This window comes from Pararge aegeria, chromosome 10 (assembly GCF_905163445.1).
Source record: "Pararge aegeria chromosome 10, ilParAegt1.1, whole genome shotgun sequence".
In the NCBI taxonomy this organism is placed as follows: domain Eukaryota; kingdom Metazoa; phylum Arthropoda; class Insecta; order Lepidoptera; family Nymphalidae; genus Pararge; species Pararge aegeria.
In genome coordinates, this window is record NC_053189.1 from 18,962,796 (window position 1) to 19,029,541 (window position 66,746).

A 66,746-nucleotide genomic window follows, 5' to 3' on the forward strand; every position below is an offset into this window, starting at 1 on the left:
CAGACAGATTTTCTGCCCTTTTTCGTGTCTTGCCTTCGTCCGCGATTCCGGCTCACGCTTGACCATTGTTAACATACCACTTCAAGTAAGCCTTTTCTGCAATCCTGTTTGGTGGTGATACAGTCTAATATGGTAATAACCTTTAAGGGGTATGGTATATTAAACCCATACCTACTCTGACGATCGGTCTCCACGCGGTCTTGTACGTGAACGCTAATTCGCCTGACGGCAAGTCTTTGTCGGTAGGTGGTAATAAAGCCATCGGTTATAGTCTTAAATAACAACAATAATGGTTGAAAACCAACAAACCTATCCCAGTCCATGCTCTCGAACCCTCACTCTTATGTGAGGGTTCGAGTGGGATATTGTAAAGTGCTAGGATTCGAAGGTCTCCAGTTTTATGTAAGTTTAGTGTGACGACCTGTATACGATACGTATACAGGTCGTCACGTCGCAAGTGTCTTTTATGCAAGTTTGGTACGTCTACGTAAGACCTATTCCATATTCTGCAGGTTGCATGCTATTTCTACGTTGACTTGAAAATGGATGAAATTATGGGAAACGTAGTTTTAAAATTGAAACATTAAGTATATGAATATTAAGGGTTCGTTCACTTATCCAATAGCAGGCTCACGTGTGGAAGGTGCCTAATTCGTAATTAGCTAATGGACTCGCATCCCACGCTAATACGCCAAATTCCAACATTTTACAACACGCATGAAGTTTTAGATAAGCCGCGTTCAGCTTTACACAATTACAAAAGTGTCGAAACTTTAATACATAGAATAGTTGCTATGGAAAGATACAATTCTTCAAGCTGTTTTCTTTTATGACTACCTTTTGAATTAAGCGATTTCAGTCGATTTAACGCTAATTTTTGCTTATTAAGCCGAATACCGACAATCTCCGGCAAGGAAAAGCAATTTTTCTCAGGAAGCCGTACAAAATGCATGCATAGACTTTGTAGAGTAGAAATTTCCAAAGTTCAATTGCAAAGACATAGATGACATTCTTTCGACAACTTCGATTAAATGAATAAATAATATTTTATTAAAAAAATAGGTTCCATATAAAACGGCAATAAGTAATCACTAATATGAGATAGCTTATATTTTTAGCAAAACTTTAACTAAAATTCAAATTTCTGCTTGAATTACACAAACTACAGTTTGATATCTCTGGTAAACACATGGATGCACTAATTTGAATAAGTCAGCGTATTGTATCTATAGAAGACAATTGAATCCACACCACACAAGATAATTACAATGTGATAGTATTACTTTACTAAACAAATGTACACACTCCAATGTTATCATATCAATATTCTACAAGAAGAACAATTGGTGTTTTCAATCGATTGAACACCAACAACTGATTTATATGATACGATTTTGTGTGATCACTCGGCGTAAATGAGAGAATGAGATAGCCATGAGATATGTTTATAATGTTACCGTACAATTTGTTTTTTTCACCAAAAAATAGGCTTTCGGTAAAATCTTTCGGCTTTTAAGAAGAAGAATAGCTAAATAGCTTAGCTATAGTTTTTTCGGCATCTAAGTGTGCAAAATCAGCACATTGTACTTCGCCAATGTCACGTGTACTGGAAAATTCACCAACGGTGATTGTTAAAGAAATATAGTGGGAATGAAACGTTTTGTGAGATGTAATATTTTAAAAAAAGTGAAAAGAAAGTTATTGATAGGCGAAAAAGAAAGATATTTAAAGATTAGGAAAACACGATCCACGACCAAATCTGGAAAGGAATCAACTTACGGTACCCCTTCGCGAATCCAGCGTGTCACTTATTTTCATTTACACACAATAACGTCACCACCACAATATTATACGATATAAATTTATATAATTTTTGTAACTTTTACGGCCATGTTTTTTGTTCTCACGAATAGAACGTGCGCGCACGACGGTAGTCGGAGATCGATTATTTGATCATAAATTTGCGAACCCCAAAAGACGGGTAGGAAGAAAATAAAGATAGGAGTTTTAATGAGAGGTAAAGAGAAAGTGTCTAATTAGTTATTTTTAATAGACGCGTTTTGTTTTGGCGCAAATTTTGATTGTCATATTAAAATTGAGGTCCCTATTATTACCAATATTTATATTTATTTATTTCTTTCTGCAACTTGTTAGTACGGCTGGGCCACTTACACAACAAGATGGAACTACATAATTTATGGATAACAATAAGAAAAATGAATAAAAGATGAGATTTAGCATTATAAAATAGATGATATTAATATAGTGGTACTCTGGAAATATTTAAATAAAGGTCATTCTATATTCTTAGAGAACCTCAAAAATTCACAAGACAATGCTGTCCACTCGTCGTGGAATAGATCCCATTGAGCATTGCTCTCCAAAAGCGCATTGAATGACGACATGTAACGCGGTTTAGGTGGAATGCTTAGTGCAACAGTGTTATAACAAGGGACCACAAACTAATATTTTTTTCGTGGACGATGGTTGTTATCTTTTGGGGCACGTGTTCTACACCGTTGGTTATGAAGAGCTTTAGCATCGACGTTTTCCTTGTAAGCTTTGGCACATTATTTTTAGTTGCTCGCAGGTCCGTCTGACTTCCAAAGATTTGGGTACATGAAGGAGTTATATCCATAGCAGCGCTTGAACAAGTATCTTCTCAGGAAGGCCTTCTGCACTTTTTCTAAAATGAATATACCTGCGTGCGTAATGAGTGTAGAATGTTGTTGGTATTTGTAATATATTGTTAAGTTATGTTTGAAAGATGTAGTCAAAATCGGTGACTCGTATACAATGCCCCTTCACACTTAGTAAATCAAAATTTGAAAACAATCAGAAGTTTCGAGTTGTGCGTAACTCCGCGCGGATAAAACAATTTACTGTGTGTGGCGACAAAGGATTGTAATTATAGAGTTTCAGAGAATACCTTTTTAACCAAAACACGCACCATTGGAATTATTTTCTGAGCTTAAATAAAACACCATACAAATACAGAAACGTTTATTTCACCACCCCACTTTCCAGATGTTTATGCAACATAAAGTCAGACATTTAATCTGCCAGCGCCACGGAAAGTAAATCTTTAGGAAGAAGCCGACAAGAAGGTAGATGTTTTTTGCAACTTTGACGTTAAGAAATTCATAAATTTTTTAAACATAATACGCCTGTACGTTTTGAAATTGATAACTCAACTAAAAAATTAAGAACTTACCTTTAACTTACATTATTGTTTATTGTTATTAGGTACACAAAACAGGTAATAACTAAAAGTAGATCTAAATATAAGTATTAACAAGTTTTGTTCTAAGCTACAACCCAAAGTATGTGTACACAACTCGGAATTAAATTAAACAGAAAGTAAAGATAAAATTAAAGTTGAAACAAAAAAGAAACACTTAAATAATAATATATATATTATTTCCCTAAAGATTATGTGGAATAGTGCTTAATAATTTGATTTTTAAAAATATTTATCCTTTTGTTAAAAATGTCAATATTATGATTACTTGATACTAAATCATTATAAAGGCGGCACATGCGAACGATGGGATTGTAAAAGGAAGTATTGTTCTTGTAGACACTTAGGGAAAATGGTTCAAAATATTTAATTATTCGTATACTTCATCCTGAAAATGTATAAAAAATAAGAAAAACACCAAAGAGCACCGTTGCAATGTTTACGATCACAACAAAGCACGCTTGAAATAATAATTAGATTTTCTAATTACTTTCTGGAGGAGAATGGGTTTTTTTAATACCAATACAATATTTTTTCTTCATTAACTCATTTTTGTTCAGTTACTATGCTCAGCTATAAAAGTTTACTCTATTTAGAGTTTAACGAATTATGGGTTTTTGTTAGAATATAAAAAATAAACAATTGCAAATGTGTAGGCGTTTTATAAAATCAAAAATTGATATTCCTCTAAAGGTTTGGTTTAAATTTATATGTTTCAAACTTTTGTGGTTACGAGTGACTTTAAAACCAAGTTGTGGTTTTCACAATAGCATTTAAAAGTATCAAACCATGATGAAACTTTATTTAAAAGTTTCACAAAACATCATTTTGTAACCGCGTTTCAGTTACACCGTTACCAAGACATACTTACAAGTGTTCGAACTGTTCAATTGAATATTTTTATAGTTCAAAATGATTACACATTCTATAAGTTATTTTAAAATAGCAAATACGATTACGGGAAACTCAGATTATTGGCGGCAACTTATCTGCAAGGACTGAGATGTGCGTGTGTACTTATGTGCACGTGCTAAAAAAATATAAAGAAATAGAAAAGGCCCAGGTAGTCAGATATTCACTTCAATACCCACAATGTTCAGGATGGCACTTAGATCTTTCATTAATTAACAGTATTATTGAAGCTAAATACCTAGTTTCTTAGCAGTACTTATTTATTCTCATGACTATTATTCTTCCTTCCTATTAAAGTATTAAATTTATAAAAGACATCATTAAAGCCCACCAACCTGCTTTAGAGCAGTGTTGTGGGTCTGTACTCTATAAACCTGACTTCCCAAGGAGTGAAATAAAACAACTAGACTGACTCTAATACTGTATATTAGGCTTCTCTATAATTCATATTACTTGTTACCTTCAAATGACTCTACTACCAGTTCGGAATGCTGTCTTCGGCAGAGAAGACCACTGGCAAGAAACTCTACCGTTGCTCTTTTATTCAATCAATTAAAACAAAACTTATAAACACAATTACAACATTGTCATATGTTATAACGCTAAGCCCTTTGATACAAGACATATAAGAAAGGTCAAACATAACTACTATGATCACTTATAACATCAGGACTTTTGGAACAAGTTGTTTGTATAGAGCAACCTCTGCTACATACGCTATCTGTATAAAATAGTGCTAGGGCTCCATATATTATACCTGAATAACCCAAAGGATATAAGAGATATACTTATCTGATGCAACATCAGGTACCAACATAGTACCAACAACTTATCTCAACTCCATCACCAATACATACGACTCTTGTTTCGTCACAACAATATTTCCTTAAGTATATCGTTTCCATTATAAATCATCTATTCCCAATTTGTAACGTTCTATCCACAATACTTTACTTAATCTCCTTGTCTCAATTCATTAATTTAAATCCGTCCTCACTTTTCTTTGCCGCCAATCTAACTTGTCAAACTCGCGTCTCCCGCCATAGATCCTATACTTTTATTTGACAGTCTACTAAAGTCCATTATTCTATTTTCAATACATTATCAATGAGTATACAAACTATGATTTGTTGATATATTTAATATAATCATCGTGTTTATCATAGATAAAGTGCTGTAATTCCCTATTTCCTAACACACGCGTTAGAAGTTATAGTTCTTTGGCGTAAAACAAGATAAAAATCTTTTAAAAAAATTTATCTTACGCCTTATTCTACGTTTGTAGCGAAAACGACACTAACAATAGAAAAAAGGTTTTTAATAAATTGAAAGTTTTATTTAAATTGAATAAATTAAATCACCGGAATGAGCCCGCAGAATTTGATAATTGAAAGTGTACACTGTGATACCATTTTTTGAAAAACTAAAATGTCTACTATAGCTAACTTCTTGGACGAGGCTCGCCACTAGAGTGCAGTAGGGCAAGATGGAGGAGGCCTTTACCCGCAGATGGGTACCCAACTAACTTCAATGCATGTTAATATTTAGATTTTTTTATTTTTTTTATTTTTCTATTTTATTATTTTATATCTTTCTTTATTTTTGTAATTCGATGTTTAATATGTTACTTGGGATTGAATGGCTTATTTAATTATTTTATTTTTATATAGCTCACTTCAGGGTGAGGGTTCAAAATCGTGTGTAGTATCTAACAAAAAAAAAACCTTTTTGTGTTAGATACTACATTTAACGAGTGAGGCGATAGGTTATATAACCTATATATATTACCCTATAACTAAATAAGAACGGATCATCGATGAGAAACTTTGCAAAATCGAGAAAAAATATTAATTTTAAGAGGTTCTCATTCGTAGGTTGCGTTAACGTTACCGTACTTTATTTCTGGCGTTTGTGCACTATCATGGACACTGCCCGACTTTGTGGTAAGCCTTTTAGTTTAGCTCTGTAAAATTTTATATTTCGTACCGTGTTATATTTTTAATTTTTATTATGTACAGACTTAAGGTTTTGGCATGGATGAAGCAGTCGCAAACACGTTTGTGAGCACTCAGGGTCCCTCTGTAAACCAGCGCCGCAGCTCGCTGCGGCTTCGTGCTGAGGGAGAACCCTTTTTGTCCATATGTTTCTGATAATTTTCTTTTTTGTTAAATATATTTTTTGTATACAGTTGTAAGCAATTTTGTTGGCAATTTCATTTCGTTTTATTTCTCTTAAAAAGTTCTAAAAAAGTTCGCAACAGCATATGCCTAATGGTTTAATATTATCCACGTTATGCAGAATAAATGCGCCTACGTATTCTAGCCTAGTTTACCTACATTCAAGACAAATTGCCTTTGCTTCGAATGATGACACGTAGGTAATATAAAACTGTATCATTAGAGGAAATGCAAGGTATTCAGGCCGCGCCTCGTAATTACTTGTCAATGCGTCTTCGCCGGGCGGACGTGGCGCGGATCGACGTGCGCTCAGGCTCTCTTTCAGTCTCCACACGAGGACGGCGGCTGACTTCGAAACAGCGATGCAGTTTCCGGTGCTTACAACATCGCTAGGGCTGGCACAGTAAGGCTGCGAGGTTGTACCTCGCTAAATATTTCAAACGTTTTTTACTTTTCCGGCCAGAATTTACGGGAGAAATGGTGATGCACTCAGCCGTAGCAATAGGAAAACTTTCCTCAGAGCTGTTGTTGTGCTCGGGGACCACGGTCAGGCCATCCGTCTTTGGAAGTTGCATGTTTCTTCCTAATTTGTTAAAACTTAGACCGCTCTGACAAGACTAAGTTCGGCTACCTGGAGTGACTAAACCGGAGGCCGCATAAGTAGCCTTACATTTTTAGCAGTAGTGCCGATGTTTCAGATAACAAATTTCCATAATAAAATCTATACAACACTGCCGACGTGTCTCCACCTTCTTCTTCTTCTTATGTCTCCACCTTACATTTTAACAGCATGAAAACGTATGTGGGGTATTCCAAGATTTTGCACACAGTTAAGCTTTGATTATAACGATCATCATGATAACATCAACCCGTTAACGGCACTATACAGGGCACGGGTCTCCTCCAAAAATGAGAAAGGGTTAGTCCGTAGTCCTCCACGCTGGCTCAGTGCGGATTAGTGAACTTCACAGACCTTTGAGAACATAATTTAGAATTCTCAGGCATGCAGGTTTCCTCACGATGTTTTCCTTCACCGTTAAAGCAAGTGATACTTTGATTACTTAAAAAAAACGCACACATTTTAGAAAAGTTAGAGGTGCGATGGGATTTGAACTCGGGGCGAGTTATGTAAGTGAAGTCGAGCTCCTACCCGATGCTCCTATCGCCGCCACACTTGGCTTTGATTATGCTTAAAAAGAATGACGAAAGTGAAGCGGAGCGATGCCCTATGCCAAAACATAAGTGTGCGTATACTTCCAGTGATTGGACATTTGTTTAAAATGCCTATCTTACATGTAATTTGTCTTTACTTTTCAGACTGTATTGCACTCGCTTCAACTTGTGAAATAAATGGTAGAAATAAAAACATTAATAGGCAGCCAGTAGGCTACAGCCCTTACTCAGTATCAGAATAAGGAAATGAGAATCGCTAACGATCTCGTTTTAACGGAGCACGTTTTACCTGATCCGCTAGTAATACCCTTCACCAGTAATAGGAACCTGTACCACTAGCGTGTTACTGCTTCCAAATTATTACACACTGATATATTATGTAACAGGAAGCTACGCCATTTAACACAAGCTTATAATAAAATAATCAAATATAAATAATGTAACAATTATCATGATTCAGGTCTCGTAGTCTACGCTTGACAATCTTTCTGCAAGTGATTTTCTCCGGTAACTGTACTGAACATTTGAACTTGAACACTGAACTTCCACCTTTGCTCGCCTCTGCGCCTCTGCTTCGAACAAGGCGGTATCATATGGACTCTATCCTTCTGTTATACGACCCCTTCAACGTCTTCAGACGATTCTCACGATTTTTCTGCGACAAATTTAACGATGTGTCCGATCATTTCCAAAACGAGTTTTTTAAACTCGTCTTTGGATCTTAAACTCTATTATGTACGACAGTGCTAAGTGCTAACAAATACTTCTTAGGCAATAAACAATAAACTGATATGTAGAAAGTGAAAAGTTCTATGAAAAGATTTTTTTTTTGTTAGCTTTTATATTTATTGTGGATATCATAACAAATAAAACAGCTGAAGGTCTTGATGTAAGATGTTTACACTAAATTAAATTATTTTTAGATAAATAAAGTTTACAAAATATACTTCAACTTTTATCAAACCCATTATTGCATGTTAATGTTATGTTATATTTATAATGAATAACATAGTTACTAGTTTGGATTTGTGTGCTATTATTTGAAACATAAATACACTATTAGACTTTTATTATTTATTACACCTATCTCGTGATTAGTCCTGATTGTCTCCTATCTCGTGTTAGGTGCTGCACGCCCATTCTTTTGATACCTATTTACGAGAACAACATGTTAGCGAGGTAGCGTGGGTTCAAGGAGGCATCACGTCACGGCTCGATTGCCGGAACTAATTCCGTCCACACACGCCGGCGAGGCAGCTCGCGCCGTCAAACATTCAATTTGTACGAGGGCGCAGCAAAGGATGTGTGCATTTTGGAAGAGGTAACATCTGTGTGTACAAGTGTGATAGGAATGACTCAAAAGATTAAAAGATAAAATAAACAGAAAATAATTCGATGAACTAACATAATCATCAGGAAGCCATTACCGGCCCACTGCAGGGCGCGGGGCTCCTCCCACAATGAGAAGGGTTAGTGCACCATACTGGTCAAGTGCCTACATATTATAGTATCTATATATTATAAGTATTCATGTATATTATTCATAAAAAATATTCATCAGTTATATTAGTACCCATAACACAAGCTACGCTTACTTTGCGACTAGATGGCGATGTGTGTATTGTCGTAGTATATTTATTTATTATTTATAAATGCGGAATTATAGACTACGCACACTATACAACAATATAAATAAATAAATAAATTTTTATTTGGAACATTTACAATGACACTTAAGGTATTAGCAAGGGTGGCACTGAAATACTAAAAACTGTGCTGCACGCCCACCTCCGAGCAATAGAACACCAGTTATAGAAATTGTCTACTAGATTTAGTGTATTTTATGTGTATGTGTTGTGTTTGTGTGCATGAGGATATGTGTATGTGTGTGTGTTTAAATTTATATTATAGAAACGTACTATGGCTATAGATGTCATATATACTCTCAGGTTGCAGATTTGCTCACAATATTTTCCTTCACCGTAAAAGCAAGTGAATTTTTAAAGATGGCACGAAACCTTTATATTTGGAACCTACAAAGTTTTTAAGCCTAGCAGTGGACAGCAATTTTTAGATCTTATGATAGTTTAGTGATGAGAGGTCACCTAATCCTTAATACAGATAGCGATCTCCGGACTGTCTAGTTTGGAAATTTAAAAAGCAAACGTTCCATCGATTAATTATTGTAGGTACGAAGAATGGAACCTCTCTTACACCGCTCTACATCCGTGTTGCACGGAGTTCACGATTGCTGATACTTTTTGCAATCTAAACTCGTAAGTCTGGCGCTGCTGCTTGATCACTGCCACATGGTCGAGGGCATCGCAATACGTAGATAAATACGTGCGCATTTCAATAGGATAACGATATTTTGTAACGTTTTTAAAACATTTGCTACAAATAACATGGGATATTACTGTCATTTGGTTATCTCCGTTAACGTTAAATTCTCATTCTGGGATGCTATATATTTTTATAGGCTGGCGTTTTTTTTGCATCAGCCGAGCTCTTCGCGAGCAACAGTTCTAAAACAAAACTATTTTGTATTCTACATATAGTAACATTAGTGAAAATTTTTCCGTCAAAAAGTATAAAACTAATGAAACCTTAATCTGAAGAAATCTTTTTGAACAGCTGTTATTCAACTATAAGTCGTTCACAATCGGTTTTAATATTTCCAAAAGAATAATAAACATTCTTATGGGAACACTACTTTACAAGTAAAAAAATTTGATTAAAAAATAGTAAACGAGTTTGTTTTTCTAAGACAATAGGCTTTAACTAGACCGCCGGCGCGGGGACAAGCTGTTTACGAAAGCCGCGGCGGCAAATAGGTATGGAGGAAAATGGGTAGAAGTAAAAAATGAATTGGTGTTGTTTTCTTATAATTGCTTGCCCTTACCACGGTAAATTGATTTCCCTTAACGATAAAACATTCGAGTTAAACACTTTTAATATATAACACGTTTGAATAAAATAAAAATTGCAAACGAAAATTAGGAGAAGTTTTACATTTGCTGACTGTTAGATCTACTGTAAATTGCCGAGGAGTTGGTTGTTGGGTAGTTAGACTCTGTTTGGGCAGTCTTGCAGTAAAGATTACCTGTAATTAACATTACTTAATTTCTCGAATTTCTGAACTAAAGTGGAAGAAATAAAGAAAGATTAATCTAATAACGATCAAACTACTCAACATAATATATTTCTAAAACAGTTAAAAATAATTAAAACATAACATAAATAATAAACAACATGTTTTACGTTTGGGGGCTTTAATCGGAGGGAAACACAAAAACTTTATAATACCAATAAATTTTTTTTTTTTTTTTTTTAATTTATTGTTCAAAATAAAAAGTTACAAATATTTTTCCAACATAATTATCCATCCCCTTAGAAACTATGCGTTTATGGTGGGGATGGCAGGTTCGCAAGTGTATATCTAAAAAAAAAAAAGAAAAAATTAAAAAAAAAAAGAAAATATTAAAAAAAAAAGAAAAAATAGACACAGCGTTATAATTTACATAACCTTACTTTTGTGTTGGAGGCTATATAAAATAGGCGCATTTATGATACTTTCATATTTTATAAAAAACACTAAACTTAATTGCTAACAAGCTCTGGTTTAAAAATGTAGCCTATACTTTTGTCATGATGTAAATAGTGCCAAATGAATGTAGCTCGTGGTAGGGGTGTGGGACCTACTATGGAGTAGGTACAAAGCCGACGGTGTTTTAGATGCAGTTTGTTTTGATTGATTTGGACTCTGGAGGGTTAGTTTTAATTTTTCCCATTTATTTTTACGTTAAATTAAGGTTTTATTCTCCCAGAATTCAATGCAATGGGAGCTTTGGTTTTAATTAAAGTTGGAAATTTTTTTTTGAGAAAACAATCAAGCTCTTATTAAAAAATTGGGTTACATAAGACCGTATTTATACATATTGCTGCTCAGCATTTCTTTTAAGCCTGTGTCCTCACATACTAGCAGGTGTGAGTGAAGTCACACCCAAGACCTGTAACAAACACTAGTTCCATCTTACAGCATGCCTTAAAATCTAATACCCCCAGTTGGTTGCAAAACTCTGTTTCTAGATTTTTCATGTATGTGTACAGTGCGTTATTCTTTCAGTTAAAAGTAGAAGTCTCTTTGTGGTCACACTAATAAGTCAATTGTGTTGGTCACTAGCTTGAAAGGTGGGATAGGAATTTAACCTTTAGTTGATCTACTCGCATAAAACTTTTTTTCCGATCCTAGCCATTGTACACTTCGTAATGATCATTTAAAACGTGGAGTTCGTTATTTATGTTCGTCGACATGCTTTAGATTATGAAGTGTTAGAGCTCTGTTTATCGCAATACGGCGGGTCTGTGCTCATTCATCTTAAAGTAGGAAAGCCCACGCCCGGGTACTTGGGAGGGATTTCTATACGCTACGGTTTTGTATTACGTTTTATTCCAGTACAACTTAGCTGTTGACAGCAATCTCACCTGGTGGTAAGGTAATTGTACAAACAGACTATCTTGACATTCCGAAAGTGCTTATAAACTAGGCCTACTTGAAATAAATTAATTTTACCATGCAGTCAGTGTAAGATAGTAGCGCGCTGACCTGTTAAGGCCATGGCAGTTATATAAAACATAAAACAAACAAAGTAATTTCACATCTGCTCGAAACAGCGTCACTTCATGATGACCACAACTGCTCTGACAAGAGAGTAACGACAAAGAAGGAAAGAAGTTATAAAAAACTTATTTACTAAGGGATCGAGCACTTTCCATCGTCGTTTATATCGTTTCTTCTCGCTCTAAATAAGCAACCAATAAACTAGATTTTTGAGATAGAGTTAGTTGAAAGTACGGAGTGTCACATAGGCTACTTTTGATCCCAAGAAAACAAACGGTTTCCACGGGATTTGTAAAAAAAACCGTAATAAAAACGTCCGAAGAACGCTGACGATAGCTAGTAGAATATAAATGAATCTGATGACGATGATAGGCGACATCGGCCACCGGCAGCTTCGTTGGTTTGTATCTTTTAGACAAATTAAAAGGTAAACAGGTAGATGCCCTCAGCGGGCAGCCGCTGCACGATTAGCGTGAAAGTATGTCGGCCCTAAATAGGGCCTCTTACCCTACGGCCGCCGTTACAAATGCTCTACAAGTCTTAAGTGCTTGGCGATAAACTCTCTTTTGAATTCCCTTTTGAGATATCTGCGAAATACGAGTATTGGTGGTGTTTCTGGGAAGAACCGAGCCGCGTCCTAAAGAGAATCTTACAAAAACTTAAATCACAACTTCTGTGTAGTTTATTTTGTTTAAACTTTAATTTTAAACTACAAATCATGAGTGTTGTTGACTAATGTTATAAATGCAAAAGTGTGTTTGTTCGTTTGTCCTTCCTTCACGCTCTAACTAAGCAACAAACCCACTTGATTTTTGGCCTAAAGTTATTTTAAGAGCCAAAGAGTTACATATGCTGTTTTTTATTCCGGAAAAACAAGCGGTTCCCATGGGATTTCGAAAAATAAACGCTGATGATTAACTCGAGCCATAGCTGGATATATTAACGGATAAACGTAAGAGAATCACAACCAACATGCAAAAAAACATGAGTAAGAATTCATCAGTAGCGGAAACCATTATTTTCTCGAAATGAAAAGTGTTCTATGTCTGTCTCCGGGATGCGAGCTATCTCCGTGCCGAATAAATGAAAACGCAGTCACACTTTCACATTTATAATATTAGTACTGATTATAGAACCCGCGATATTTCCATTCCTGTGTCTACGCAGCCGGAGAGCTTTGTTGCACTATGTTGCAAATTCGCTGCTTGTTGTTTTTTGTTGCCCTGCGTCCATCATGATGTACGGAGGCGTAGATGTAAAGACTCATGTCCCTGTAATTACACCAGCAACCAAGCGGCAGAAATATGGCTCTAAGTGCGGCCCTGCTGTCAGACGATATAACAGACTTTATTACAGCAAAATATGATTTAAAAGAAATGCGAGCGATGAATGATTCAGAATCCGCTGTCGCTTATACTTTAGAGCAACGTCATATCAGTGAGTGGCCGCAATTAACACTACCTTTATCCCCAGGGAGGATGCCGGCTACAAAGCTTTTAGTGTAAACTTGCCTTTACGCGCCAAGTACCCACCGTTACCCGCTGGCGGAGTGTGGCGCGAGCTTAATGCCTGACCCTTCGCTAACTTCGTTAAATTAAAGTTTTTTCGAGGTCGCACTAAATGCTCGCAATCGGCGAAATTGGTTTGAATTGTTTTCACAGTATCTCTTTTCTTATGTATTCAGTAACACTATTATATAGTTTCGAAGTGTTCGCAGCGAATCTGTTTTTTTAATATTTTAATTTATTTTTTATTATTCTACTTTGACGATGCAGTATAAGATGGTAGCGGACTCACTGGCTAGGAGTATGTTGTTTAAGTTAAGCTATTAGCGCCGAGTGGTGATGTTAGATCAGAATATAGTTGGCACCCACCCTCCCCTTCCCGCAGGTGTCGGAGAGCGGGCAGCAGCGACTGCCCAGCGTAATGATTATTGGGCAAACCCAGTTGGCCTATCGGCCTGGAGAAGCCTATAGTCCAACAGTGAACTGTTATAAGCTATTGATAATAGCTTATAAAATACCTCTAATCGGTTTTCACACGTTATCGTACTGGAATTCTGAATCGCTTGGCAGCACGTCTTTGTCGTTAGGGTGGTAACTAGCCACTGCAGAATCCTCCCACCGATGCAAATATTTTAAATTCCCAAATTGTTCTTGCCGGGAATAGAACCATTGTGTTGCTAATAACAAGTAAAAAGCCTCCCATTTATAAAACCATAGTGATCCCCACTGCTCCATGAAGGAAAATGTGAAGTAACCTCATATTTCCTACTTAAAACTCTACTAAAATATCTACATATAAGTAATCAAAGAATTTTGATGTTGAGATGGTTAATCTTTGTTTTTTTATACGGATATACTATGAAATGAAAGCATGGGATATGCCTCATATATTTCGGGCTATTTTTATTTCTCAAAAGTGAACCGTTACAGTGTTGAATGCACCGTGCGCAGTTCAGCAGAAGTTAGAACATCACATGAAAATACAATAATAATCCTAATTTATTATTTATTTATCTAAGTTAAGTAAAAGTACGCTTGTACAGTATACATTGAGCCATTGTAGAGCCAAGTACATTACAGTTTCAAATATTCGTATACATTTTTGTTTAGATTTTAAAAAATAAAATACAAAACTTTCGATGAAAGGGAAATTTTAACGAATTCAGAAGTAAATATATTAATTGTTTTATTATAATTGTTCTACTAAATTTGCCGCTAAACTTCAGATATCAATGTATGCCCCCAACTTGTTTAGAAACAAATTTGGCTTAATTGTTGGAAAGATCTACACCAAAAAGAAGATTCCGTTGTTTTAATATATATATATATCATATCCGGTTCTATAGAAAATTAAAAATTAATTCTTACAAATACTATCCAAACATATTAGTAATGAGAAATAATGAATCAACAACAGTAAGATATATTTTTAATATAATATAATGCAGAAACTTGAAGTAAATTTAATATTATTATGTACTCAGCGATGGCACATACACTTATGCTATATCTTACAGGGGTCAATTGCAACCCAGCCTTACAATTGACCTTTCGGCGGAGTATTCAATTAATTGAATTAAATTGGTTATATTTTCAGCTACGGGTAAGGAATTATGGAGTGAGCCCAGTTCATGCGTTCTCTGTTCATTTCTCCTCAGACGCCGCTTTCTGAAAAAGAGATTGAAAGTATACAAATATAAAATTTTTATGATTTTCTCAATTTATGTAACTCCTAAAAGATGCTTGAGAATTTACATTAATGGTGCTGTTTGTTGGGTAATGTGCTTTTTCGATTTGTTTCAACTAACCACTGAAATAATTTGGATGCAGGTCACGGCAAGACATCAGATTTCGCCTTGCAGAATATTTTACACTTTAACCGGCCACCAAAATAAAGCTATTTTCAATTTATATAAAATGTTTTTTCAGGCTTTAGACTCTTCACAAAACCAGTAGCATTTGTTTAAATGATTGATATGTGTCGATAATAGGCAATTAGGTTTTTATTGTTATCCATTTCCTTGTGAATATAGTGGTTTTTCTAAACAACATTTACATATATCGTATTTTATCGAATCCTATATAGGCGAATCAAAACTAATTTACGCAGGTTGTCAAAACTACATTGAAAGTAAAGTCATCCAAGTACCGAATAATCACTGACAAAGGGACAACTAAATCACCTGTTCTACAGACTACGTGTTAAAGTGAAACAGTTTAAAAGTTTACCATGATCTGCCATAACTTCATTTTGGAAATCATGTCGTCATCCAGCATCGGCTTCGCTTCGAGACCCCTCACCGACTGCTCTATGGGAACCTCTTCACTGTCGCCCCTAAAACAAATGTGATTATTGAGTAGGTAAGATTAAGTAATTACAATATAACTTGCTTCAACGGTGAAGGAAAACATCGTGAGGAAAGGTGTATGCCTGAGAGCAGTGGCGTACATAGAGGGTATGCACAGGGTATGCAGATGATATAAAATGAAGAAAATCCCTAGTAAGAGTTATAATTACATAAGGGTAGGCTTTTAATAACTCTTACAATGCCTATCCTTAAGTTTTTTAAAACTCGTACTGGAGATTTCCTTCATTTAATGTCATCTGCATACCGTGTGAATACCCTATATGCACGCCACTGCCTGAGAGTTCTTCAAAATGTTCTCAAAGGTGTTAGGAGTCCACCAATCGTACTGGGCTAACGTGGTAGACAGCTTTAACCCCTTTTTATTGTAGGAGGAGATCCGTGGCCTTTAGTGGGTAATGGTTTGACATGATGATGAAGGTAGGTTTTGCCGTGTACCGTTGTCACAAAATTGGCTCTTCCCGGGGGCTACTTCTGTCTACTGCGGTCACCAACCCGTCTGCCCAGCGTGGTGGTTACGGGCAAACCAACTCGTTAAGAGAGGCCTTTAGTCCAGCAGTGGACTGTTATAGGCTATTAATGATTGATGAGGTAAGGTGCGACCTTGAAAACTTGAGAAACAAGGTGATAAAAAGACAACTACTGCCATCTATCGCACGTTTTCAGAAGCCTGATATAACGCTCTCTAGTGAGAGGACTACTAAATACTGTCCTACATTCAAGGAACGTTTCGAGACACTTACATAAACCTGTTGCTCGAGGGCGAGTCCTCCTCCACCCGGTAGATGGCGTCGTCATTTTGATTGTTTTGATTTTCGAGTTGTTTTGCGCGGTTCTGTGATTTGAAATTGCACATCATTATGGCATTTTACTAAATAAAACTATTTCGACTACTATAATGTAAAAACTGTGTCTGTTTATTCGTTAGTTACCTAGGTTTCCCTCCGTTGAACCAACCGTTATGAAATTTTGTACACATATAGCTTGCATCATGGAGATGACCATAAGCATTTTATCCCGGAAAAAAGGATTAATGCAAGGATTTAGATGAAATCTAGTTTTGCTTCAATTAAAAACTATAAAAAATCTTTTATGATCGATTCGATATTTTTGGATGGGAATGGAGAGTGCAATTTCAAGTTCATGTGTACGCATATTGTGTTTCATGAGATCGAAAAATGGCTTAAATTATATATCAAATAGAGCACGCAGAAGTGTGATTTGACAGAAGTTACACGCATAATTGCATCTTGCGTGCAGATGAAAAGGGAGCTGATTGCTTCCAAGCAACTGTATTCTGTTTCAAAGTAACGAAAATAAAGCAATCTAAAGTAGTAAATAATTAATTGTAGGTTGCCCGGCACAGATTGCTAATCTCTTCTGGGCTAATTTCTTCATCTGCACTTACCAGATCGTTGCTAGCGGCCATGCGTCGAAGGATCCTGGTGATGTACCAGTCTGGAGCTGATGCGGGAGGCTTTCCAGAACGCTTACCGTGCGCTGAAAGGAAGAGTTACAAAACACAATTAAAACATACACAAACAAAAATACTTTTGAAAAAAGTTGACTTAATTGAAACTCAGATCATTAGACCGAGGAGTCTAATTCCTCACATTGATTGAGGGCGGGGTGTTTCAATGGAACCTGTCTGTTGCGTAACCTCTGGAACTTAAAGTTTGGTTACTGAATAGCCGTTTACTTCAACTGAGTGCCAAGAGTGAGATTTTCTACCCACGTTTACTTATCCGATCGCGTGAGAGTTAAGTTAAATTTATATGGTATCGACAAAGCGCCATCTATTGCAATACTAGGAAACCATACTTTAACTATATGGCGCTCATTTGAAGGGAAGGAGGCAGAAGGGTGGTCGTTGTTGACATAATGAGCTTTTTGGTCTGGTGGGACGCAACGGCCTTGGTTAGTTACAATATACCGACACAGACGTGCTGCTAAGCGATCTAGCGTTCCAGTACGATGTCGCGTAGAAACCGATTAGGGGGTATGGGTTTAAAATTACTGCAATACTCCGTAACGAGACCTAATACGTGTATATGTATGTAATAGAATAGGCGTAGAACGGAAGTGCGTAATAAAACAACTTTGATGATGTAAAGTGAATGTTGAACGTCTAAATTCATTAGCCAGGATTAGCATTCACCTGGCTACGTGTTGGGGACGTGAACGCATTTTTAATTACCCGCCATTTTGTTTGGTGGGATTAAACCACATTACGCTTACACGGATATTAGCACGTCATAAATCTGTACGCTTTATTAAAATAATTAAGGCATGACTAATGATTTCGTGGGAGTTTTTATAATGCAATGAGTTTAATTTTTAAGAATTTTATATTAAAATAAAACCTATAGTTGAAAACAGTCTGTCTGTCTCATATACAAAAGAGAGAGCATAAAGCTTAGACCCTCCTCGCTGCTCCATTGTAATTTGGAGGGTTTTGACGATTATTGAAACTCCGAGCAATTATTGTTACTCCAATCCGGCAATCGAACCTAGACCCTCGTCATATAAATATTAGAGCTTTTCAACGTTAGTCAATTCTGTAATGAATGTGGTATATATTGTCTATACTTAAGGTTGTCGTCATATTTTAAAAATAAACAGTCAACACAACTTACGTTTTACGTACAGTTCATGTCATAGGAGTTGTCGTATCGCCACTTAAAATGAAATTGTGAATATGTCGAATAGAAACAGGAGTTTTTTCTAATCCTTAGTAGATTCTTTTGTCTGTAAACATCAGATGGTCTCAATGCCAAACGCTAACTTGTAACCGGTCATCGAATGAAAACGATAGACTTTCATATTACGTAAGGTGATCGTTCATCAAACATGGTGGAGGGCTATGTGCACGTCGTTGCGGTACATTTATGGCTGCCAACAGCTAATGAGCCGATACGTCACATGTATAGATGTTATCGGAGCCCTATTAAGCCCCCTGCGACCCGCGCGGCCGTTGCAGCTGCGGTGTTCATGACGAGTTATTGGAATATGTATTTTTAATGATTTTATTCAAAAACGTGCATAAACCGACGCGTCGTCCTAAAAAAAGTCTATTTATGAATCATTAAAAAAATTAACTTTTTCACTTGTCTATGCTGAAATGCTATTTTATGTTAAATTAAGAATGTCGCCGCAGTACTAACTCTCCCAATGGAAGGTAAAAGACATTTGCATGGATTGTAGCAATCATAATATTTTAAAAAGCGATTTGACCGCTAACGTCCGCGTTCGTCATTTACTCATTATTGCTATCCCGGATTAAGCGGGAGCTCATGGCGTCGATATAAAACAGATAATACACAAATGATACTTCATACGCACGATAAAATAAGCCGCAGTCCAACAAAGTCAACACAAGAGGCGCCTATTATTTATAACTAGCTATTGTACGCGTTCTTCGTCCGCGTTTATTACGATAAAATAGAATTTGTTTATTTACCAGAACAAGACAAACAGATTTACATAAAAAGTAAGTTAAACCTGTATACTTAATTATTAATAGTTTAAGTCTTATGATGTGTTCCGGATACTAATGTACCCACAACGCTGGCATTCTGTCAGTGGAAAAGAGAAGAATATTCACTTATAATACCACAAGAGCTTCAAAATTATCGGGTATTTCCCGATAGGTTCGTTGCAAACAAATGAAGGAAAAATCACTCGCGCTTCGCGCTCGTGATTTTTTTAACCTGAAAAACTTGACGACTTTATTTGTTTGCAGGGAACCTTGAGGGAAATGCCAGATAAATTTGAAGCTCGTGTGGTATTCGGGGGATTATTTTTCCGTCCCAAATGTCGGCCAATAGAATTGCACCATGAGACGAAATGTACAGTTAACAAATAAGAATTTCATAATGAATAAATATATATAGCAACTACCAGAGAAAATTTTCAAAAAATTATCAGTATAATACCATGTAGGTTGTACCACGTGACGTCGAATGGTGCAATTCTATTGGTCGATATTTGGGTCGGAAAAATAATCATTTTTATTTTAGTAGAAATGGAACGATATAGATGACATCTATCTATACAATGGGACTATATAGCGATATAATTTTTTAAAGCAAAACTTAGTTTTTTTTACAAATCCCGGGGGACCGTTCTTTTTCCTGAGATCACAAGACTATGCTATAAATCAAGGTGATTGTATGCTTGGTTTAGGCAAGAAGGATGAACAAACACACTTTCGAATTAATAACTATTAATTTATGATGACATCGATGGGCCCCACTTGAGCGGACTACGACACTTTTGTATCCTCTTTACATTCTTACACTAGTCCGTTGCAATGGGCACCGTTTTTATGACATTTACGAATCAGGACGAGCTGATTGACAATCACCGCTTTATTATATTGTTCATAACCTTAACATAATTTATCAGTCAAGAATGTTTTGACTTAAGACTTCGGTCAAAAACATTTATGTACAAATGACCTGACCTGATGTAAAAATTACAAATAAATCGATCGACTAGTTTCTAGGTTCGCAAAGTTTGCGGAATTTGATACGCATCTTCTATTTTGTTTTTCTTTTATTTATTTCACTTCCTGTTAGCCGTTGACATGCATAATTTATGGTCTTAGGATCTAATCAAATAGTAGTTAAACAAGATCGAAGTTTAAAGTAAAAGACCCACTTTTACTTGTAGCTGTGGTTGCTTTTTCCTCTCAATTTTTTAATTTGAAATTGGCTACCTACATGAAGTTTGAAACTTTGCTTAGTTTAATTAAATGGCAAGGTTGCTTTTGCTCTAAGCTCTATTGGAAATATAGGGCAGGCCGGTTGATGGCTTCAAACTTTCGAATATAAGTTAAATTGTCTTAGATGGGGGATTGTTTCCAATATAATTTTGATTATAAGTGTTACTCTATGGAAACATTAATTGTGAGCTCGATGAATGCATAACAGGGTAAAGCGATGAAGAACTGAGCCACCAAAGATTGATCGCACATATTTTGTCATGTCTACATATGTTATAAAATAATTTTAGTTAAATGTTCTTATACCACGCACAACAGAGCAACGATTTGATATGATGGTTTCCACAAACATAGTTTCTAATACTCTAGAAGAATGCACCAGAATATCTACATATTTTGGTACATAGGTTATGGTAGTAACGTCTTGAGCATTCCAACCAGTAGATCAATGAGGCAGTAGGTATTGAGTTTTTCCTTTTAAGAATAATCAGTACGAGCCCAGGGTTTAAAAAATTAAAAAACACGTAACACCATCGTACCCGTTTATAATCCAACCCGCGTTAGAGCAGCGTTCAGCTCTGAACCCTTTCTCTCAAGGAGAGGAGAGGAGGCTTTTCAGCTAAATAAGCAGCAGCTAGCAGATAAATAAACCATGAGAAACCCTGACCTAGCAATGCGTTGTCTGTCATTAACCTTAACAGTCTCATTTAGCGGAGAATGTTTAAAAAGCTGCACCAATTTTGAAGCAACTGGTAATGTCAAAAATAAATTCCACTTTTAAAATTCTACAGCTTAAGAAAAACGAAATTTGTACTCACCTCCCCAGCAAGAGTGTCCGTAGCTTAAACAGGAACCTGGAATACAAAACAATCTGTTTAACTACATTCCCTAATTATACCAACTAGTAGTCAGAACGTGAACTTTTTTCGTTTTTCATATCGTGTCGTTAACACAACAAGATAAAAAGTCGAGAGTTAATTGTTGGTCCTTTCGGTGCTACTGACTAGTCATCGCTATTGCGAACAAACAAACAGACGGGTAGGTATGACATTTACACTATCTATAGCTAATATAATATGTATAGCATCATAATATTATATATAACAAACTTGCCACTCTGATAAGTAAATAAAGCCTCGTGCACAGTATTAGGCCGCTGACGAATGCAGTAGAGGGAAAAATGCAAAAGAGAAATTAGCCATCAAAAGATTGATCCTACATGTTCTGTAATTGTACTTATGTTATCAAAGAGTGTTAGTTAGACGAACGATTGGCGCAGTGAGCGGAGACCCTGGTTGTGTGTGTGTGGGAATCGTCCACAACCCCAAAATGTTTGTGTGATGTACATACATGTTTTTCATTGTCTGGGTGTTTAAATAATAAATAAATAAATAAATATACTACGACAATTCATACATCGCCCTCTAGCCCCAAAGTAAGCGTAGCTTGTGTTTTGGGTACTTAGATGACTGATGAATATTTTTATGAATAATACACACCAATACTTATAATATACCGATAAACACCCAGACACTGAAAACATTTATGTTCATCACACAAAGATTTTACAGTTGTGAGAATCGAACCCACGGCCTTGGACGCACAATCGGCCGTCAATATATTATTTGTCTATCTTTATATATATATTTGTGTGCGTGTGTATGCCACTGAACTCGTCCTACACGGCTGGACCGATTTGAATGAATTTTTGGTATACTATGGGTGGCACCCAGGATGGTTTAAAATCACAAATTAGCCCGACAGATGGCGCTGGGGTCCGCTATTGTATTAATATGACGATTTCTATTAGAATACTCAAAAATCATCTTTAAAAATACTCAATTTGGTACCTTTACATGTTAGAAGTTGATATGTTTAAAGATTTGACCACAGTAGCGATTCCTGTGCCATAACTCATGTATAAATAAAACGGTGATTGTCCTGTGTGTACCTGTCTTTATCAGTGTCTCAACGTCTCTAGTCAACTTAGTTACCGCCATAGGGGGGGCACGCGGTTACGGGTTATGGAGTGCATTATGTGTGGACACTCCTCTAATGCATTTGATGCGATCAACTGTTTATGGCTTATTGTCCTGTGCTCTATGCATTATACACTGTCGCTACTGCGACATTATTCGGTTCAAAGTCAACATACTTCTTCAATTATTTACAAACCTAAAAACAGTTCGTTATCTAATTCAACATTTGTGCCTTTTTTGCCTTGGTCTAGATTATTTCCTATCAAAAAGTTCTTAGTACCAAAGCGGAGTTTGGATATAATATGTCCCGAATAGTTGGAAAATCTTTCTGAAATTTGACCACCATGATCGAAATCCTTTAGGGAAACTGTTTTTTTCCTGACATTATTATTTTCCTATCTCTGTCATATCTACACCGATTGTGATTATTATATTTGATGCGTTTGAAAAGATTCGATGTGGTTAACTTATGATAAAGAACTTTTCGGACATGACGGGAACATAAATTAAAATAAAAACAAAACTTTCCAGCTTTAGTTAGGTGATAGGATTATGGCATTTTGTATGTTGAAAAATTGATATCTCTAATTTGCAACATCCACTTTCACTTTACTTGACTTCTTACTACGTCTGTTCTATTCCGACATCGGAGTGGACCGTGAGTAGAAAGCCACGTTTACATAATTAGATAGATACTTCTCGTGTTTTTTTTTGATACTAGCAAAATAAACTTAACTTTCATAGCAAACTACTAATCTTAGGAAACATCCTATTCTGCCTATTTTTTTAGCTTCCTATTTAGGAGCTAGAGCTAACCAATTAGGCAAAAGGTAATGATGCAATGGATGCGTTAAATGCTATACTGGTTTATTTTATGGCACCCTTGTGGTAAGTTAAGTCTTCGCTCAGCTCTGTAAAATGCACCTATCAGGTAGAACATAATGTGTGGGAAGGTGCCATCGCTAATGGCTGTAAGAAGAGCAATTTTATGACATTACAGGTTCTTAGACGACTTATTGTTTACTAGCTGTTGCCCACGACATGGTCCGTGTTTGCTTCGGTTTTCGAAAAATCCCTTGCGTGCAAAATAATAGTATGTTAAATTTAGGCGACATCAAATTAGTTGCGTAGCCGTGCATGGATAACAAAGGTTGTTTTTATAAATCCCACACAATCCACACAATGTTTTCCCAGTTCTATTCATTACTATTTATATTATATTTCAGTAAAATCTAGGTGCTATTAGGATTTTTATTTCGTATACGACTCGGGAATTGAATCCAGGAAAACCAAATTTGTACTTGAACATGCTAACCACTACACCAACGGGCAGTTATTTTTTTCGTCCAAGTACTGATTTATGAAATTGCAATCGTTTAAGTCGACAGTATTAAAAAAATCATAAATCTATTATATCAGTGATATTCAAAGAATATTTTGCCAGTCGTATTATTGAAACAGGTTTGAAATATTCCTCAGCTCTTTATGACGTCATTGCTTTAGATTTAACTTTATAAAGTAAATATAAAAGCGATTTGTCGACGCTTGAGCGATTTATCCTTTGTCATTTATTGTGATAATATTATGAACACTACAATCCTTTAGTCGCGGCAAGGAAATGCTTTATTTGTTTTAGCTTTGAACAAAACCCAGCTGATCCTTAGGGGTTAGTTGGCAACTTAGAAAAATATCTGACTTTATTTGTATTCGTGAGCTTTGTGCGGTTGATGAAAAAGTACGTGCTATAATTATTTTTGTATCATAGCACATAGTCTTAGGACTTCTAAGCCAAGAAAACTCGTTTCAGGATTACTCACAAATGGCTCAATAGATTAGAATACAATTTGGCATCAAATTAGACCATTGAAATAATTGTTCTTAGAGTAAAACTTCCGTTCCGTTCCGGACTGAATATTTTTTTTTTATTCTGAAACCCTATGTAACCTAATGCTAAATGGGTTGGTTTCTGAATCTTCTGGTCTGGTTTGGTCACCAGACCAGACTAGAAAATTCTGAAATTATTATTTCCGAAATTATCTATCCCAAAAATCAAACCCGGGACCACATATACTACTGCTCCACTGATCCACTGCTCCGGGAGGGTTGCGTGAGTGTTTATTAAGGGAAAATAAGACTAGTTCGAGGGTGACATAAGCCCGGCCGGTGACAGCTGTAACTAGTTCTGCGAAACTGAACACGGCTTCCGCTTCGATGAAAATATGATAATCAGCAATTAAACTGCATACGATGCATACAAGCACACTAGCCTCAAAGAGCTGGCAGAAATTCTGAGGTGGGACTTGATACAACCTGTGAGATCTTGTGGTTTAGGAATTTATGGTATAAATATTGCTAAAATATAAATATTGCTATCTATCTTGCTGGATCCTTCTGAATTCTAGATGAAATATATATTTTTTATGCATAATAGAAAAATATCGAAATACTTCTGTCACGCTATTCGAGAACCACGTGAGCCAGTATGAATAATGTCACCAATGTTTTATATATTATATTTGAGTACCTAACATTATATTGATAAATAAAAACAAAACAATATATCAAAAAGCAAATCGGCTTTCTATTATGATAACGGCAGTTATAGTACTCACTATCAGCTGGTACCAAACACCTGCTTTAAGTTTCCCACCAGCTCTCCGGCTATATTAAATGCCTGGTTGCATTTTTATATATGATATTTTTCCAACTTGTTCAGTTCTACACCGCGGCCACAGAGCAGTGAACGCACAGAGTAGGAATTGTTGAGCCACGCACAAGCCGTCAACAGTTATGCTACGCTGGTTCTACGGCGCTACGGTATTTATAAAAATGGCAAACATGGCAAAGTTAATAAGTGTTTTTCCGGTTAGTTGATATATGAAACAATCCTTAAAATAAAAGATTTCTCTTGAATTTTAACTTGCTTATATTAAGGTACAGAGAATGTAGCTAGCGCAGAATAATTGACTATATTTCAAGTTATATTCTGTAAACTGAACATGAACTTTTATTCTCAATATGATACTACTGGTTGCTTAGTATCATAATTAAATTAGTAAAACTTCGCTTTTGATTTTTTCAAAAGCTAATTAACTTAAAACTAAAAGTATAAGTTGGTGCATTTTCCAATCTACAGTGTATCGTAAGTTTAATATTTACAGCGAAGCGCATGCTTTAGTTGTTGGCTGATACTGCAGGCACATGGCTCAAATTATTATTGAAGCTCCCTTGTATTTATCAGTGACAGTACTTCAACAACTTTGTACCACCAGTTTATGAGGCAGCATTTCCTTGCATTGTAACTGATAAATATAGAGGGACTACACTAGAATTGAATAAACCTTGCAGACAGTTTGTGCATTTTAATCTACGATATTAATAATTAATACATTGTGTACTACCAACAACTTTTTTTGAGGCACGTTTTAATTTCACTACGCTCGGTGACTCGCTTCTAATGAAAGTAGAACTTGGGATGCCCTGGCTCATAATTGTTTTTTTTTAATCCTGCTTTTAAGATACTCAAGTTATAAGACGCTGGATACATAGAAGCTCGAAGGGTGTTCCAAACGGAAGTGTTTCGTATCAGAGACTTGGATAAATACGCGTTGAAATAGAAAGTTGAGAGATTATTATCTACTGATAGAGCAATAATAATTTTTAAATAAATATCGAAATTATGTTTGGGAACCAACCTTATTCAGTAAAAACAACTTGATGTATAAGTAGTATTACGATTTTTCAGAAAATTAATCCAGCTTCACTCAGAAGGGTGTCGAAATTAAACTGCATAAGTGTGTGAGAAACTGCAGTTCGACATAAAAAATATAATATTTTTTTGTAATATGCATGAATATCCTTGCAAACCTTGATTCTTTTTACTTTTTAACAAGTCTGGAAATGATAAACGATAAGTGTAACATTCTACGCCTACAACGATCAAACTACGTGCAGTACATCTGAGCCAAGTGCAAGCAGCCAGTGACCTCGTACCTCCGCGCTGGCTGCGCCACCCGTTGACTTTCTGTATAAGATTCGAGGGCTTGCTGCCTCTACTGTTAATTCTCTGCTCTGTGGAAATAGATAACACTATTAGATCAAGAAAATCTTATTTTTGATTTCATGTGACTTAAACATTACTCCGAATGTTATGATTTTTAATTGAACGTTTATGTACATTGTTTTTTTTTCGATGTCCTCTTATTTTTGAGTATATATGTGACAATTTCCATGAACTTTTGCTTTTGTTTGTTTTATGCGCAGTAATAACAAATAAATAAAGACTACAATTTTTAACGTTTATCTAGAAAATAAATAAAATACAGAGATATATAAGAAACTAATTAGGTTAGTTTATTGTATATAATAAGGACCTAAGATGGATGAAGTTTGTGAATTATAGTATAGTATGAGCAGTAGTAGAAACGATGATAGCGCGTTGGGAGCTCGACTTCACTTTCGGGGGGCCGAGTTCGAATCCCCGCGAGCAACTTACTGTGTTCGAAGTTATGTGCGTTTTGAGTAATTAAAATATCACTTGCTTCAACGGTAAAGGAAAACATCGCGAGGAACCTGCATGCCTGAGAGATTTACACAATGTTCTCAAATGTGTTTGGAGTCCACTAATCCGCACTGAGCCAGCGTGGTGGACCAAGCCCTTAACCCCTTCTCATGGCAGGAGACCCGTGCTCTGTAGTGGGCCGGTAATGGGTTGATGTGATGATGACGATGATGAGCAGGAAGTTATCAGTAAGTAATGTTTTACAGTTGCGTTAAACTAAAATGCTATTCTCATAAATGATTAAAACGGGAAGCAATCCCATATTGTTCAATTGATATCAGCATAAAAGGAGCACGTAATCTTGCAATAAGTCGTCGACGATAAGGCAATTCCCTTAAAGAGGTTCTCAATTAGGTTGCATGAAGAATGTTTAAAGTGGAATAAAGCCGCGGGGCGTCGCTATTTGTTACACATATACAGACAAGCACGACCTGTGGTGTGTTCATATATAAATTTACGTAATGCAAGCACACTCTTAAAGAAAACGGTAAACTTTGTTGGTGACACTGGGCTATATTGTTCTAGGGCTCTATAACGTTAAAATTGACACTAGACCATAAATGTTCTTGGTAATGTAAAATGAGGTACTTCTGTTTACATATTATCGGGATAATATACTGGATAGAAGAAGATGATACTCTTTGTATCATCTTTTTCTAGTAGTTAGTGAACACTCGAATTATGTTTTATACTATTATTAAATACAATTTTGTTATGTGAGCGTTGTAGATTATATTAATTATATTATTGACTGAATGATTGTTTTTTAACTTCGTGATTCATTTAGCATTGAAAGGACCATTTAAATATACATTAACGACTCCACCCTGTCCTCTGATTGTGTGTATATTTAACAATTTGATTATTTATTAGCTACTTAAACTATTTCTGGATAGTACTCGTAGGAGTAGAGCTTCTGTGGCAGAGCTCGTACAGGAAAGTAGGTCTTAAGGGCTTGGTTAACGCTGTAATTACAGGCATATGGGGCCGGTACTAAAACTTACGCCTAACCTTGATGGGCAAGCGGCACTTTGAGGGACGTGGCCTTTGCAAGCCCTGCGAAGTGTTTCTCTTTTTATATACCATGTTTTACCTTAACCATCAGTTGGTTCATCTGCTTGGACTATTAAAAAAATAGCGTGTTACATTATGAAAATTAAGCTTAATTTACTATACTCCGCGGAAAACATTGTTGAGGGTACATTGCTGAAGATCTGTTTAGTGTGGATTATAAGGATAGAAGCAAATTACATATATATATTACACCATACAGGTTCTCCTACTTTTCGCGTAGTATAGCAAATTAAGCTTAATTTTCATAATATATCATGGAATTCCGCAAAGTAACGCCTGCTTCTATCCAATAAATAGCGCATTTGCGTAGCGCCAATGCTCATGGAACAGGTCCAGTGGGAAGATTGACTAACTGAAGCTGAGTAAAGACAGTTTACTGACATAAATTAAAAAAAAAAGTGGCTAGTGAATTAGTCTGTGCATGCCGTGCGCGGGCCTACCCCAACAGCACGTTAGCGGTAAGTAGCGCGGCGGCTACCGAGAAGTCCACGACCTTTGTTAATTAATTAATAAAAACTCAATTAGCGTACTAACTACCAGCTACCTGCAGCGGCTACTCGGTAAATACGCGAACAATGCATTTCCATATTCCTTCGATTTTCTAGTTACGAGTTAATATTTGCAACTAGCCACTAATAATTCTAAAAGGGACCTTACTGGCGCAATGGTGAGCGCTGTGTTTAAGTTGGAGGTCCCGGGTTCGATTCCCGGCAGGGACAGTTTGGGAATTTTAAATTTCAGAATTTTCTCTGGTCTAGTCTGGCCTTGACCGTGGCTAGTTACCGACAAAGCCGTGCCGCTAAGCCATTTATCGTTTCGGTATGATATCTCGTAGAAACCGATTATGGTTATTTGTTTAATATAATGCAATGCTCCCTAACAGGCTAGCCCGCTACCATATTAGACTGCATCATCACCTACCACCAGGCAGTCAATGGCTAACTTGTAGTAAAATAATAAAAAAAAGTTTCATTATACAGTTTTACACTACGAATACTAACATAGAAGAAAGAATGGGACAAAATGATTCGATGTCGAAACCAATTTAATGCCATTGAAACAGCGACTATAATAATTACTATTGGGGACAATTGTATTTCTTATAATTATAGCAGCAACTGTACCTAATACAGTATACCTGCAGACAGACAGACAGACAGCGCAGTCTTATTAATAGGTACCTGTTTTACCCATGGGTACGGAATTATTAAAATTGTATTTCGAAAATAGTCACAAATTTCGTTAAATGTTCATTAAGATTGCATTTATTCAATGAATAAAAGTGAAGTCAATTAACTTTACCTATTAATATAATATATGTAAAAGTGTGTGAGAGTAATTAAATTGTTAAATATTTGACTATATGGATGTTTGTTACTGAACCACGCGTGAATAGCTCTACGGATTTAAATTAAAGGAGATTGGTACTTGCTAGGCTGCCACACATTCTTGGGCCCCGGCGCTACTAAGATGAAAGCAGCATCATTTGTAAGCTGATAAATTAATAATTGCTGAAAATAAGTCGAAATTTGGATATCGAAGGACATAAGCAATATCTTCCACTTTAATAGCACCACGAGTCAATTGTAATTCACTTATTAGCTATGTACTTAGCATGATTGCAAGGTGTATACGTACATTATTAGTTTGGCATAAACTGAGTAGAAGATAAAATATTAGTTAGTGTTCGCGATCCAATGGAATGTTATACTTTTTATATTACGTATGAGCCATTGAAGAAAGAGAAAACTATAGTTGTGTTAAGGTGTGTTTTAGTTTTCCAAGTGCAACTTTTCATTATCCTTTATAAAATTAAGGTTTAACTTAACTAATAATATACTAATTTGTTTAGAGCAAAAACTGGTATTTCAAAGTAAACCAGAACATGAATATATTTAATAACGTTTAGCAATAAATTCAAAAAAAGCACCCTAAAATAGTTAATTTATTAAAATTTGCATTTTTGATGCATACGAGTACTTAGAGATTTTACTATCCAGTAAGATGATAAGTACTGTCACTAACATAAAACTAAAGTTACGAAGATTCCAATCGCAGCCTGGTTTTAGAAGAACCCCGAAACAAACTTCTTCTTCTTTGTCGTTACACTCTTGGCAGAGTGGTCGTGGTCACTCATCGTCATCATGAACCGTCTTTGAGGGCAGATGTCACACGCCCCACGAGCATCCGCCACTTCTCTCGGCTGGCCGAAAGCCTGGTGCACTCGTGCAAAGGACCACCCACAGCAGACTTAATATAATAATAACTAGCTATCTAGAGCAATTCATAAATAAGCTGTTTTGTCGTTCATCATAAGGCTGTATTAGTTTGCAGTAAATATTAGCGACACTTCACGGCGCCATCGGATTCGTTGTAATTACTTATTGGCCAACAGTCGCACGCTTTACGACGTGGGTTATTGGCTTATTGCGGACATAAAATATGTTCAGATCTTCTAAGCGTCTATCATCAACGAGTGGACGCCCTTGGATATTGCCATCACTAATCTACGTCGCTGGTATCCTAGTATATTTCTTAAAAAGTCCTTTAAAGATCTAACTGAAAGAGTTCCACGTCACGTCGAAATCGTGTTTCACGCCCATCAAAACGGTTTCAGCCGATCGGGAAAGTGGATATAAAGACAGACCCATGAAAGTTTTTATAACTTGTATTTCGGGTAAGCTGTCTTTCAACTGATTATTATAACAGGCAGCTACTTTGCAAGTACAAAAACTTTGGTTCTAAAATATTATGAGAATAAGATGTGGTGTCCCCTGGGTGTAAGTATGTGGTTCCTATAGAAGGCTCCTAAGGGAAATGTACATCAATAAATAAAGTACGAGCTTGAGTATAAGTAGGTATTCAACACTTAAACACGTACTCACAAACATTTTTATAGAGTACCAAACATTACCGAAACTGTCAAACTTTGAACTCTGAACGTTTACCGCTAATCGAATACTTGGGCTTTCAAAACTATCCAAAGTTATTTCTAAGTAACATTGTTACTGTAATTGCGTACAAACGTGCGTGCTACAACTTATTTATGAAATACAGCAAGCTATTTATGAAATTAACCTTTTACTACGAAGTTTAGACATAAGTTGGTAACTGAATCCATAACAATGATTGACTTTAACACAATTTTTGGAAAACTAAAAAAAAGTTTACTGTAGCCACTGATCACTTGTTTTATATTCTAAATTTAGGTACACTTACGAGTATGTACTGTATACAGAGTCAAGTTCTTTCACAGAAGGATTTCTAAGAAGGTTGTGTCGTGTCGTTAATATTCCGAGTGACTGTCAATAAACTGCCTCGCGGCGTTACATTACGGTGCAATGCAAAATATTTAACGCCAGTCAATACGGCAACCTTTAAAAATAAGAAAATTTTCTTAATAATTTAAGTATGTGGGTATGGCAAAATTTTCATTTATACTTGAACTTTGTGCTTAACTAATAGATTGTCTTTTTCTGATAGTTTTTTTTTATTCCTCGGAAACAATCCTTTTTCTGGAGAACCTTGTTCCTTTTCTACCGTAAACGTACAAGTAAAACTATAGCTTAATTAGACGAAATGTTTGGCAAAATTTAATTCGGTAATTAGTAAACTAGTATACCTATAGGAAAATTGTTACTAACAATAAATGCTTTTATAGTCTTATTATGATCACGAGGTAGGGAGTTTTTTCTGAAGTAAACCCTATTATCAATATTATGTAAAACCTAATGCAATACTTTCCTGTTGTTTAAGTATATATCTTGCCTTGATCTTCTTTCGCGCAGCAACGGAGCTACGGATAAATGCTATTTTACATAGAACACAGCGGAGAGCATTAGCCTTTTTTCCCGGATTAATATATATGTATATATGCTACCTACGGACTAACATCCTTTGTTTTGTGATGTAGAATTTTAATATCGCAGACTCCTTCACAGAAATGGCAAATGGTTAATCAAGTGATCGCGAATACCTACATTACTCACACATTTTTGAATTAGATGAATCCCGTCGGCACTCCCGTCGGGTTGATTTTACTTTCGTGTCCGAAAGTACTATATATTTAGATCCCTATCTAAAAATAATCTATAAAGATATGTATCTATCTTAATAGGATTGACAGTTATCAAGAAAGTGGTATCACAATAGATATTGTGTTCAATACATTAACAAAGTTGATTAAATTATTTGTAAAAGGGTATTTATAGGATTCAAAAGATTAGTTACTTCCAAAAATATATGGCGATGTTCAACTTCGATTAGCAATCATTCAATGGCCCAATGGTTTAGGGGGCGCACTAAACTCTGTTTGATTGTAGGCACATCCATCGCGTGGGATGTAATAACACCTAGCCCTAGTTTAAACTTAGGAAGAAAGGAAAGTTGAATTTAAGTCACATTCAAAGCGTACCAAAATGATTTTTACATAAGATTTGTTTTAAATTTAAATCCACTTTACGCTTATCTAAGTTTAAGCTAAAGCAGGCTAACTGGTAGCTTATAACATAGAGTTATAAGCTACATCCCTAATCGGTTTCTACGCGATATCGCATCCGACCGCTTAATCACTTGGCCGCAACCAGACCTGAAGGGCTAGAACGCGTGCCACGAGAGAGTTATGTCGTGAATCTCTGTTAAAAAATACGAGTAATGGGTAGAGATAACTTTCTCATAGTGCTCATGCTTAGTGCGCCCTACTGACCAGAGAAAAGGAAAAATTTTAAATGCCCAAATTGCCGGTCCTATCGAACCCTGAACTCCCAGTTATAAAACCACAGCGCTCAACTCTGCGCCAGGGAAATCTTAAATAAAAATATTATAGAATAAACAAATTGTTACGGAAGCGAACCTCATTTGCCTAACGTGTTGTACAAACCTACAGTACAGGTAGGTGTATACTTAATGCGTGGTAAAGCTCATAAGATTTGATCTACGTTGTTTGTAACGTAAACAACTACGTCCTACGTTACCGTTATAAGTTAATTGCAGACTGCTACACGCCCGCAAGTGAATAACAGCCAGGGCCATAGGAAAAGGACAAAAAAAATCTGACGCCGACGAATCACGTGTTTGTGACATGCTGTGTGGTGTGAGGTTATATCTTTTTTTGACGTCATGTCCATTTCGAGTAAGTAAATAATATTTCAATATAAAAATAGCACGTGTTATATAATAAACCGTGTAGTCGTGAATCATATACACGGACCTATAACACAATTCGTGACATAGTAAAAGTCCTTGTAGGAAAAAGTGTTAAATCCGTATCGTGCCTAGAAGTCCCAAGTTATATAACCTAACATCTTCTTGATCAGATCTTAATGAATCGAAAAAATCCAGACAGAACATGTAAAGGAAACAGAAATCATACAAGTCGGTTTGTTTTAACAGGAATAAAAAAATAAACACGTCGGACTCATAACGGAAATATTTTTTTTTTTTCTAAAAATTGAATGCGAATGTGTTTGCTACATGTCTAGGGGCACAATGGGCTCTGTGGTAGAATGCGATCAACTTTATTTTGCTTTTATACATCGTCGAAATAATACATAAGGAAGTTTGATTGTCAGCTTATATAAGGACGGTTACAAACTTTCGGGTTTTACGCAGCATAATATAGTTTTTTTTTTCACTACACTTTAGCCTTTGACTGCAAACTCACGTTATAATAAGTGATGATGCAGTCAAAGATGTTAGCAGGCTAACCTGTTAAGGGTTTGGCAGCTATAAGTCGGTTTCTACGCGACATCGTCTTCAGCTTCTGACATGGATGAAACTCCATTTTAGGTTTTTTAAACTAAATACACGGGATTTTAAACCTGGTTGAGGTTATAAAATTTGCATATTTTAGAATTTTTCAATATAAAAACTTGTCAATAGTCAATAGTCAATAGTCAATAGTCATTTATTCATAAATATTAATATTATACGTCACAAAGTAATTATTCAATAATAAATTGTCTCATGCAAATGTATATTGTAATTTTATAAATTCATTATAATATTATTCTATAATAACAAATAAGTAAAGTCAATCTTCACAATATTTTACCATCCAAGAATTCATTATAACTGTAGAAAGCCTTCTCGACAAGCCAAGTCTTCAGTTTTTTCCTAAATAAATTATTATTTGGTGCATCTCTTATGCTACCTGGTATCCTATTGAAAACTTCTGGGCCCATGCCTGCTACAGTCTTTGTAGCTTTTTTAAGGCTGTGATATTTGGATAGAAGTCTATGAGGGTATCGTAAGTAACAATGACTCCTTTTGTCAAACTCGTTTCTGTGCTGCTCTACGTATACTGCTACATTATAAATGAGTAGGCAAGGCAGCGTTAAAATACCTAGTTTAATAAAGTAGGGTCGAGCTGGGGTGTCTTGCGATACGTGAGCAAGTATCCTGACTGCCCGCTTCTGCAATTTAAAGACGCGTTCCCAATCGGCACCGCGTCCCCACAAATCAATTCCATACTGAAGAAGGCTTTGAACAGAAGCAAAGTAGCAAGCATACGTTGCCTCTGCTGACAAAGTATGTGTAACGCGCTTTAGAGCGAAACAAGCTGTAGAAATTTTGCCACATAATTTGTCGATATGCAAATTCCATTTTAAGCCTTGATCTATCTGGAAGCCCAAAAAAGTAGCTTTATCGACCTGCTCAACTTTTTGGGCTTGAATGGAAACAGACAGGCACCGACGCTTCCGACCGGCTAGATTAAATTGCATAAACTGTGTCTTTGTGATGTTGAGGGCTAGACCATTTGTCAGAAACCATTTAAAAGTAAGTTCAGCCGTTCTGTTTAATTTATTTTCAAGGTCATCCAACGTTAATGCTGTTATTAGAATTGCTACGATTGCTTGCTCTTTTATGTACGTTGTGTCTCGACCGTGATTAAGTGCGCTTGCTTAAAAGATGAATAAATGAATGAATGCACTTTAATTGTACACAGAGAATTCACAAAAATACGAATAAATAAATCGTTAAATTAGAAGGTACTATTTGGCGGCCTTATCACTGTATAGCGATCTCTTCCAGGTGATCAAACGCGTAGATGAAAATGATTCTGATTTACGCAGTAGTTGGGCAAACAAGATCATCGCAGTGCGTAAGAAAGTCATCTACGATCTGTCGGTCATTATCATGCCGCGCTGTTCTTCAATACAGGGGTAGAGAGAGTCGGGGGAAGGTCGAGGGAATCTTGTCATGATGTCTTTTGAAGGTCGTATCGGTGCAAAAAATTATAAATTATAAAGATCGAAGAAATTTTAAATTGTACCGTACATGTTCATCTGTCGCCGATTGGCAATGAGTCGCCATAGTTACCTGTGGTGCACTCCACCAAGCACACGACTATCATCAGCAGCAGTGCACCTCTCACGCTGGCGCTGGCTGCGGACGAGTTGGCTTTGCTCTGCATGGTGTGTGGATAACTGCGGACAAGAACACTTTGAGACTCCGACCAGCAAACATTATAATGTTTCAGATACATAATATGTATTTACTTTCCAGGGAAACAAACAGTACCTTAAACATAAGAGTAATGTCGTATTTTTATCACATAAACCAATAAAGTTTTCAGAACTTACTTATACATAAACGATAACATTAAGCACAAAATGCTTAAGGATCAACTAACAAGCGAGGAAAAAAAAATTAAAAAAAACTTTAAAGAGCTTATCATACTATTACCAAAAAAAGTCTCTAATTATGACTCAATCTCTTGTGGTTGAAAGTATTGCACGATATAAAAAGTTATTTTCCGAATACCTTTTTTTCCATCTAGCCCACGCAAAAGGAGTTTAAACGTCTAAACGTCTAATAAAGGTATAACCATATATTTTTAATTATTACTAGGGTACGTTTTAAAATCCTGTTATGTGATGTTAGGAATATGCATCCTATTTGAATTGTATACCTTTTTATTATATTTTTCGTTGTTTTTCCTACTCTGTGAAATCGCTATCCTTACATAAACTGTTTCGTTTTTGAGGATGGTGCATTGTATTCAGCTATGTATTAAACCTTATTTTGATCTATAAAGGAAAACGATTTTAACAATGAATTTTAAATATCTTGTGCCCGCGCTGATCAAGAGAGCTAAGTATCTATAGTATTGGCTTATCCACGCGGTAACCATGGATATTTCTGGGGTAAAAAAAGCCTATGTGTTATTCAGGATATAATTTAAGTGTATTCCAAATATCAATCTAAATCGGTCTAAAATTTGTTCAGTGTTGCAGCGTCAAGGAGTAACAAACATACACACTTTGGAATTTATAATATTAGTGTGAATATTTCAATAATTCAATTGAACTCTGCTTTTTATTTCGCACGCTTGCAGCTTTGAATTACCCGTCTCCGAGTTCCGTCCTCCATCTCCAAACATGCTCATTAGATATTCACCAAATTTAAATCGAGATAATCTAACGCATCCCCTTTCTACTGATAAACTAATTATCGGAATCGGGTTGAGGAAGATATGGAACAACATCTAAAAATACGCGTTCAAATGAAAATTTTTGTTCTGTTTTGAAATTTTGAACGATCGCCGATTTGAACAAGTTCCAAGAGCTATTCACTGGAAAGAGGATTTGTATTTAAAATGAATTGTTTTCTTGAGCCTCGGTAGAATTATTGTTTAAAACCTAAATAAACAGCACTTACAAACAATAGCTACACAAGAGCTACATTAAAAGATTGTGATTTTGTTACCAAGAGTTTGTGTACAATGGCAACAATAACAAATAATACCTATTTTCCACGATTTATTATTATTATAAGCTATTTCAGAAGCATGAAAACTGATATTGAGGCAAGTTTTTGGTTAATTTACGCGTAATAAATTAAAATTTCATGAATATTAATTTGAAACATCCCGTACCGTATCCCGATCAAGTCAAGAAGCTAAGGGGCGATAGGCGGGTCGTAGGCATGAAACTGACCTGTTATCAGTAAGCCAGCTATATTACCAGTTATATTTACACTGATCTTATAGAAATGCCACTCTATTCTACTAGACAGATACAAATGTTCTCCTTTGACTCTTGGATTTCTAATATAGATCTTTCTAATAATATTAATTGTCCATTGTCTAAGGCAAAGAGGGGTTACAACATCTTAATGCAGACAACTTACACGACAATCTTAAACGACTACGATACGTACTACGAAATATTTACAGATGGTTCCAAAAATTCCGATAATCATGGGGCTGCAATTTTATTCTAAGCTAACTAGAAGGCTAGCTATTAAGGATATTTTAACAGGGTGCTGACCCTCATTCAATGACAGCAAAAAAAACTGTTGTGATTGGTTGGGATTGGTTTCAGAAAGATGCTGTATGTAGTAGTAGTACCTACAGTATGAAGTTATACGTACAATAAAAATGTATTCATTCATTCATTTAAATACAGAAATTAAAATTTCTCAAATCGCTCTCCCGCCTGAGATTGATGGTGGAATCTCAAATTGAGCACTGCGCCAGAGATGTTGACAGAAGAATACTGACTTCCCCACCAAATTTAATATATTGTTTATGATCTCGGCGTTTGATCATCACGATTAGATAGGTTAATATCCCACCGCTGGGAACGACGTAGCTCTGATCCACTCCGTTGTCATTTCGCTATCAGTTCCATGTTGCCTCGCCACATAATCTTGTGACAATTTCATAATTTCTTGAACGACGCCCGTAGCTATGTATAGCATTCGGATGTCTTTTGTTCGTAATCCCATTAGCCTGAGTGCATCACTGTGGCGACCGCGTGTGTGTTTGTGCGGCGCGTGTGTGCGCACAACTTCAACACAAGATATCCAAGACATTCATTGTGACTTATATTTGACATTGTAAGGAATATTGATCCAGGCGCTTTATTAAAAGAGCCTTCATATAAAAGTATACGGGGCTGACTAAATTGAACTGTACTTAGCTGAAATGACATCTGTTGAACTTTTGATATGGCCATGTTAATATTAGGCCTACTATTTGTAGCAGTGATTACGTAGTGGCTAGCAGTTTGGCGTCACTTTCTGAAGGGCCGAGTTCAGAACCCGGCACGCACCTCTAATTTTTCTAAGTTCTGTGCGTTTTAAGTAATTAAAATATCACTTTCCTTAACGGTGAAGGAAAAAAACGTTGCATGCATGAGAGATCTTCACAAAGTACTCAATGGCGTATGAAGTCCATCAATCCGCACTTCTGCTAGCTTTGCCAGCAGACTCTAGGTTAAACCCTTCACAATGAAGGAGGAGACCCGTGCCCTGTAGTGGGCCGATAAAGGGTTTATAGAAATACTACCGGCTTGCTCTTTATAGATAAGGTAAAAATTTTCGATTTGGACAACGAAACACATAGCAGAAATTCATCAAATCCTGTTATTTATGCATACAATTTCCCCACCCTCGAACTTACGTGACATTAACTACAGCAGTAAACAAATAAGAAGAACTGAGATAACTAAATGATAAAATCTGTCTTCCCGTCTAGAACTACTGTCTCTAGTTATAAACTTTTATCGTTAAATAACTAATGGTCTAGATAAAACTACCTAGCAACTGTAGTGTACGTGGGAAGAAGTAAATTATGTTTTTAAATCTCAGAGAGTAGTGATGTTCTAATTCAGATTTTAACATGTTACAAATATTAGAAAACTCACGATTACAACAAACATTATTGAGAAAAATGGAAAAATATTAATCAGAAAATTACAGCGCATTCTACTTGCCTATAGCACTCGCACATTTGTGGCTGACCTAGCATTTTGGGTCGCTGTTTAGTTCGCAAGTTCTTATATCTATCATGCCTCGTTTTTAAATGATTTGAAGACAATTTCTGTGATTACGAGATTTGGGAGTGAGTAAATCAACGGCTAGTTTTTAGTTTTTCGGTGTTATTTATCAAAAGCTCAACATTCAAAACAAGAAGTACCTATTGTGTGAAATCTCATGGATCCTACAAATGCAGTTACTTTTTTGTAGTAAATGTTTCTTCACAAAATGGAGATCATAATCAGCGGGGTATGTGGTGCAAGGGAAAAGCAAAAACGTGTTTATCTTGATTTTCTATTATATATATTTGTACTAAGGGACAATCTAAACATCTAAAATGGTTGGTTTACAAAACTCAGTTTTTTTAAGTAGACAAAGATAAAGAATGTATTTTACTATATCACCATATATTAATATTTGTGAAAACATAATTATTTTTATTGATTTGAAGATCTTAACAATACGGCCGCACACAAATTATTTAATTATTTATTTATTCAATGAATAAGATTATAATGCCACTAGCTGATGCCCGCATTCTTCATTCGCGTTTATATCTGTTTTTAATAATCCCGTGGGAATCGAGTTTTCCTGGGATAAAAAGTAGCCTATGTTTCTCTCCGTACTTTCAATACAAATGCCAAAATCTAAGCCGATTGGTTGCTTAGTTGGGGCGTGAAGGAAGGACCAACCAACTTTCGCATTTATAATATTAGTAAGGATTATCAACAAAATTACGTGAATTTTTGAAACCGAAAACGAATTATCTTACGAAAAAGTTTTTAAAGAAGTATATCTCGCGAGAAACAAATCGCCTGTTCTTGCGTATTGTACTAGGTATGCTAAAAGTACATTTATCCGTACAATAGATTTGCATGTCTTTTGCCGCGGACATCTCGCGAGCCCTGTGAAAGGAGCCTCGCGAGTTTTATTCAAGATTTCTACACAAAATGAATTTATGCTAAAGCATAGAATAGCTCATAATACATAATGCTCGTATTCGATAAGTATTCTAAAGAATTTCTACTGTCCTTTATACATCGATTGATTAATGACTTACTGAAAAACGGTGTCTAAGATTTGAATAAAGGTACATTTTTTAAGCAACATATTAGTGAAGAAATCCCGACTTTGCATATTTAATAACACATATAATTACTAAAAATGTAGTCAATGTATGTAAAAACAGCTGGTTCCTTATATGCTGATATATTATTGTAATTCTTTTACAATATTGATACAAAGAATTTTATACAAAGAGTCGTAATGGTTTTCTTGTTTCCGTGAAGTTGATCGCAGACTGCACCTACTCCCGCAGGACTATCATTTATTTTAGATACGAGTATCTAAAATAAATGATAGTCGTTGTAGCACGTGTTTTTCGACCGCTTTTATAACGTTTTTATACTGTTTTCCGGGGATAAAAGTAACGCTGAGTTATTGCGTTTATTGACAGTTAAGACGAACAAAAAACAAACAATAAAATACATTTCAATCCATTTTTCGCAAGTTTCTGCAAGACCCATTCACGCGGTTTGCTGCCTGCTCATATTGTTTCAATTTGCATTAGAAAAACATGGATTTCCGTGGCTCGTGGGTGTTTGCGATAAACTAAATAGAGAGCTGAGCTACGCACAACTTTAATCTCTTCATTCGTCCTTATCGACATGATTATTTCGCTGTACGAGTACAATGTGCCGGGAACGACATACCGGGGCCGATGTGGCAAATGATCCGCGAACAGGTAAGTGCGGCAATCAGGAAATTACTCACAACTACGGCTCAGGAGGTTATTCTGATGTATCGAAGACGTACGAGTATTTTACGGTCGGTGGTTAAGTGATCATTTAGTGAACGAGAAGATTGTGTTATTTGCAAATAAAAGATTTGTCAAAGATTTTAAACTAAGATTTTCGTGGTTAATCAACATCAAATACACGAAGGAGTGTAGTCAGATTCTGCTCGTGACATCCAATTTGACATCTCGTACCTACGCAGTCCCGTCGCGACGACGTACGATCCATGCAACTGGGTCGAAATATCGACAAACCCTAAAAATTATTATCGTGATATGTAAGGTACATATCACGATAATAATTTTTAGGGTTTGTTCAACTATATTTAAGAAAACATTTGTAGTTATTTTTCAGTGGTTTTATTTTAGATATTTTTATCAATAAAAGTTCACTTGCTATAAAGTATTTAAGGTAAAACGGGAGACGTGTCCCATGATGGCCGCTGAGTAAGAGAGGCATGGACAACGAGTGACAGTTAAACGATAAATTGTTTTTCATTGGGGATGAGCAACCTGTGAACTAGCAAATAACTTTATTCCCTTTTAAAATAGTCTGACCAAAATTATTACTATTCTATCGCTCAAAATTTTACTTAATCGCAATGTAAAAAACCTTAAATAACTCACTTTTCTCCTGACACTTTGATTTTTATAATTTTATCTAAATATACGACTTAATAAAAAGTATATACCTTTTACATATTTATACAAACCGAAAAACTGTTCTGTTATACCCGTTGATCGAAAACATTTATTAATTTTGGAATTTTTGTAAGATTTACTTTCAAAGGTATATTTGAAATACTGTGTAAAACCATGCATTCAGAATCTAGTTTAATGTAGTAATTTCGCACCACCTACCGAAACTGTAACTATGATATTTTATGTCTTTGGTCGGTATGTAGCGATAAGGTCTGACTTGCTTAGTATTTTTTTCGTTATATTTCTTTCCTATAATATATAATAAGCCAGCCTATTCACTGTTGATAACTCTAGCTGTGTACGCAAGTTCTATTAGAGTAACAGTTTCATTTGTCACGTGTTTGTATTTCACGGGAGTTATTTGAATGTGCGTGAACATTAGCCCCGCGCGAAGAGCACGCAGCCTAATCGCGTTAGTTTGATTTGTTAGTTAATTCTAATTGATTACACGGAACAGGTGTTTGCCATTTTGATTAAGCTTATAGTCATTTTGTGATTAAATTACTTAATTTAAAATAGATTTCAAAAAGGTATTCCTTAATTCTACGCGTTCTTTTTTTGTGATATTATATCCATCCGATTTTAATAATTTTCATGTTTTAATAGGAGTTAATATTTTAATACTGTAAGGTTGATTCAATTCAAATTTAGCGAAAATTTGGTGAAGAGGACGGAAAAGACGGAAAGTAGCAAATAATTTACATGAAATCACATCGCATTTAATATTATAAAAGTGAAGTTGTTTTGATGTTAATTACGCTTAAACAGCTGAATGGATTTGAATGAAAAATAATCCCCGGCTACGTTTGTTATAATTTCTTCTGAGTTCAAGACTATTTTGGAACCTCGATAGCTTGAATTTTAAGTTAACGGCTGTAGTTATTAACAAAGCTTTACAAGTGTACAAAATAATTTAAGAAAGATAAAGGCAGTATTTAGTACTTACTAAATCAATCATTTGTAGGTTTTAGTATTTTAATTGGTGCTATATCCTAGTGTAGAAAACTTTTCTAACAATAACATTATAACATAGTAAGGTTATAGCTACGTCGGTCCGTTTGCAAGCGTTAAACGCACAACGGGTTGGACGTATCTCAATCGGGAAAAGCTAATAGGGAAAAAATTTATTATAATATGGAAAGAATTATACACAAAATCCCAAAGTTTGTTGTATTTAATAATCGAATATAACCGTACACAATAAAACCGTGTGGAAATAAGCTAACATATAGTTCCAAACTTAATTACTCATAATTTGAGTTAGTACTTATTTTTGCTAACATCTAACATAATGTACGACTTCAGAAGTTGTTTGTTTGGTTTCGAGTTATGTTGTAACGATTAAGTGTTAATTTATTCCATCGTTAGCAACTCTCGGTAAGCCTGTATTGTAGCCTATTAATGTCGTGTTTACTTCTCGCTCGGAAACCATCACTTTTCACTAATAATTTGAAGAATAAGAAAACTTCATTAATGATTGCACATTGGGTTTAAAGACATATACAAAACTAGCATCTACAACTAATATCAGCTTTTAGTATTAAAATAAAATAAATGATGGCGCGTTTGAAATAAATTTAAACAAAGCTTTCTTAGCTTATTTTTGAATGATTTAAACAATTTCTCACAATACATTTCTTTAGGTAGACTATTGTATAGTATTTACTTTAATCTTATTTCATTTATAACTATAATCTTATTGATCGATCACTGAGACACGATTGAAATAGCTGTCTTGGGGCCCTGGTGTAATGTAGGTGTGGACCGACGGAAAATAGAAGGACTTCAGGTGGGAACTAAGTTATTCATCCGAATAACTTAGTTCCCACCTGAAGAGGTTATTACATAAACAATTATTTTTCTTCCTACTTATCTTCGCAATGTAATAAGCTGCCCTAGAAACCTATATTCTATTACCTAATAAACTAAATTTGAGTATGATATAAAGTGCATGGCTCTACCTTCAGATATGATCTTTTTTTAAAAGTTGAAAAGTTTAGATCGCACTTTAGACTTTTAAGGTACTCTTGGCTGACTTGACAGAAAGAGCACAGTAATGATCCGTGATTTTCGCCAATCCTCTGCGAATGACTGCATCACATATGAGTTTGATATTGATTTAAAGTAATCTCAGAGCTAATCAGCGAACGATGAATAGCGATACTTTGAGTTCCGACGTGATAAAATGTGGAGATCAATAGCTGAAATAGCCGAACCATTGACATAGCTCAATGAATTGCAAAGTTAGAATGGGCAGTGTACATAGCTCGGATAACCGATGGACGTTTGAGTTCTAGGCGCTTAAGTGGCTACTCTTCATCCGGAGACACCGTTGTTAGACCGTCGTCAAACCACCTGACATATGAACTATGAATCTATGCAGCGGATAACTTCATCAGTTCAGAGTTCGAATCGTCATTCAGTCACACAATTTAAATGTTGTGTGCTGTTTTACCGCTTAAAGAAAATGGACTTTGTGAACAGGTCTATTCAGCCAACTAATTAACTGATGAAAGACTTAAATGCAATTTAATTAGAAATAAAAATGAGTTTTCTTTCAAAGCCCCTTCAGTTCCGGTTGATTTACTAAAAGAGCACACACTTTTGCGATATTAAATAATTTTAAATTGTTTTATGCGCTAAACTGAGTGAATGAAAACAGTAATTATGATTTTCTGAAATTACTTAGAATGAAGCATAAGAATTTTGAATGAAATAATGATTATTCACCTAAAAATCAACCCGATATGAATATGTAATTAATTCGTTACGAAGGATTCGCGCTTCTTTCTTTTGAATTACCTACTTATCCTTACCGATGTTATAACTACAAAAGCGTTTGTTAGCGTATAAACAATGCGTTTTTTTCTATAGATATAACTTATGAGTCGGAACGATGAATTTGAATTTGCTACTTTCATCCTGAAAAAATGCATATTGTTAAAATGGCTGAACATGTTTCGGTATTTTTTGTACTAAGGGACTTTGAATAATACATAGGATAATTATATTTATCTTTAAAAATCTACGAACAGATATTATTAATCCGAAAATGTGTTGGTTTCTTCTTTCACATATATAAAATGAGTAATAATATAAAAGTTTGCCTAAGCCAACGGCAGTTCTAGTTCAGAATTGGTTTAAGGGAAAGCAAAAAATTCAATATTAGTTAACGCGCCGTATTTACAACTATGCTTCAGTTCGTTGTAATGAACGGGAATTTTTTTTCACGAACAGCTAATAAATATATAGTTAGTTTTAAGCATTTGTTAAATTATGTAGTTTGTATTTAGTAAAATAAAAGAAATAACTATTATATAATAAGTGTACACTAAACAGTATGTATATTAAACAGTCATAAAACAGAAAAAAAATAAAAAATGATAGTGCACGCTGTATTTGTTTCATCACACTTGAAACTGTAATCTCGAATGATAATGACAGTAGCGTTATGCCGTACGTAAGAGGGAAAGCTACTTACTGCCGCGGCTGCAACCACCACCGTCGACGAAGCACAGGTATCTACAGCACTTTGCAGCGCCACCCGCCTTATATATGAGCCACGAGTAAAGGCCGACCGCGCGCTAGTGAGTTGAGCGCCTCTCTATGCTGCGGTTAGTATGGAGCGATTTGGAGATATTATTGTTAAAGAAAAAAAACCATTCTATAATAAATGAGTCCATTCGTATCATAGATGATCTTTCTGGGTAAAGGCCGTTTAAGGTGTTTTAAAGCGTTGATCCAGCACGCTGAAACAATGCGAGTTCTTGAGTTTTGGTGGTTATAACGCGTTAGCGATAAAAACCGGGACCAAAGAAGATTCCAGTAGTGCTAGTATGCTAGCTACATAATTATATGGTATATCGCCATAAATAAACACGAGTAACAAAGACCAGATAATGACTTAGTTGTCTCGTGGTACGAATGCTAGCTCGGGCGGAACTGAGATATTTTTAAACTTTTACTGTTATTTTTTTAGTAAGCAACTGTTTACCTAACGCTGAAGAGAAATATACTTTTTGAATGTTTAAACAGTTTTATATCTAGCATCAAAAACGAATTATTTTCTTTTGTTATTATATTTATAAACGACTTAAAAAGACTCAATTTGACGCGTATTTACTTGAGTCAGATTAATCTCATTCAAAGAACACACAATAAAATGTCAATGATCATTTTAATAGCAATAATATTTAGTCCATGTTATAGTGTATCAGCGTGTCTTTGGTTATTTCAAATCCTTTAGCTGTTACGTAATGAATTTATAAGCTAGTGCTTAAAAATGTATGAAGCAAAATAATACAAATAAATTGTTTAGTAAAAACCCGGCTACAAACTAAAGTATAAAGTAAAAAATAAAAGAGTTTAATGATTTAGAAGCGCAGCGCGTGTTTGATTCGTCAAATTCTCTAGTGCGCGCGTTCTCGCGTTTTGTTTATGAATTTGTGTGGGACTCGTGACACATTAGAGATTTGCCGTTACATACTTCACAAGTTTCTTTTCCGGAAAGAGCATTAAAATTAATAAATAGGAAAAGCTTGTTAGAATTGAAACACAGTTTTACTTAATTGCCTTTGTTTTCTTACAACTTGTAGCTAGGTAAATCAAGTAAATAGTTTATTTTATCGTATATGTAAAATTTCTTTAACCTTCATGGGCAACTGGGACACCATGCTGGCCCATTGGTGAGCCTAACACCTCCTCGAGAACATCATGGAGTACTATTTGGGTATCTGAACCAAATTAGTTATGTTTATCGGGTGCCATTTTCTTGTGACCGATTTAAAATGTGAATTATAATGTGAAACTAGTTGAAATCTACATAGGCCTTATAAGGCCTTCTATAGCTAAGTTTAAACTGGTGGAGGATAAATATATTCATTAGTACAATATTATTATTATTCGGAATGCGGGCTTAAAAACTAAATATTACCTCGTACTCAGATACCAACGCAACATAAAATTTCACGGCCACCATTAACAATAAACAAAAGAATGAGTTCCCATTGTTTGCCGCCTTCGCACAATATGGGAAACTTTAACTGAAATAAACCAAAAAACATAATTAAGTTTTTTACTATTTAAAATAATTTGGCTTACGCGTTTTTGGTAGGCGTTTGCCCGACGAGTTTTGAACACCGCACCTATACAACTTCTTATTGCTTTTCTCGTTGGTGTAGTGATGAGTATGTCGTATTACAGATAACGAGGCACGAGTGATAATTCCCGAGTTTTAAATAAGGATTCTCCTGCTTAGGGGGTACGTTAAGCCGTCTTTCCCGGTTAAAATCAAAATATGATAATAATCGTTAAAGCTCACCAACCAGCATTGAAGCAGCTTTGTGACGGGTCTACGCTCCAAAACCTCCGCTCTCGTAGGAAAAAACCTACGATAGCGGAAATCATGCAAATCATGTCTACTTGCTTGCTGGCTCTGAGTCAAAGTGCATAGCACACAAAAATATAACTCATTTGAATTCGGCTTGTTGCATTACGTGCGTATTGTTTTGGACAGATTCTTAGATAAGCAATACTGCTATAGGCAACAATCGTTTTTTAATGTAAAACAATGTAATTATTTTGCTTAAAACTTCTGGACCCTAAAAGCATTTCACATAAGTTTGAAAGTGAAAGCGAAAGTTTTAAAGTTTTTTTTATATTTATATGTTTTACACTAGTTATATTTTTATATGCGCACGTTGATTGCACGTAGGACCCCAGCTAATAACTTGATTAGGGCTCTTAAGATGTTCTGTATGTCTTAAAGTGAGGTCCATGTATATTGTATCGGTACCGTAATCTTTTCTGCGATATAAGATTGATGGATTGATTGTCTTTCAGTCTTGGTTTGGTAATTTTTAACCACTTTTGGTTTTAGTTCTTACCAAGGTATTTTCACAGCCAATGGTCTTGGGCAGTTTGTGTTTTTTTATACCTATCTATTTTTATCATATGTGTATAGCGTTGGGGTTGCCAAAGTTGTTAATAATCCTTTCTTTTAAGGTAGGAATAAATAATCGACCTAAATTAATAAATAATAAACCGCGAAAGAAGCCCGTTTGTCAATGTCTTCTGATAAATGGTGATTTAGAACAATTTCCAAGGGAAGAAAGCCTCAAAACTGTGGCAACAACACTAATTAATACTATCAAATACTAACAGATACAAATTACGAACACGTTATGTCTGCATTAGAGTAGCCATTGTTGAGACCACTAAAGGGCGTATAAAGTCTGCCTATTTTGAAATAATGGAATTTTGTCGTTGAAATTTGAATTATATATGATGATATAATACAAATCTCATCGACATTTTAACCGATTGACGTCCACTGCTGGACATCGGTCTTTCGCAGTGGATTCCACATTCAACAGTTGTGCTGTGCGGTGCGGTGCTGGTTCCTAGCATCATAGACATAGCAACGTGAAAACCACTGTACTACTTAATAAGGAGGAGGAAAAACTGAAACTTGAGGATACGGCAGTTTTTCTAGGAATAACGTTAGATTCTAAACTTCAATGGGGCCCTCATGTAAATAATTTATCGAACAGGCTTAGTTCTGCTGCCTATGCGGTAAAGTAGATACGCCATATGACCGACGTAGAAACTGCTAGACTGGTATAGTTACTTTCACAGCATTATGTCATAATATATAATTTTAAATGACATTGTGAGATGGTGATAACAAAAAAAACCACCCGGCTAAGTTTGTTGTGGGCTTCTTCTTAGACCAGGACGCGTTTGGAACCCTCGTAGCTTTAGTTTTAAGTTTACGAATGTGTTATCGCCATCATCTCACTACCGTGTAATTCTTATGTACGCATCAAAAATGCCACCTATGGGCCTACTTGAATAAAGATATTTTTGACTTTGACTTTGACATCATTGGTAGACTCTGGAACAGTTAATATTAACAAGTCTAAGGGAGTTGTTGGAAAACGACACATTGATAAAAAGTCATTAAACAATACGAATTCCAATCCATTCATTATCATCATCATATCAACGTATTAACGGCCCACTACGGGGCACGGGGCTTGTTCCCACAATGAGCAGGCTTGGAGCAGGATGCGTGGAATCCACACGCCTTTGAGAACGTTATTGAGAACTCTTAGGAATGCCTATATGATCTGGGAGAAACTGTCTGAAACATAAGAGGACTATCCCAGGTCATGTCGTCAGGATGGCAAAACTACGCATATGAGCCACTTATCTCCAAATGATGACGCCGAATAAATTGTTCTGCTAAAACTTGATTTAGTGCGGTCTCTTACGAAATTGCTAAACATTTGATGGCGTAGAATATTACTCGAAAGGACTTTCGCATGGCCACAGAAACGCCAAGTTTTTTCATTTATTAACAGTATTAAGTAAGTATAATCCTACTCTTTGAATAACTTCCACGAGTCGTCGAGTTCATCAATAATACAATTTTATATTTTTACCTGCACTTGAAGAATCATCATCTATACTTATAATAAAACGTAACTGGAAAAATTCTGTATATTTAATATATTTTGAAAATTTTGACCGGGGGATGCTTTATAATCGATACTAAGTCCAAAACAGATTTTTATTTAATTTTTGTTCGTACGTCTGTCTGTCTGTCTGTCCGGGCATCACGTGAAAACGTTCACGTTTTTATGTCGGCTTATTTGCGGACGAAGTCGCGCGGGTCGGCTAGTTATAAATATGTATTAATAATAAACTTAAAAACATAATCAACCAAAATACTCAGTAATGTCTGCTTATATAGTACATTTTATTTCACCCCAACATTTTAATAAATAAATAAGAAAAATAATAGTTATAGGTATATGACACTCCTTGCCGTCCTTACATTAAGGATAACAATTCTAAAATAATACTGCTTTTAACTGTAGGAGTAAGTTCCCACATTCTGTGAAAAGTAGGAATACTCGCCCAGACACCGCGTCATCGTATTCTTGTAATATCTTGAGTATCATCTCAATTTGTGGACTTTTATTATTTATTATATAGGTTAGTTCCAGTTTAGTGGGCGGCCCGTGGCTGCTCCACCGCGTGACTATAAAACGCGACATTAAACACTTGACGCGGTTTAATGACAACCAATTTATTGTGCATACATTGGCCAGTTTACGATCTATTCGAAGGTCGGCACGGCGTCCCGGTTCGATTCTCGGTTGGCTCTGGGTACATTTTTTAATTTAATTAGCCCTAAAATCTTTCAAGGTCCACAGCCGCTCATACCACTATGACTTAGGTTGGAAACATACTTTTATGCTACGCTATGCAACGTGTTCTAAGGCAAAACAATCCGTTGTATTTTAGTGTATGACTTTTAAATCCCTCTTAATAGAGTTTTGCAAAGATTTGTCTTCTTCATTCGATTGCCAAATTACTGATAAGTAAACTTTCCAGTTAGGGTGTTTATTATATGTTCCCATATTTTAATTTTACATCTATTATAAAAACTTGATATGCGTTTGAAATTAAAAAATACTTTGACTCAATCCTATTTATTATTTAGTTTAGAAGCAAGGTAATTTTTTTAGATAGGAGGTATAGTAAAGTAATAAGCGTAGTGCGTTTAAAGTTTTACATGAGTTTTCATAAGAAGTGGGCAGGCTCTAGGGCAGTGGGTGGCCAGTTAGAGCAGACGTTAAGGCTCTTACATCGTCCCCTTGCTATAAGTCTATCGTTACGTGGCCTCTTATAAAGATGTGACGATCATTACGATAGAAGGTTAGTCATACCTAAAAATTATCGTAGCAACATTTTTTTTTCTACTTTACTTTACTTTACTTTTTTTTTCTTTACAGTAAATAATTTTAAAAAATACGTTAAATTAGAGTCATACTCATGATCAGAAGGTTCCGTATTCCAAATGAGAAAAAGGGTATTTACTCAAGTTTTTTGCTTCTTTCACGTCCTATCAAAGCCGAGTTCACACGATTTATTCACCGCGGGACGCAACTAGATCAATACAAATATCAAAACTAAAACTTACTTTATGAACCAAAAAAAGTTAAATGAAACATGTAAAGTTTACATGTACTTCTTTTTAATTGTAATTGTTTCAGATTTTTTGATCAGAAAACTTTGGAGATAATGAAGGGGAATAACCACCATCTTTCCGTTAAAAGGGGTAATGTTATGATTGACTGACTTACTTTTATTCTCAAAGTAAGTCAGTCTCCCTCAGGGAGCATCCGCATTCCGGATGATATAACTCCGGACCCTTTCGGAGAAGTTCATTTTCGCATCGACTCATTGTAGTTCGAAGGTCTCCGCGTTGCCCAATATGGCTTGGATTCGTGAACCATAAATTTTCATTTTTAATTCTTGGTGCTATTCAGTTCTACATAGGCGTACTGTGATAGGACACAGCCGCGTTCACACATACTGGGCTCCATTTTGCAATTTCTTCATGATGTCGACTGCTTTCAATTTTGGTTTTAAAAATTGTTCCATGCGTTGAAAAGTGGTGCTACAATAAAATAATTAGGTATGAAAAACAAAAATCACGGTAAAATTAAAACCTACTATGTGTAAAAATCTATGAAATCGGTTTTAGAATTAACCTAAGTATAAAACTTTCACATGTTATCCCATTTAGCCTAGTTATCCCACTTCAATTTCAATCGTCCATTGAATTAATGAAAACATTAAAATATTACTTAGTCGTGCACACAGGATAGCAGTCGTTTAATCATAAATGTGGTTATGTATTGTTTGAACCTCATTTTGGAATACTCAGCATTTCAATAGAGTGCTATTTTAATGATAGCGCCATAAGTTTATAGGTCATATTGTGTAGAACTCATAAACAGTTTTTATTTAGTGCGGGGGACGATATCCTTTCTCTCTTCTCTTGTAACCAGCTCTTTTTCCTGGCTTTACTTGTGTTTATTGTAGGCTGAACTTGAGGCCTCTCCCAATGGAAGAGGTGGACGGCAGAGTGGCGCAGACGGGCTGGTGATCGCAGTAGCAGCAGCGGCCTCTACTAGCAACCGCTAGTATTAGCACAGAGGACGATGCTGCCACCAACTTTCACTTCGTGGTCTTAAACTTAATATAAGCGTCAAATATAAGGTTAATCTTCAACTCGAATATGTTCCGCAAACATTTTCCAATCTCTTTTTAAAAATCTGTAATTCAAAAACATGATGGTAATAATAATAACCACAATTTTAAAATGTTAATCAAAATTTATGCCAAAACGAAATGCTTCTATTAAAAATGACAAATTACACCATTTTTTTCCCTCTTATTAAAACTCCTAACTTTATTTCCTTCCTACCCATCCTTTGGAGTTCGCAAATTTATGATCAAATAATCGATCTCCGACTACCATCGCGCGCGCATGTACTATTCGTGAGAATAAAAATATGGCCGTATAAGTTACAAAAATTATATAAATTAATATCGTTTCGCATAACGCCTCATTGAGTATTGTGGTGGTGAAGTTATTGTGTGTTATTGAAAATAAGTGCTACGCTGAATGCGCGAAGGGGTACCGTGAAATAATTCCTTTTAATCCAGATTAATTGTCCTTCACGTGTTTTTCCTAATCTTTATGCATCTTTCTTTTCCTCGTAATAATACAGTCCACTTTTCTTTAAAATATTACAGCTCTCAAAACGATTTATTCCCACCACATGATAAGCAACTTATCCACGTAATTCATCTGAGTAACTGGAAATGGTAGCGCTCATTACATATAAAAACAGGTCTTTTCACACGACACTTGTAGCTTGCGAAAGTATCTAGGTTTTTTCATTAAAGTAACAGATACTCAGATACAGATAACAAACGGAAATTAAAGACTTCAATATTAGTCTATATTCACATTACATACAGCAAAGGATTTATGAACTGCTATTGTGCTTAGAGATAAATAAATTAATGAAATTTTCAACTTTCTTCGATTCGTTTATTATATCAAGAAGTTTGTATGTTTTTTGTTTCTCATCCTGCCCTGCCACCGGAGGTGCCACTTGCACCGATGATAACTTTCAAACAATTTTTCCTCATTAATTACTATATGGAACAAAGGTTATGTACTTTAAATACCAAAAGCGATCAAAAATAACTTTATATCCGTATCCAGTTTAAATGTATTTATTATTCACTATTTTGGCTATAATTGCTTTCATATAAAATGTAGATGTACGTTTTGAACAGTTTCTAATACATATAATTTCATAGTTTAAAATATGAAGGTCACATTAATTAATAATGATGATAGTTTGTGTAATTTTCAAACGCGTCGGAGCAATGTTCATAGAAACATCATTCATTTGATCAAATGCACAAGTTAATTTATAAATGTGACAAAGCGTTGCAAATAATTAACTCTGCCAATTATTTACGTTAATTGCACCTTGTAGGGGGAGGTTCGCCGTGTGGGAGGGCGCGACCGCGGCACGCTGCACGGTCTAAAAGACACACTGATGTCAATGATTGCTAACAATTAGTCAATGTGCTAGGTAATTAGCCAAAACCAAACTAAAAGGTTAATTAATTATCCATTACTCCTGCAATACTCTAGCGGTATAGACTCCCTTTTGGTAGAAATCTTTTGTACAGCAAGCTGCCGCGTCGCAGAGTGAGAGCAGTATATTGGAGGAGCATGATTTGGGAAATCACTGAACTACTTGCCACGAAGCCAGGTGATTTACTTCGGTTTAATTTGTTCACGAGGAGATGTGCCTTCGTTGACATAAAAGGTCCTGAAAGTAATTTTACATTTACAATAGCTCCTTTTTAACACATACTTAGACTAGCGGACCCTCGCGTCCGCGGCTGAGTCAACTTAAAAAAATTGTCGTATGTTGTCGCGGACTGTTTTATAGAACTTCAAAGAAACAATTCCAATATTAAAGTCGGTTCAAATTTAACGGAGCTATGAAGTAAATTGATAAAAAAAATCATCTCATTTCCCGGAGGAAACTTATTATTTATCGGAATCAAAAGTATCCTATAAGTTGACCCGGAATATCACTTTACCTCATTTTATTTAAATCCGTTCAGTAGTTTTCAAGTGATGCCCGGACAGACAGACAGACAGACATACAGACAGATAGACAGACCGAGAGATAGACACATAGGAAATAAAAATCTGTTTTGGACTGAGTATCGATTACAAAGCATCGCCTGGTCAAAATTAAAAAAAAAATATTAAATGTACAGAAATCTTCCACTTACAGTTTTATTATTTATTTATTTATTTATTTAAGAGCACTAACAACATGCATATTACACGTTTTTTAAACATAGGACACACACGAACACATGGACTGATATGCACGTCAATGACAAGTGCACATAGCATTGACAAAGCGTCATATAAACTTAATTTGCAAAAAATAAAAAAAATTTAACACAAAATTTAACTCACCGATAAATGTTCGGTGAGTTTTTTTCTAAAAGCTGTTTTTTTCTTTTTTTTTTATTATAAGTTTATAGATATGCATGATTGTTTGACACAAACAATATTGAATTATTCGTTATTCGAATACTTTAACTATATTTTGATTTACGTGAACATATAATAATTTAACAATCTTACTGGTAAAATGATATAACTGTAACAAAACTAGGCTCGGTCTATTTGCTATTTCTAAGTTGGCGAAGTTATTCGCCAGGATAGTTGTGTTGAATCCGTTTATAAACTTGTTAAAGACAATCTGAACTACTTATAAAGTAGACAAGTTGAATATAAATTCGATTCATACAAATCCAAAAAATTGGCCCATTCCAGACTGACGGCATGATTTAATGAAGTTTAAGGTAATACAAAAACCGATACGTGCTAACTTGCGCGTGCCTAAATAATATTCTGGAATAAACCACTCCCGAAATTTATCGATAAAATGAATATAACATTCGGAGCTTGAAACCATACTCAGGCAGGATGAAATCTGCTGAAACTAAGTATAGAAAGTTCTGCCAGAAACTAAGTATAGAAAGTTCTGCCAGAAACTAACTATAGATTTATTATGCTTGAAACTATGACCTGACATGAATACATAGTAGTCCTGCAACCGAATAATTTAAACATACTTGACCCACAATTAATTCAGCGCCACCTCTTAGAACTCACATAAACTACTATGTACCACAAATACACCATGTCGTATTTTATGAAGTGAAAACGGCATATCCATCTTTATGCGAAAATACCTACGAACTGTCAAGTCAGTAATACAAGGTTCTCAAGCAGGTTCGCCTGGTGCTCTTTTAGGACCGATGATACGGTACGGTTTTGTTTGTTTATTAGCCCGGTTCTTATGCCGTGATATAATAAATCTGTCGCTTGATAATCTACATTTTCGTCCTTACGTCGATCGAGGTGAGCTACATATTGGAACCTACAAACAGCGCCACCGAGTTGACGTTTGTTAAAATAGGTTAATAGTTCTACAAGAGAGCACAATAACGCCATCCGGTGAAACGCCCCTACATTAGATATTGCGTAGCAAGTGGTTGCTACGGTGCGACGTAGGTGGAGACACAGTCTCTGCTACGATTGTCGTAGCACGCCACCTTTGTACGTTTTACAAAAGAATATATTTTGCTGTTAGGTGGAAAATAGCAAGTTTTTATGTTAATAATTCGCACAAATATTTAAAACGAAATAAAAATAGTAGTTTAAGATGGTTGCAAGCTAATCTATAAGAGGTATGACTGGAACGTTATATCGCTTGCTGGTAGTGGTGGCCAAACCAGAGTGAACCAGAGAAAGATCAAAAATTTCTAAACCCAACCTTCAATTTATAAGACTGGAGCGACAAAATCAGCGAAAATTGCACCCAAGTATAATCTCCGGCAGAATTTACATAATAACTAGCGGACCCCAGCCATCTGTTGGGCTAATTTGTGAATCTAAACCATCCTGGGTGCCACCCGAACGTATACCGAAAAAATCATTCAAATCGGTCCAGCCGTCTAGGAAGAGTTCAGTGACATACACACGCACACAAGAAACATATATATAAAGATAAAAAAATATTAATAACTATGGTTTAGTGCTTATAGTGTATATTTTCCGGAAGCAACATTATTAGTTCAACCCCATCATATTTCAGTTCTTATCATAATATTTAACCTGATATATTATAAGGAAGTCAGGGTAGACGGGCACAAATTAACGGCAAGACGCAGCTGGCGCTTTGCCAAAGAAGTCCTTACTCCGCCCTCCCTCCTACCTTCCAATTAGTGACTTGGAGGAATTCAAGACTTATATTGCCCAATGCATAATGATCAAAGGCTGAGAGCTCTTTGAAGGGCCTGACATTACTTTTACGTACAAGGTAAAAACATTAGTTGCGTGTAGATTGACGATTGAATGCCAAATGTCATGTAGAAGCAACAAAAACTATAAACAATTATCAAAATTATAGTGCTATAGAATATTAACTTAAGTAAATAAAGCAAACTAAAACATTTTCTAGAGAGTAAAAGGTCAAAAAGTAATTCATCGGAATAAGTGTGCGTATGTAAAATAAGATTCCTATCTGTCGTGAACCCTTTGTACCCTTTGAACCGCCAACCCTTACGGATGTCCCTACATTATTTAAAAACAGCCGCGTAGCAATATGATACGGTAAAGGGCACATTATATGCGAATGAGTAACTGTGAGTTTGATAATTTGTCCATCATTCACGCAGCAACGGCTCATCATCATCATCATCATCATTTAAAACCCATTACAGGCCAACTACAGGGCACGGGTCTACCACAATAAGAAGGGTTTAAACCGAAGTCCACGATGATGGCCCGTGCGGGTTGTTGGACTCCACACGCCTTTGAGAACATTATAGAGAACTACCGACTCAGGCAGCAAGTTATATTTTAATGGCTTAAATCGCAAATAACTTGGAAAAGGTAGTGGTGCGTGCTGGGATTCGAACTCCGCCCCCACAATTGAAGCCGAAGTCCTAACCAGTGGCGGTACTACCATACAAGCCGAAAAGCCGGGCTAATAAATATCTCTTTTAAATTTTTCTCGACTGAATGAAAGTGAAAGTCGAAATGAAATTAACAAAATAATTAAAACTTGATAGCAATGAGGATATAAATACAATGTTTTAACTTTTACTCAATAATGTATATACTCTTTGTCTACTTTACTGCAAGCACTACGTTACTCTGGCAGGTAGACTCTGTGGTAGCAACCAGCCGAAAGGCGCGGTGCCGCGCCGAACTATCACTATGGCGCTCTTCGCGTGTCTTCGTACGCGATCGGAGGTCCCGCTTTGTCTCGCTCAAACTCATTTGCTTATATGGGGCTTTTAATTTACTGCTCTCTCTCATAGAAATTTCAATGTATTTGGCAGAGACAATCTAGATTATTTAATAATTTAGTATGGAGATCAAATTTCAGATTGCGAGTTGAAGTTAGTGAAGATGACCAGCGAGCGAATTGAAACAACTTCACGCGTGTTATTATTTGTGTTACAACTAGTTGAAACTTGACAGATGCATTATTATTGATTAGTAATTAGTTTATTATTGATTTTTTGAGTTGAATAGTGCATTTTACTGGTTTGTTTTCTTAAAAATTATAGTAAATATTGTTAAATATGAGCTCAAATTGTGTGCAAATTGTTTCTGTGGCAAAATCAAAAATTAATTGGCGAACAACAGGTAAATTTTTTGTTAATTTAAAAATTGTTTGTTGGCTTTGCATATTTTTTTTCTAATGAAAAGAATGGTTGGAGCGCGGCTGGTCACGACATACATTACCAGGCATCATAAGAATTAAAGAGAGCAGAACTCAAAGAAACACATTTTTGATTTCTATGATTACTTTTTAATTTTGGCAAACATTGCATAGAAACTTCTTTAACATAATTCGCGTGCTGACCTTAATCGTAGTGTTTTTCAAAGATTTGTTGATATTGTTTGTCATTTAGCACAAATGGTGACTTAGAGATCATGACGAGTTAAATTTGTGCTATAGGTAACTGGGCTTGCTCAAATTCGAAACCCCTAGCCACTGGTCCTAACCACTAGGCTGTCACAGCTGTGAATAACGTGGTTTATAACTTAAGTTTAATAAAAAAAGGTATTTAATGATACAATAAAAGTTATAAACAGCTAAACCGAATTCGATTTTTTATAAATTTAGTAGTACCTACTAGTAAAGTAACATCATCTTATCATCAACACATTACTTTTCTCTCAGAATAAGAAAAGTGTAGATTAGAAAGTTATTAAGTACCCTCAGACATGCAGGTTTTCTCACAATATTCCGTTATTGTTAAAGCCTGCCAATGCACAAGTTTAAAGAATTTGTTAAAACACATTTATTATAGCGAGGTTACTATACAATTGATGAATTTTTTAATGACAAGGTTGCTTGGAAGCATCCGGCTCCGCTTTCAGCTCTTACAAGATAGAAAAATGAATGTTAAAATGCAAAATGTAAATTGTTGATGTTGGAAAAGAGCAACTGCTGAGTTTCTTGCCGGCTTCTTCTCGGTAGAATCTGCCTTCTGAACCGGTGGTAGAATCACTACAAACAGACAGACTTGACGTTTCAAAAGTGCTTATATTAGGCCTACTTGAAATAAATGAATTTTGAATTTTTGCAAGTAATATTTTGTTGCTTTAATTGGACAGGACTAAATCGCTAAGGTCACGTGAATTTTACTAACGGCTCGTGTTAGTAAAATTCACGTGACCTTAGCGATTTAGTTAGCCAAATAGGCTTAAAACTAGACAGACAATCACTGGTGAAAATTAGACGGAGTTCGAGGACTTACTTAAGTAACTTTTTTCTCAGTCGTATCAAATTTCCAATATATGGTTTAATTAATAATCTGGCTGACTATTCCAAAACTGGACTCTTAAAGTTAATATTTGTAGCAACAAAATAACGATAATCCTGAAATATAAGTCAAGTCACGTTCCATATACGGGTCTTCAGATGGAAATTTGTAGAATATTTCTAGTTGGTATTTTCTAGTTGTATATATTTTAGATAAAGAATCTTTTATCACAGATTAACTTTAACAAAGTGCCAGAAATATTCAATATGGCTACAACCAGCATGCCTGGTTCTATAATACAAGAGTTACATAATTGTACCGCTTGCGTGGTGACCCATGGAGTCTTATTATACAAACATAAAATACGTGATACTCGTATTACAACAGTGTTTACTGCCTTATCTAGTGATAGACGTTTATGTTTTGCGCAAAGGCTACCCGACTGATTAGTGTAGATTTGACTTGTATAGTTATGGGTTTAGAATATATAATACTAGCGACTGGCTCCAACTTTGCACGGGTGCAATATAGATACTAATGTGGGGCAGTTTAGAGTGATTAATAATAAAACTCCGTAGTACATTAAATTCAAAATTCAAGTTCAAAATTTTCTTTATTCATGTAGGCCTATCACAGGCACTTATGAAGCGTTCATACATAATTGAAAGGGGATGGTAATAACTTCGTTTGCCAACTTAAACCTAAAGGGTACGATACGAGGGTTCCAAACGCGCCCTGGTCTAAGAAGAGCCCACAACAAACTTAGCATGGTATTTTTTTTGTTATCACAATAAATTTATATTAGGCTATGAAGCTAGAGAAATTCACACCCAAGCTTTTTTATCGTTTAAGTAATCCTTAATATGAAACCTTCCTCTTGAATTCTTGAAACTGCATTAAATTTCAAAGTTTAAAAGGTCTAAGCATACAATGAGCGTGACAGACTTTGTTTTTTACTATGTAAAGAATTTCTGTATTTAATTTATCAGAAAGATTATCTGTATTTCGTTAATAGGCTTTATTGTATCATTTTCAAGAAGATAATTTTATCAGAAGCAGACAACCAAACGCCTTATTCGGGCAAAAGGAACTACTGAAGCCAATGAATTAGGTATGTATATACACTGTACTGTTAAAGCGGTCTTTTTTATTAAAGTTATTCGGCTAAGTTGATTGCAGTCAAGTCTTAATTATCAAACGTTCCTTACTTTAAAAGAGAAAAACGGAAAATGCTTTTAAATTCTACTAACACCAACAATAAATTAACAAAGAAATCACAATGAAAATAATAAGTATCAAAATTCCAGAACCAGAAAACTAAACTAACGCTAATCGAACTCGCACTTGACTTGTTTGAGTATATTTTTTAAATGCCAATTAAAATAACATTAGGCACCAAGCCATTCTTGTTTTTCTAGGAATTCCACTTGAAATTGGACAAATTGAACAAACTTTTTCTCGTAGCGTGTCGTGTATATTGCCTTTAAATTAAATTAGAATGCCGCAACTGTGCGCGAGTTGAAGTAGACTTTAATATAACTACGACTGTGTTTTTTCCATTATTAAGTTTTATACATTTTATTCACAGATGAGTGCACGACTGCGATGATTAAAAATGACGATGTTCTAATGTTTGTATGCTACTTAAAAGCCTTGTCAAAATGGCAGCTTACTGTATCCATTCTCTTTGGTATTACGTTTTCGCTGCTAACGATAATATTGGCTTCGCATCAGATTAGACCTAAGCAGAGAATCGAATATGGGGTAACTCATTTTTGAAATTCTCTATTATTAGTATTAAATTAAAACCTTTCAAATGATTAGCTGTTGAAGATTGCCATTACTCCTTTTGAAATATCAAATACACTTTTAAAGGTATCCGAATAGTGGTTAACATTATTACTCACTTCCGCTTTATGTTGAAATCTGACAGAACATGGATTATATATTTTACCGCTATATAACCAAATCATAAAAAATTTAAAATCTTGAAATAAAATAAATGATCGCCCGATTGGCGAGCGAGCCTGCTTTCTGAGGCCAAGGTTGTGGATTCGATTCCGACAGCTGGAAAATATTTGTGTGATAAATATGATCTTTTTTTAAGTGTCTGGGTGTTTATCTGTATAAATATTATAAGTATTTATGTATTTGATTTATAAAAAGGATTACTTTGGAGCTAGATGGCGATGTGTGTATTGTCGTAGTAAATTAATTTATTTAATTAATGTTACAGCTTGATAATACAACCTTCGCATGCAAGTCAAACTCACTATTATTCCCGTTTAGAATCATGTAAATAACTTTTCCCACCTTTGTGCTTAAAGCTTAGACCATTATCCACCGAGGTATCAAGTTTATGATCGAACTGGAAACTCATGTCCCTCAGATTTCATTATTCTTATCTGCAACAAAAATGTGTTTTTACGGGACATCGTAAAAAGAGCTTCTTGTTAAATTTAAGACTCCACGTGCCTATTTCAATTTCTTGAGTTAGTTGTATCCACATTGTTACTGTGCGCCGGGACAGAACAAAGTCACTTTGTTGGTTAGTATTTAAAATATTAGTATATACTTTATATTAGTAAGGATATCAGATACGGAACCTTTCCACGCTTGAGGTGTTTTCAAAAAAAAAAAAATTTAGGCTAGAGTCCATAGGAATAGAAACAAAATTTATAAAATGGCAGATGGTTAATTAAGATTTAAAATAAAATTGATAATTAAATCAAAATTACAATGAAAAATTAAAAGTACTACGTATAAAATAAAACAAAACAATAACGAAGTCAAACTGAATTGTTGAGTTAAAATTACGATTGTTTAGGCACCGATTCATGTCTGTTTTTATTTATAAATAATCAATAAATTTTTTTAGTTAGTAGTTTCGTTGTCCGGGTTCTTTGTCCTCGTTTATTACGGGTTGTTTTTCGTGTAAGCCTGTTACTTGCCGTCCTTAAAACTAAATCTATGCAAAAATTAAGTTGATTTGTTGCTTGAGTTGAAAATAAACAATCAACCAATCAAATTAACTTTCGCATTTTTATTATTAGTAAGGATTGCATTTTTAATATTATATCGTGTTTCTTTTCTCCTATTCTATTAGTCCAAGTGCAAAAGTCCATGAATTATTCATAATCAGTAATGTTGTATTTTTATAATTAAAGTGTAATTCAAATCAAGTGTAGTTCGTAGTCAAGAGCCAATCGTTGCATTATAACTTCATCACCTTAGACATCGCAGGGTCTGCAAATTGTTATCGTGACCTGGGAGCCCTTAGGAGGGAAGATCAGCGCATTTGTGTCACTTGCCAACATTGATATTATTTTTTTAAGGTTTTTATCATTTCCGACAAGTATTGGGTAAAAGTAGGCGTAACTTTGCGCAAATATAATACATGATATATTATGAATGACTATTATATTATATTATATTATGACTTGACTTTACAATGAATAATTGTTAACAATCATTAATTGTAAAGTCAACATCTCCTGAGGATGTTCCGGTTTCGGAGCGAAATGTGCGTAGAGGGTACATTGCCGAAGATCTGTTTGGTATTGAGTATAAGAATTGAGGAAATTATAAATTACACCATACAGATTCTCCTGCTTTTCGCAGTGTATAGCAAATTAAGCTTAATTTCGATAATATTTGTGACAAGGTTTGAACATAGCTCTCTAGAGCCTTTACCTGCTAAGTAGCTCATATCAGATTTCAATTGAAATCAGGCGGAGATTGATATTCTGAGAGATTTTCAAACTATGCGGGATATTATAGTGCACAAGTGCGCAAACACAGGTGCACTCTCTGTTCCCTCACTCTCAAAGTCCGATGGCTCAGTAGATCCGACACGACCGGAAAGAGACTGCACAACGTGGTTAAGGCATGGGAATGAAACACCGCTAATATCAGAAGAAATAAGAATTACCTGATACTAGAAAAACCCTGTACTACACTCATTGGGTTGACATGCTAACGCAAAAGCCGGACATAATCTCTATGCGGAAGTCCATTGACCTAACCTATACTCTGTCAACGTTTATGCATAAATTTTCAGTGAATACTGTGAGAATGGTTACAGATATACTCACAGACATCTAAACACCGACACACATCTCACAACAAACACATAAAATCGCTATAATGGGTATAAATTACTGAAACATTCGAACACGGAAAAGGGCTTTCAACTTTTAACGCCCCTCTCTACGCAACAAGGCGTGTTAGAGTATCTAACAAATAGTCAACTTACCCATCCAAAATCAGAAATCGTACTTGTACTACTTATTTTTTATTTTTTTATTAACTCATTACACATAATATACATCACAGGTCTTAATTTAAAGGTGTAAGCATAAACTCAAAAGAATTTTTCCGTACACCTAGCCGTTGACAAATTTTTGCTTTGTTAGTCTAATAGATTAATATATTAACATTCACAATTAATGCTACAAAATCGTTACTTATTCACATTACCATTTAGAATGTGGGTAGGTAGACAATGATAAATGTAAAAACCTTTTGTTTACGTTCCATAATTTATATAACTCAGTATAGGTAGGAACGAAGTGCGTTCATATTCCTACATGTACAGGATGTTTTTAATTTTTTCTCATATTTTGTCATTAAATATATTATTTTGTCATTAAATATATTTGTTTGTTATAAGTTCTATATAAAGTTGTTTAAGTTTGTACTTAATATTTTTCTTCGTTATAACTTCCCTAAGCTCTTTAGGAAGCTGGTTCATTAAGTAAGGTATAACGTATAGCAATCGTCTTTTACCATATAGATTATTATATTTAGTAAGTTTTAGTTTGTCACATCTTCGTATTGAATAAGACTTTTGGACTTTTTGTAAGTTTTCTGTAAAATATTCCTCATTTAACAATGCTAATTCAGTTTTCTCGTGAATTTTACAAAATGCAAATAGTTTACGGTAATCTCCTCCGAAGTTTATTTTAATTTTTCTGGGAGCTAATTCTTTTAGAATTCGCAGTTGAAGGGTAAAAATTTTATCAAGGTAAGTTTTAAAGGTTCTTCCATAACTTGACAGCCCATAAGATATGATAGATTCAGCCAATGCTTTATAAAGTAATAGGAGTGTTTGATACGGTATTTTATATTTAATCAATGCATATTTGGCTAGTATTGCCCTTAGTTTATCACATACAAAGTTAACGTGTTCTTTCCAGTTTAGCCGATCGTCTATTACAAGTCCAAGGTATGTATGTTTTTGAACTAATTCTATGGAATCACAGTTACAGAGAGGAGGACCGTTAGTAATGGAGTTAATTAAATGAAGACATTGATGGTTGTGCACTTTGATTGTAGGTTTGATAGAACTTCTATTGTGACTAGTGCTTATATACATTAATTTAGTTTTGTTACCATTGAGCACCAGTCCGACATCGTGTGACCATTTCGCCAAAATATCAAAATCGCTCTGGAGTCTCACAATTACCTCCATTATATTACGTCCCGCGGCAACTAAACAAGTGTCATCAGCAAACTGGTATATTTCACATTGTTTAATTGCACTGGACAGGCTATTGACATAGGTCAGAAAATGCAAAGGCCCCAAAACTGAGCCTTGGGCTGTGCCTTCCGTGACTGGAACTGTGTCGCTGTCAGAATTGCTAACCCTCACCTGGTATGATCTGTTTTGAAGGTAATTTTTACACCAGTCAAGCAGTTTCCCTCTAATTCCGCTATCAGATAGACATTGTAGTAGTGTAGTATGTCTAAGTGTGTCAAAAGCCCTACTATAATCTATAAAGACAGCCAATACATGCCTTTTGTTGTCTATGTGGCTATTTATGCTGTCCGTGAAAGCAGATAGCAGTTGCGTAGTGCTTTTGTGAGGTTGAAATCTATACTGGTTTTTTGTCAAAATATTGTTATCTTCATAAAACTTATGTATTTGCTCACTTATGTATTTTTCAGCAATTTTATCGATAGTAGGCAAAATAGTTATAGGCCTGTAATTGTCATATTCCACTCGACTACCTTTTTTATATATTGGCCTTACGATTCCGGTCTTTAGTAAGGTGGGATATTTCCCAGTAGCTACACTAGTATTTATAAAATTTGAAAGAACTTTCTTGATCTTATCACATAACATTTTGATGTCAATAGTTCTTATTTTGTCTACTCCGGGAGCTTTGTTACTACTTAGTGCGTTAATAATTTTTACTACAGATTTGGGACCAGCTGGCCGAAATCGCATTGTAACATTTACTGGTGATATAACAGTTGTTTTGTCAAGCATTGGTTCAGAACAGTCAGAAATTATTTGCCTAACGCTATTTTTAAACGTATACGCAAACTTGTTTGCAATTTCTTTGGGCGTATTACCATTTCCACTAAAAGAGCTTATTAGAACTTCATCGACAGATGACTTTATTCGGCCTGTTAACCTGTTTAATATGCCCCAAAGAATTTTTAGGTTTCGTTTATTAGACATTATTCTATATTTCATGTTTTTACTTTTGTTTTTTTTAATTAATGAATTTGCATTATTCCTCGCTTTGTTGTATTTTAGTTTTATAATCATGTTATTAGTGTTCTTTATCCATTGTTTAAATAATTCATCTCTATAATTACAAGCTTTAACTATTTTACCGTTAATCCATGCGTTATTTTTCCTTAAACTGTTAGATTTGATTTTAGTTAGATACTCAGATTTTTTATAACACTCAGTAAGACGTGCATGTACATAATCGTAAATTTTTAATGGGCAGGTCATGTTGAACGTAGGCTCCCAATCTATTTGTTCAAGCAAAGCAAGTAGTTTTTTGTTATTTATAATAGTTTTGTATGATGGGACACCCTGTGTCCGTGCGCCGACGCAAGCGAGAACTACCGCGCGGTGATCGGCCAGTGTCGTACCGATCGCTGCTGTGAATAGGTTTTGTGTGCGGGATCGAGCGTAAATGTGATCTATGCAGGATTTACTTAATTTTCCGTTACATAATTCAATTCTGGTATATGCAGTGATCCCACACAAAAGGCCTAAGCTATGCAACATGTTGCTGTATTTATGTTTTATAGGAACATCTTGTTTCAGGTTTATGTTTATATCTCCTAGTAAGTATAAATCTTTATCTTTTGAGTGTTTGCATATAAAAGATTGGAGTTCATTAACAAAGAGGTTTCTACTAGAACCAGGGGGGCGGTAAACAGCACAAAAGTTAGCCGTATAACTTGAGTTAGTGGTAATTGAAAATGAAATGTTCTCAAAATATTTTGTTTTTAATGAATTTATGCTGAGTTTGTGCTTATTACTTACATAAATGATTATTCCACCACCCTTTCTTTCCTTTCTTAGTGCTGTAAACATCTGGTAACCATCCAAATGATATAAAGAGCTGATGTTATCCGAAATATTAACTTCAGTAAGAATAATAACGTCAATTAATTTCTTTGAAGTCAATACGCATTGCTCAAGTGTCGTAAAGTTTTTTATCAAAGACCTTATGTTAATATGAACACACAATAAGTTTATATGCATATTTTCAATATTACTTAAAAAATCGTTTATATTTACACATTCTTCAATTTCATAAATATCATCTATTATACTTTCCAGCTTACTAATGAAAGGTTGTTTAAAAGTCTATTAAGTGCCTAATTAAAGCAGCCTTATAGCTATTTACTTATTTGCTAGTGCGTGAATATCCTCCAGGGTTCTAAGGGAATATATTTTAGATCCTTCTTCCTTGCGCGCCTTTACACAACCCTTTTTGAACCAAACATACTTATAATTTTTGTTGGTTTTTAGCTCCTGTTTCGCATTCCAAAGTAAAGTTTTGTTAGATTTGGTCATCGCTTCTCTTATAAATACTACATTGTGGTTATTCTTCTCATTAGGGCATATGTCAGCTACTATGATTTTACTTGATTTGGCAGCCAAAATCCATTTTTCTTGATCGGACTCATCTTTCAATTCGACCTTGATGTTCATTGGTTGGTCTTTTTTTCCTGGGAGTCTTTGCGAATTCTTGACGCTTTCAAGGGGTTGTTTTAGTTTTATTGCCACACTTTCCACTATTTTACTCAAGTCTTCAGTGCTTGGGTAAGAAACGTTAGCGATTTCGACGCAATTTATAAGCTTTTCTTGTTCAATTTCATGGAGCCTCTGCTCAAGTGCTCCGACTCGTGTTTCTAAATTAATGTTCCTATTCATTAGCTCCACATTTTTTCGTTCCAGCACTTTTATACTTTGTTTGAAAGCATCAATGCATTCAACGACCTCCTCAAGCTTAGCACTATGAAATTGCAACGATTCATTCAATTCCCGCATTTCATTTTTAATAGCTTTCTCTACCTCTGTCGTGATTTTATTAAGCAACTTCTTCGCATTTATTTGAACTGGTGTATC

The 66,746-nt window shown here is 35.3% G+C and overlaps 2 protein-coding genes across 3 annotated transcripts in view; both read right to left on the bottom strand.

Annotated features, from left to right (window-relative positions):
* Positions 1 to 15,064: 15,064 nt before the first annotated feature.
* Positions 15,065 to 60,747, bottom strand: LOC120626879 (neuropeptide CCHamide-1). Of its 2 annotated transcripts, none has more exons than XM_039894663.1 (8): positions 60,674 to 60,747; positions 35,656 to 35,762; positions 26,694 to 26,771; positions 21,540 to 21,575; positions 17,404 to 17,495; positions 16,739 to 16,830; positions 15,859 to 15,964; positions 15,065 to 15,297 (listed from the first exon to the last, which is right to left on the bottom strand). In XM_039894663.1, the coding sequence occupies exons 2-8, from the start codon at positions 35,747 to 35,749 to the stop codon at positions 15,274 to 15,276; spliced, it is 522 nt and encodes a 173-aa protein (XP_039750597.1). In that variant the 5' UTR covers positions 35,750 to 35,762; positions 60,674 to 60,747; the 3' UTR covers positions 15,065 to 15,273. The 2 variants fall into 2 exon arrangements, with proteins under 2 accessions (XP_039750597.1, XP_039750596.1); XM_039894662.1 differs by lacking the exon at positions 60,674 to 60,747 and adding an exon at positions 45,078 to 45,097.
* Positions 60,748 to 65,363: 4,616 nt separating this feature from the next.
* The window catches only part of LOC120626931, a 1,408-nt gene continuing 25 nt past the window's right edge, over positions 65,364 to 66,746 (bottom strand). The window contains exon 1 of the mRNA XM_039894739.1: positions 65,364 to 66,746. This exon is cut by the window's right edge and continues 25 nt beyond it. Within this exon, the coding sequence (XP_039750673.1) occupies positions 66,018 to 66,668 (651 nt within the window). The 5' untranslated portion in view covers positions 66,669 to 66,746 and the 3' untranslated portion in view covers positions 65,364 to 66,017.

What these genes read in the sequence shown, in the direction of transcription:
- LOC120626879 (XM_039894663.1), bottom strand. Translation starts at nt 35,749, where the DNA reads ATGCAGAGCAAAGCCAACTCGTCCGCAGCCAGCGCCAGCGTGAGAGGT. An exon ending in CTTGGTGGAGTGCACCACAG is followed by an intron (nt 26,772 to 35,655) that starts GTAACTATGGCG and finishes CTATTTCCACAG; the next exon opens with AGCAGAGAATTAACAGTAGA. An exon ending in TGAAGTTATGGCAGATCATG is followed by an intron (nt 15,298 to 15,858) that starts GTAAACTTTTAA and finishes TCTCTTTTTCAG; the next exon opens with AAAGCGGCGTCTGAGGAGAA.